Source organism: Zeus faber (genome assembly GCF_960531495.2).
Source record: "Zeus faber genome assembly, chromosome: 5".
Lineage (NCBI taxonomy): Eukaryota > Metazoa > Chordata > Actinopteri > Zeiformes > Zeidae > Zeus > Zeus faber.
In genome coordinates, this window is record NC_137192.1 from 8,248,351 (window position 1) to 8,320,439 (window position 72,089).

The window sequence follows — 72,089 nt, forward strand, 5'->3', positions numbered from 1 at the left end:
ACGGGCCAGTGGCCTGGGGAGTCCTTGTGGTATGACTGGCAGCGGAGTCATAAATTGCCGGCTGGCACCGTTGATGGAGAAGCATAAATAAAAACTGCTTTGAATAAATTCTTTCCAGGTAATATGCAACCACCCCCCCCCCCCCTCTTCCACATGGGCCTCGCCATGAGAGTTAATCGAGACATCACATTATGATAAGTGTGCCTGTGACTGCAGGCTGGCTTCAACCACCTGATCGCATTTCTTTCTCCATCACGTTCCGCGCATTCGCCCCATTTATTTGACAGCACGGCCAGGAGCCTGTAAGCATTACCTGGTTCGTAATAATGGGTTCCATTTTTGGGGGCCAGGATCCTTTTTAGAGCTTCTTTGGGGACCAAATGGGTGGAAATAAGTAAAAAAAAAAAAAAAAAAAAAGATATATAAACAATCAAACAATTCAGTTCCTGTTGCCCCAGAAAAGTTCTATTGTGGTTACCATCTACAACCGTTTCCCACATTGCAAAACACAGAAGAGCAGGATTGCAGTAAAAACGTCCTCAGTTATGCCGCGTCAGTCTTTGGTCCCCGGTTTGCAATATCGGGCGACATTCGCAGATAAGCGTTATGCTCATAATATGTTACGCTAGCAACTCTGCTAATACACTATGATCTACTCATAGTATTAAGGTCAACACTCGGTTTTGTATGGTGTCCGATTTCCTCTCATGTCATCGCAGGTTATTACGTGTTTCCCAATCAGCGTCCCAGTAACTTCTCGGCCACCGTAGTTAGATGAAAAATCATTTATTTTGCTGCCTCAGTAATGGCACACGAGCATACCTATCTAGTACGCCAAATTAGTGCTTAGTATGTCCGAAACCTACGCATATGTAGTATGTAGTAGGTAGTATGTGGTATGTAGTTTGTAGTATGTGGTATGTAGTATGTAGTATGTGGTATGTACAGTACTAAGTGCTGTAGTATGTGGCATGTGGTATGTACAGTACTATGTGCTCTAGTATGTGGCATGTACTGTACTATGTGCTGTAGTAGAAAGAAGAAACAGAAACAGTCTTTATTTGTCACACAACACACACACACACACACACACACACACACACACACACACACACACAGACACACACACACACAGACATGCTTTTTGATGGTGGCCGGTGAAACGGTTCCTCTGCATTTAACCCATCCTGGCTTGTCCTTCCTCCGGGGGCACAGCCAGGAGCAGTGGGCAGCGTACGTGGACGCGCCCGGGGACCATGTGATAAGTGTCCATCGCTGGTCAGACGATGATGGGTGCATGTTTTTGGTGGGGGTCCTTACTGACGTGAGGTGGAGGAAACCCCATGTGAGCACGGGGAGAACATGCAAACTCCACACAGAAAGGCTCCTATTTGGGAGACAAGTATGTGGTATGTACAGTACTATGTGCTGTAGTATGTGGTATGTAGTATGTAATATGTGGTATGTACAGTACTATGTGCTGTAATATGTAGTATGTACAGTACTATGTGCTGTAGTATCTGGTATGTAGTATGTAATATGTGGTATGTACAGTACTATGTGCTGTAGTATGTACAGTAGTATGTAGTATGTACAGTACTATGTGCGGTAGTATGTAGTATGTACAGTACTATGTGCTGTAGTATGTAGTATGTGGTATGTAGTATGTAGTATGAACAGTACTATGTGCTGTAGTATGTGGTATGTAGTACGCAGTATGCAATATGTAGTATGTGGTATGTAGTATGTGGTATGTATTATGTAGTATGTAGTATCTAGTATGTGGTATGTACAGTACTTTTTTTTTTTAATTTTTTTAGTCATTTAGCAGACGCTTTTATCCAAAGCGACTTACAATTATTCAAACACCGAAGGACGCCGCCATCAGGAGCAATTAGGGGTTAAGTGTCTTGCTCAAGGACACTACAGCATGCTAGCAGGAGGAGCCTGGGATCCAACCAGCAACCTTTAGATCACTAGACCACCAGCTCTACCGCCTGAGCTACCACCCTGCACTATGTGCAGTAGTATGTAGTATGTACAGTACTAAGGGCTGTAGTATGTAGTATGTGGTATGTACAGTACTATGTGCGGTAGTATGTAGTATGTACAGTACAATGTGCTGTAGTATGTAGTATGTGGTATGTAGTATGTAGTATGTGGTATGTAGTACGCAGTATGTAATATGTAGTATGTGGTATGTAGTATGTGGTATGTATTATGTAGTATGTAGTATCTAGTATGTGGTATGTACAGTACTATGTGCTGTAGTATGTAGTATGTGGTATGTAGTATGTAGCATGTGGTATGTACAGTACTGTGTTCTGTAGTATGTCGTATGTACAGTACTATGTTCTGTAGTATGTGGTATGTAGTATGTGGTATGTACAGTACTATGTGCTGTAGTATGTGGTTTGTAGTATGTACAGTACTATGTGCTGTAGTATGTGGTATGTTGTATGTAGAATGTGGTATGTACAGTACTATGTGCTGTAGTATGTGGTATGTATAGTACTACGTGCTGTAGTATGTGGTATGTAGTATGTGGTATGTACAGTACTATGTGCTGTAGTATGTAGTATGTGGTATGTACAGTACTATGTGCTGTAGTATGTAGTATTGGGTATGTAGTATGTAGTATGTGGTATGTACAGTACTATGTGCTGTAGTATGTGATATATAGTATGTAGTATGTGGTATGTTCTGAACTATGTGCTGTAGTATGTAGTATGTGGTATGTAGTATGTAGTATGTGGTATGTACAGTACTATGTGCTGTAGAATGTGGTATGTAGTATGTAGTATGTGGTATGTACAGTACTATGTGCTGTAGTATGTATGTGGTATGAAGTATGTAGTATGTGGTATGTACAAAACTATGTGCTGTAGTATGTAGTAAGTGGTATGTACAGAACTATGTGCTGTAGTATGTAGTATGTGGTATGTACAGAACTATGTGCTGTAGTATGTAGTATGTGGTATGTAAAGAACTATGTGCTGTAGTATGTAGTATGTGGTATGTACAGAACTATGTGCTGTAGTATGTAGTATGTGGTATGTACAGAACTATGTGCTGTAGTATGTAGTAAGTGGTATGTACAGAACTATGTGCTGTAGTATGTAGTATGTGGTATGTACAGAGCTATGTGCTGTAGTATGTAGTATGTGGTATGTACAGTACTATGTGCTGTAGTATGTAGTATGTGGTATGTACAGAACTATGTGCTGTAGTTGTAGTATGTGGTATGTACAGAACTATGTGCTGTAGTATGTAGTATGTGGTATGTACAGAACTATGTGCTGTAGTATGTAGTATGTGGTATGTACAGAGCTATGTGCTGTAGTACGTAGTATGTGGTATGTACAGTACTATGTGCTGTAGTATGTAGTATGTGGTATGTACAGAGCTATGTGCTGTAGTATGTAGTATGTGGTATGTACAGAACTATGTGCTGTAGTATGTGGTATGTACAGAACTATGTGCTGTAGTATGTAGTATGTGTTATGTACAGTACTATGTGCTGTAGTATGTAGTATGTGGTATGTACAGTACTATGTGCTGTAGTATGTAGTATGTGGTATGTAGTATGTAGTATGTGGTATGTACAGTACTATGTGCTGTAGTATGTAGTATGTGGTATGTAGTATGTAGTATGTGGTATGTACAGTACTATGTGCTGTAGTATGTAGTATGTGGTATGTAGTATGTAGTATGTGGTATGTACAGTACTATGTGCTGTAGTATGTAGTATGTGGTATGTAGTATGTAGTATGTGGTATGTACAGTACTATGTGCTGTAGTATGTAGTATGTGGTATGTAGTATGTAGTATGTGGTATGTACAGTACTATGTGCGGTAGTATGTAGTATGTGGTATGTAGTATGTAGTATGTGGTATGTACAGTACTATGTGCTGTAGTATGTAGTATGTGGTATGTACAGTACTATGTGCTGTAGTATGTTGTCAGTGGTATGTACAGTACTATGTGCTGTAGTATGTAGTATGTGGTATGTACAGTACTATGTGCTGTAGTATGTAGTATGTGGTATGTAGTATGTAGTATGTGGTATGTACAGTACTATGTGCTGTAGTATGTAGTATGTGGTATGTACAGAACTATGTGCTGTAGTATGTAGTAAGTGGTATGTACAGAACTATGTGCTGTAGTATGTAGTATGTGGTATGTACAGAGCTATGTGCTGTAGTATGTAGTATGTGGTATGTACAGTACTATGTGCTGTAGTATGTAGTATGTGGTATGTACAGAACTATGTGCTGTAGTTGTAGTATGTGGTATGTACAGAACTATGTGCTGTAGTATGTAGTATGTGGTATGTACAGAACTATGTGCTGTAGTATGTAGTATGTGGTATGTACAGAACTATGTGCTGTAGTATGTAGTATGTGGTATGTACAGTACTATGTGCTGTAGTATGTAGTATGTGGTATGTACAGAACTATGTGCTGTAGTATGTAGTATGTGGTATGTACAGAACTATGTGCTGTAGTATGTAGTATGTGGTATGTAGTATGTAGTATGTGGTATGTACAGAGCTATGTGCTGTAGTATGTAGTATGTGGTATGTAGTATGTAGTATGTGGTATGTACAGTACTATGTGCTGTAGTATGTAGTATGTGGTATGTAGTATGTAGTATGTGGTATGTACAGAACTATGTGCTGTAGTATGTAGTATGTGGTATGTAGTATGTAGTATGTGGTATGTACAGTACTATGTGCTGTAGTATGTAGTATGTGGTATGTAGTATGTAGTATGTGGTATGTACAGTACTATGTGCTGTAGTATGTAGTATGTGGTATGTAGTATGTAGTATGTGGTATGTACAGTACTATGTGCTGTAGTATGTAGTAAGCCATTTCCAATGCAGGGCCAGAAAACTGGAAGGGTGGGTTAAGGCCAATTCACACAGGCAGCTTTAAGAACACTGTCCATCTCCGAAAAAAATGAAATGAAAAGGAATTAACTAGAATTCTAGGCTTTTGATTCTTCCGTTGTCGACTAAAGACAATAGTATCTGTCACGGTCCGTCTGGAAACCAAGAGTGGAAAAATAAAAACGCCTCAGCAATTCTCCGTTCGACTCATTAGTCCGACTCTCTATTCTGCCCACAGCCTGTTGGAGCTCTCACCACCACACGTTGCACGAGGAGCCACTGGACAGAACTTCACGTCATTAACTCCTGTGTGGTTCATGTGGGTCACGCTCTATGTGCGGCGCTGCGCTCCCACCTGCTTTGTGCGCCGCGTTTTCATCAGTCGTGACTGTTTCACCCCCTCGGCTCGGTTTGTTTAGCGGGAATTGGAACCTCCCAAATTGAACTCAGATGCAAGTCAAACACAAGCTCCTTGTGTGACCAACAAAGAGAGTGTCGGCCTCATCTGAGCGAACATGCAGCTCCATTACAGCCGCGACCAAGTCAGGTCAGGAAGGGCGTTTTGTTCAAATGAATGTTATTAGATTAAAAATTTGTTTGACACAAAATCAGTTTTTATTTTTGAAATCAAATCAATTTCGATTATTAGTAAGATGAGAAAAGGACCATCTGCGAAAAGATTTAAAGTGATTATCCATACGATTATTCTGCCAAATAAACGTTTTTTTAAGCCGCCACTTTTTAAGAAACAGCAATTCACTGTGTTTGTGCTGTGCATGCGCTCCTCTCTATGCTGTTTTCGTTGTTCGTGGCTGGGTCCGCCACACACAATAATGCAATCACCACGGATGCACAAGTATACTGTATATAGACAGTACATCGCCATCAGCTTAAGTGAACGAAAAATTATTTGAGCGTCGAAAGCGGGGTACACACAACAAAATAATTAAGTAAACTTCGGGCCGATTTCCATAAGCAAAGTCGGGATTTATTGGTTCCTAAAGATTATTGTGAGAGATTAGCCTGTTGTGTGAGGTATATTACAAGTGTTTTTTTTACTACCCCCAATCTGCTCGGAAGTTCGTGCAGGCGGCACCAATCGCCACTCGCAAGTATTAAACATGTTAAATATTTACAACCCGATATCCTGTAGTGCGGGGGGAACCCTGAGGATGCAGTCTGTGGATTGGCAGTGGCCAGACTTTAGAGTGAAGATGAGGGTAAACCTGCATTTGAAAAAACAAAAGTTTGAGTTTTGAATGGAATCCACCCAAAACAGACAATTGTATGCATACTCCCCTGCATTCTATGTCAAAATAGTACATTGGTCTACCTATCACTTGGTTGTATATTATCCATTCATGTCATGGTGAACCCAAAATAGGTACTAATCAATGTGAAAAATAAAAACACCCAAAAATAGTGCCAAAGCTCAAGTTAACTTTCCTGGGCCATGCATGGGAGGCCTTGATGAGCTAGAATCTGCTGCCCCCCAGGTTTTAAGGACAAGGAGTGTGCACACAGTGTAATGTTGGGAGTCCTAATTAAAAGGTAGAGCGTTTTAAACCTTTCAGCTCCATTGGAAAAGAGCGGCGTGCCACATCAAAGACGCGGCTAATTAGCGCTGACACGTCTGGATCGGCCGCCTTCCACCGCTTCGTGACCAATCGGCCCGGGCAGCATCCTGGATCGGCGATATCCTCGGCTACCTTTCATGATGCCGAAAGATGGGTCCTTTTATCCCTTTTGATACGAATGTGACGCGACCACCTCGGCAACCGACGTCTTAGTCGTGTCTTCTCCTCGACTGGGAGTCGTGCTGGTGGAAAATGATTAATGTTCAAAAGAACATTAGAAAATCATTACGGCAAGCAGCTGCCAGCTGCCACTTGGCTCCACTCAGAGGCAACAGCAGCAAAACTAAATGCTGTATATATAGAAATATACACAGATACATGAAGTGGAACACGCACAACTGACTAAAAATCTGATTCCTTCCAGACTGTTTAACTCTGAACCATGAGATCTCAGGACACTGTGCTCTTGTTCAACTCGCTTGGTTCCATTGGAGAGTCCCAACTGTTTCCGATCACACTGGTTTATATCGAACGTGCAAATGTGGAGACTTTTTTCGGGGGTTTTTGGTCGGGTAATGAGGTACTAACTGCCTTGATTAAAGGATAGGTTCAACATTTTTCAACCCGGGCCTTATTAAAAATCGTGGTTATGCAGTATTTCATTATTTACAACACGACCCTCGCTAAGAAACTTACCACTCTGCTGCAACTTCACCCTGTGCTTAAACAGGGTCCAATAGTTCTATTTTTTTTTTCTCTTCTAAAAAATAGCGAAAACCCAGACTTCAAATCAGTGCGGTTGAAACATTAACGTACGCACACACACAGTCAGCTTGACTTAACGTACAAAACTCAAAGGATTACAGACTTTTAGTTCCTTCCTGGATCATACTGGAAGTGTCCTCGGTTCCTGTGGTTTCCCATTTCTTGTTATCTTTTAAAGATGGTGCCAATCGATTTCTCAAAGCCTCTAGACCGTTGTGTACGTTCAAGCTCGTTATCAATGACTGAATAATATTGATTTTTCCCGTACTTTAATATGCAAATAAATTTAGTACATTCATTATTTTTAAGAACAGGAATGCCGATAAATCATCAGCATCACCAGAAACCCTGTTAAAGTGCATTTGTGACAGTGGAAACCATTCCAAATTTGGCTGCTTCAAACCTTCAAACCTCCAAACTGACAGTTTGTTAACAGTAAAAGTTCATTTCGATCATCCGTTAGGTGTGAGTAATTATTCCATCACCAGAATAACCTGTGAGAAAAGGGTACAACCGTCCGGCACAAAGCAAAACTGCTAAAAGTTGGCGAAATTGCTGAGCGGAATGAAAATGCGTAATCAACTACAATGTGCAAACTTTGTCATGGGAATACGTTGTCTTTCGCCCTCATTCCCACCGATTCAGAGAGGAGATCATTAATGTACTTTCTCATGCAGTACATTAAACTGCGCACCAGTTCATAGATGACCTATAATGACTCTCAGAAATTAGCATTTCTTCCCCATTTCATGATTTCCTGAGGTTTTTCTTTCATTCAGAATGAACCATACAGTTAATTCGTAAAGAATTTAAAAAATCTATTGTTTAGGATGTCGTGAAAAGTCTTGGCATCATAGACAAAGAGATTTCCACTCTGAATTGGCATTCACTTTGTAGGCCTCTGACCGCCACTCTAAAATCAAAAACCGACCAACATGTTTTTGCACTTTACATGCAAATAGGCATTGCATCACCCCCACATCACAGGACTTCAATCCAAAACTGGAATCCAAATTTAGCTTCATTGTTAATGTCCACTGATGTGCTACGGCATGACTGTGTCAGTAAATTACACAATATCAAGACACGCTAGTTCATTTTAACTGCCGCTCCCAAACCCGTGTCTCTGAAGGGAAGAAATCCTCAATAACCCCTTTTTGATTTTTTTTAGACAAAAGTGTTGGCCGAGCCGAGGGCCGCGGCGCCGCCTCGCACCAGGCTGGTCATCAGCGTGGACGAGCCCTCCCCCTCCGGCGCCTCAGGACCAATCAGGCCGCACCGGTGCAGGTTGAGGATGGAGTCGGCGATGATGCGGGCCGTCTTCTTCTGGTAGCCGCCGGACGTCACCATCAGGATGGGGATGCCCCGATGCCTGGCCGCCCGGAAGACTATCTCATCCCTCTGGACGATTCCCTGGTTCAGAGAGGGAAGTAATTGAAGTTATTTTTCAGGCACTGTTTTTTTATTTTTAATTTATAAGGACAAAACAAATGTAACCAATTTTCAATTAGATCTTTATTCATTAAAGTATAATATCTTCTTAGTCTCATTGTCTATTGTTTATATTAGTATATCTATTATTAATCTCATTGTCGTCTACCATTAAAAGCATTTTCAACCTTGCCGGATTGTGTAAAGTTTCGATTAAATTACGATTTGAATAACAAAACCGGGGGGCTATCACAGGTTTCTGATTACTTTTCAAGCACTTCAGCTTAAAAGTGGATCTGTTTTCAAGGTATTCCAGTATTGAGTTTGAGGACAAAATTGAAGCACTTCATGCACCTTGAGGACCTTCTAAGAACCTTCCATTGTGGTCTATGGAGTCTTCTATGGAGGTCTATGGAGTCTGCATGGGGTGGTTGTTACTGCTCTGAATTCCCTGTCAGACAGTCGTTTTGGATCCGTGTTCGTAGCGAGGAGGAGGAGAAGGAGGAGGAGGAGGCGACAGACCCTGACGGTTTTATAAAGTGTCGCCGGGGCTTGGGAGCACTAAGCCTGTCACGCAGTCACACATGGGTGGGACCGGGGAGGGAGCACAGATCCACCCACTCTCCTCACCCTCCCCCAATTGGAAACAGCTTGTGCATTCATGGCGGAACAATTTTGTGACACCGGGACGGATCTCAGACATTACTTGCCGTGGCAGGAACACATGCTTAACCAAGAAGGAGAAGGGTCCAGCTGCAGACCTCTCTCCTGAGGCCCCTTAGCTCTCTGAGCCAATGGGGTTTGAGCATGGTCCCAGTTCCGCATTCTCCGCATTCTCAAACCCCGCTGTGAGCCAGTGGGGTTTGAGAATGAGGAGTAGGATTCTGTTGTATTTCTCTGTAAACTTTCACTTATTTCACCAAAGCAGTCCACCACAATCTGTTTCTGAGCACATTTGAGGCGAGAAATTAGCAATCCAGTTGCTGAATCGTCACTCATATTAGATCTACAAGGCCTCATTTAAAAGTTAGTTCTGACTTTTGTGGCCATGCTTCCAGCTTGTGGGGGACACCCAAGCGAAGTAGCAAAGCCCCAAAAGACTACACATGTAAGTAACGTTAGACTAACACTACATTTATGTCATCAAATATTACAATAACGCTGATAATGTATTCATATTTATATTCAGAATGTACGCTTTGTTGAAAATGCATTTATCTGACTGCTAGCTTTTTAGCTTACCACTATCATTTCCAATGGAGGTAAGTGAGATAGCTAACATAAGCTTGCAGTTTACTGCATACAGCCTGAGGTAGCTTCAGTGAGCCAGTGGGGTTAGTAGTACTACATGTTATTAGTAGTGCATGTTAATAGGAGCACATAGTAGAAAAGTAGAACATGTTAGTAGAAGTACATGGGGTTAGTCGTACATGGGGTTTGTAGTAGTAGCCGCTCTTAAAAAAGAACAATCTAGACACCTCATTAATGAACAATTGTTGGGCTATATCAAAGCTCCCGTTTTAAGGAAAATCATTGAAAAAGCAGTTTTTTAACAGCCGAACAATTTCTTGGCACTACAAAACTGTTTGGATGTCTTCCAGTCAAGATTTCAATCACACCAAAGCGCTGAGACTGCTCTTGCTAAGGTCTTCAATGACATCCATCTAAACACAGACGGTGGCATAATTTCAGTCTTGGTATTACTGGATCTCAGTGCTGTATTTGACACAATGGACCACAACATATTATTAGACCGACTGGAAAACTGGGTGGGAGTATTTGGCACACTACTAAACTGATTTCAATCCTACTCAAGGGACAGGGACTATTATGTGTCTAGAGGTACTTACACATCTGAGTGGACAAAAATGACACGCGGAGTTCCCCAAGGCTCCATTCTGGGGCCTCTTCTCTTTAACATCTACATGCTTCCACTGGCTCAGATTATGGAAAACAACAAAGTATGTTACCATCATTACACAGACGACACATTTACATAACCAGGGGACTATGGTCCAATGCACACACTGAGCAAGTGCATTGAACAAATCCACGATTGTATGTGGAAGAATTTTCTCTAATGAAACAAAAACAAAACTGAAGTAATTGTTTTTGGAGCCAAGGAAGAACGACTAAAAGTCAGTTAAAAAGCACAAACCAAGCCAAAAATCTTGGCGTAGTCATGGACTCTGACATAAATTTCAACAGCCACATTAAAACAATTACAAAGTCAGCCTACTATCACCTTAAGAACATATCAAGATTAGGGCTTATGTCTCAGCAGAATTTGGAAAAAACTTGTCCATGCATTCATCCTTAGTAGACTAGACTACTTAACGGTGTCTTTACAGGTCTCCCTAAAAGATCGATCAGACGGCTGCAGTTGATTTTAGTAACAACATGTACAGCTACATGTTAGTAGTTGTACATAGGGTTAGTAAGAGTGCATGTTAGTAGTTGTACATGTTAGTGGTAGTGCATTTTGGTAGTGGTACATGGGGTTAGTAGTACATGGGGTTAGTATTAGTGCATGTTAGTAGTAGTACTTCGGGTTATTAGTATTACATGTTAGTAGTAGTACATGGTGTTAGTAGTAGTACATGTTAGTAGTAGTTCATGTTAGTAGTATTACATGAGGTTAGTAGTAGTACATGGAGTTAGTAGTAATACATGTTAGTAGTAGTATATGGGGTTAAAAGTAGCACATGTTAGTAGTAGTATACGGGGTTAGCAGTAGTACATGTTAGAAGTACTACATGGGGTTAGTAGTAGTAGTACATGTAAGTAGTAGTACATGGAAGAGATGGGAGGTTTGACTGTTTTTACTGACTTGAGTTTGTATGAGTCACTCACTAAAGAGAGTCGGTTTTTGAGTTACTGGAGTCACCGAGTCAATCACCCAGAGCTTGGGTAATCCTCCACCAGGCCCCAGCGCCCGAAGAGCATGCACATCAGAGACTTTCGCCAGCCCGCTAACTTGAAAGGGAAAAAATCATTTAATGCTGCTTCTAGACTTTCCAAATGTTATCGGGCCGAATGGATCAAATAATAGTCGTTAGTAGTGAAAGAGTCATTTCGCGAGGGTTGTGACGCTCAAAGAAAATATCCAATGTTTTACAGCCGCTCCTTTTCTCATGATTGTGTGCAGGGAAAATGCTTTTTTGCCCGGCACTGTTCCTGGGGGCTTGCTCAGAAGGAGCCCTCAACCAATCAGAGCTAGGCTATCAATGAGTCAAGAGTCAGACTCTGCAGCTCAACTGGAGACAGCTGCTCAACTGGAGTTATCGTCCAGTCACTCATTCACACCCACTGAACCAACCAGCTCCACCCACTCCCAGTCCCCACTGATTTACACAATCGCTCACAATCGGATGATCAGTCAGAATCCAGTAGTGGTACTGAAAAGGGACGAATTAAAATTCCAGTAGTGGTACTGAAAAGGGACAAATTAAAATTCATGGACGGTTACTGACTGTCACTGTGGCAAGGAAGTGGTGGGCCATGGAAAGCCGTGCAGCTGCAGCCCAAGTCAGACCTTCAGATCAGGGCTGGGAGAGCAAATACTGAGTGAGTGAGTGATTCACTACCTGAGTCTTGAAGCGCTGGGACAGTGAGTGAGTGATTGGTGCAGCCCACACACCAAGCACATCACTAGTACATGGGGTTACGAGTAGAACATGTTGTAGCTTCTATCACTGTACCATCTGTCCATGCATAAAACTAACAAAAATATCCAAAGTTACTCCAGCATTAGGGAATAGGTCAAAGGACAGCAATTCCTTTCAAAGGTAATTATTAAATCATAGTTTGCATTTTCTACTGATGGAGGATATACATTGGTACAGTATGTATCCATAGGGCAACCCCCCCCCCCCCACACACACACACACACACACACACACACACACACACACACACACACACAATTTATTGTACTAAAAAGGTATTTTGAATTGAAGTGAAACTTACTTTGTTTATACCTGTTCTTTGTTCGTGACCCAATTTGGCCCTAATGGGATGCTCATGATTAATCAATAATCAATCATTCTTCATGATATTTTGTTCATGTTGATCAAGTCAACAATCAAATTAAAATAATTGTTTTTTCATGAGTGCTGAGGATGAAAATGCAATAATTTTACTTTCACACCAGAGGGAGCTATAAAACCTACACCAGGCCTTCTAATCTTATTCTAAGTTTTGTTTTAAATGCTTGACTGTGTCAGGGAAACACAGTGCGTCAACTGGAGATTGGCTGTTGGCCAGCAATTTTGCCATAGCTATTACGGAATTACTGTTAATACCTTCATTATTCAATATTTTAAAAGATTATCAATCAAGATTTTTAACACTTAATGAAACAATGAGGGTGATTTATTTTGGACACCCTACTTTTCACTTTAAGTTGTATAACTTCATAAAAATGTCACATTTTCTGAGCAGTTTGGTGTAGAAAATACAAAAACAAAAAACACCTTCAGTGTATTTGTCTCTGAGAAACAATCCAATACATCCACTGTATTTTAAAATGGTCTTTCTTTCTGTAGACATGAGAATTTGCAAGTGCCACCAAGGCTGCAGTACAGACGGTCATTTCCATAATTTTTCTCTGACAGGTTTAACATAGCTGGTTGACAATTATTAATGTAAAGGGAGTTTTTTTGGAGCTCATACTTATCCCCTGTAGTTTGGAATGATTTAATATTATACATACTCATACATATTAATATATTAATGACATGAATACATGGGTATTTATTCTTTCGCATCAATAATTATTTAAATAACTAAAATTGATGTATTTTAATATTTTTAATACAGTATACATTACAGCATATATAGTCTAATATATTTATGTTTTGATTTCTTATATATAGTTTTCATATAATTATATTTTGTGAACTATTCACTCATACATATTAATATGTTAATGATATGAATACATGGGTATTTGATCTTGCGCATTCATAATTATTTTAATATTTAATATTGATGTAATTTAATATTAGCAATATATATTACATTATATATAGTCATAGTTTGCAAAATATAATTATAAAATATATATAAATATATATTAGAAATCAAATTATAAATATATTCAAATGGCTCACAGAACTAGGGGTCTCAGGAGGTAGGTCATGAACTAAGGGGCCTCAGGAAAGAGGGGATGCTCAAACCCCATTGGCTCAGACAATTCGGGCCTCAGGAGGGAGCTAATGAACTAAGGGGCCTCAGGAGAGAGGTTTGCAGCTGGACAGTTTTGAAAAAGGCAGGTGTGGATGCATTAGGATAAGACCGCCACAAACCTTTTTTTTTCCTCCCCGGTGGGACCGTGAATCATCGTTAATATGGTGGAGTAAGCTTGCAAAACCTGAAACACTGTAGTATGATTACAGCGCTACAGTTAGACACACCTGCTATTTATTTTGAAATGAGTCAAAAATTAGAAGAAGGGAAGAAACCCTTGGTGTTCAAGTCTATATATATATAAGTGTAAAGTCCTTTACTTTACACTTCATCCAACTGGTGGAAAGTTGCAGCCGCCGAGAAGGAAATAATGGCCAACTGACAAGAATCCAACAGAAAAAACAAGTTTTGAAGTTGCTTCCCGTGCTGCTACTCCAACAGCCTCAGAAACAACCCCATCAGACAAACAGGGGAAGCCTCGATGATATAAGCTCCCCAAGAACACGGGGGACTCTTATCATTCCACTTGGTGGCATGCCGGCCTTGCAGCAAGAAGGTTCTAGGCTTCGAACCCAAACCCGAACCGAGGACCGTCAGTGTGGAGTCTACGTGGTGGGCCCCATGTTCACGTGGGTCTACTCCCTCCCTGAAGACACTTCTGACGATACCCTTGACATGCCAAGGCATCGGCTCTGGAATTGGATTTGGTCCCAGGGGCACCGTGCCATGGCTGCCCCAAGGCTCTTAGATAGCTAGTTGAAAACGCAAAGGACAAATTCCTCCACGGGGATCAATAAAGTCAATATTTTATCTTATATTAGAAATAGCCCTAATGCCAATTGGTGTCAAGCCATGCCATCCAATTTCCAGAACATTACAGTAGGTAAACTGGATGGCAATAATTATGTCCATGTAATTTGTTATTAATTTACTTATGAAAAATATATTTATTTCATTCATAATCATATCATATATTAAATATATGAAAATCTATTAAATAAATATAAAATATATTAAAATCCAGAACAAGATACGTTTGACCACGTTTTCTCATTAAAATTTTTTGACGAATGAAGAAAGTTAAAATGGTGCCTACTTTACATTGGCAGTAACTGTACAATAAAGTGAGTTTCAGCTCTGCCCATTAGTCATTAGTCCGATTGCCTCAGCGCCAGGCAAAATAAGGTCGGAATATTTCACATAACTTGTGCATCAGTGTTAAGGCTGGATCATGCTTCTCCATCTGCACGTAAGTGTTTTTCTTTTATATAAGTACGAGTTTTGTGCATAAAGTTGTTCTGCGTCAGCTGGGGGGCACAGAAAAAACATGGAAGAAATTAGTTTTTTTAGTGTGTTTTTTTTTTTTTCAAACGCAAAAATATAGATACTCAAACAGAAATCCACTTTTGAACCTCACCCTTAAGGCGCACTTCTATCTGAAAAAAATTATTTTCCATTTCAAACCTGCCTCCCGACAGCAAGTTGAATTCAACCAATCAGCTTGTTGCTACAGAATGTTTAGCTGTGACTGTGCCATACAGTACAGGTTTGATACTGTGAAAAATGTACTTATTGTCGCTTTGGACAAAAGCACATGCTAAATGACATAATGTAATGTACCTAGAGTATGCAGAAGCATAAACAAGGCTTTAGTGTGTGTGTGTGTGCATGTGTGTGTATACCTGCGGCGATATGGACAGCCCTCCGAGGGGGTCCGCGTCCAGGATGTCGGTCCCAGCGTTGTAGACGATGATGTCGGGGCGCACCTCGTTCAGCGCCCCCTCGCAGTGGAGCTCCACCTTCTGCAGGTACTCCGAGTCCTCCGTGCCCCAGTCCAACTCCACCTTCCTCCTGATGGCTCCTGGAGGCAACGCAGGGGAAAGACAGGGGGCCTCATAAAGGGTGCAGACCTACCAGGGCACTGTATCTCTGCATCGATTTACAACCTTGAAGCCTTGCGCTGCAAGCGGTTAAAAGCCGTTCCTACCGGATTCCCACTGCAGGAACTCTTTACCCAAAGACAGTAAAAAGCTCGGCAAATCACTCTTCACGGCGTCGGGAATTGCGTCACTTTACTGTCCCTTCATAAAGAAATTGAATCCTTAAGCAACGTAAAGATAATCAATTTTGTTTCTGTACCTTCGTTAATTAATATAGATTCCGACTGCATTATGGCAATTGTGAATATAATTAATTAGAACGGCTTTAATGACTCTAGTCCAAACAGGATTAAATGGCCGTAGACCACGAAGCGTGTTCTCCTAGACACGGTGTTCCCAAGGTTTTTTCTTGAAGGCTTTAACTACACAAGAGCATTAAAGAGAAACTAATGTCCACAACACACAAAGAGAACAGAGGGAACGAAGACGGTATGGCATAGTCTTTATCTTAAACACAACAGAATGTACATTTGCTCAGCATACTCAAAATGAAAAGAGCCGTTAATAAGCACTTGGACAGAGGTCTTGCATTTACCTATGAGCACAAAACGCACAGCTTAATGATTAAAACGAGGGAAAAAGTTTAATTTTCTTCTCTTCACTTTTCCCCACCCTCTACGGCTGAGCGCTGCCAGAGCACAGGCTGAAGTCTGCAGTGTACTCCTTTTCAAATTAATTATTAATGTATTGAAAGATTAATTGTGTAAAAGCTGACTGACTGCAGCGTAAACACTGGAAGACCGAAGACCGATTTCCTGCGGCCCGCTAACTGGGCAAGCACTGACATGGAGGGACTGCTCAAACCGCTGGCACAATTAAAATGGCGGTCCCTGACATCTCCGGGCAGGAAGTGGAGGAGACAGTGCTCGCACTAAAGGGGATGTTGAGCCACTGTTGTGCCGCTGGTTTTCCGAGGCAGTTCCCATTTAAATGAAAGCACAGAATAATATGCAATGATGACCGCTCCCCCCCACCCGCCCTCTGAAAAGGTACTGATGTGATGTTTTCCCAAGCACAGGTATGGAAATAGGACAGTGTTATTCAGGCAGTCCAGAATTGATAACCCAGACACGTAAAGCATTGGCATAAAGCAAGGCAAATTTTTAGGCCGGTGAAATTTCTGCATAGCAATTAAGTAATTACAACTTGGATAATTTCAAAATAAGCTTGAGTCTCTCTCTCTCTCTCTCTCTCTCTCTCTCTCTCTCTCTCTCTCTCTCTCTCTCTCTCTCTCTCTCTCTCTCTCCCTCTCTCTCTCTCTCTCTCTCTCTCTCTCTCTCTCTCTCTCTCTCTCTCTCTCTCTCTCTCTCTCTCTCTCTCTCTCTCTCTCTCTCACTCACTCACTCACTCACTCACTCTTGGCATATCCATCCCTCGGATAGATGTGGCGGTTGTAGACGTCCATGATGAAAACGCGCTTGTCGTCTAGGAAGTCTCGCTCGTGGCCATTTCCCTACAAAGACGAGAGAAATGTAGAGCTTTCATCAGAGACAGAAACAGATACGCACAGTGTTTCACATTGCTTTATCTCAGCACATCAAACTATCAAGCCATTCGTTTCTGTCCTTTGCTCGGTTCTCAGTCCCAGTCCCACTCTCGGTGGCACCGGCCACATGGATGTCACTTAGGGCTGTTTGTTTGCGTTGTCGCGTCTCACTGTAACGGACAGGGTGAGACGGCGGATCAATAACCGCCCCTCACCGCCACCACCACCACCATTAGCCCTCTTACCTGTAGGCTTAAAGATAGTTGAAAGGAAAAGAAAACTGTCAAGGCCTCTCAATCACTCTGCGGTTCCTCCTTTTCCATTCGTCAGCCAAAGCGTTTGGCTCCTGTGACGTCGGATGGATGGGAAAAGCCGGATAATTGTGTCTGGGGGGATTTTATGCCTCAATTCAAGAGTCAATGATGATGTGTAATGCCTGCACACAGGCTTTACACATTATGCACCTGGCATGAAGTGTGAAGCACCTGGCCTGCAAACTGTGTCATTGTCAGGCTCGAATGCCCATTTTCCATGCACAAGCTGTGTAAACCTTTGTACCTCATGCCGTACTGACATTTCTGGGGTGTCCAATAGCAGGTAATGAAAAAATATATGAAGTAAGGTAGCAGGGCAGGGATAGAGTGGGAGAGAAACTAGATTCTCCAATCAGCCTAACCTTCATGTCTGCAGGTGGAAGGAACCTGGAGTACCTGGAGAGACCCAGAAACCCAAGCAAGCACAAACGCTGTGGGCTTTACCCATACATTTTTCTCGAAAGTAAAATTTGGGTGCTGTTTAGAATTTAGCTCAATGTATAAGCAACACAATGGGCATCAATAATGGAGCACTAATTTGAACTTAGTGACCACTCACAATAGATAGCCGACTTACTCAACATGTGACATGTTGTCCAAAAGCTGTTGCAAAGAGTCAGAACGGTCACAAGTACCTGGTTTTATTTCACAGCGAGTGGGGGAGCCAGCTTTGATAATCATGTCATTTTTTGCCAAGTACCATTTTTATCAGAGCTTGATTTTCGAAAATCTGATATTAGTCAAAATTGTATGGAAGCGACGTTCTATGGAATGCCACAGAAGCAGGAAATGCCATATAAAAGCAGTGAATATCTCAAAACAATGGAGGTAGTCTTTAGGAGTGGCCATGGGTTGTGAATTCAAAACATTCAAACAGCTACATCACTAGTACATAATGTCAGCAATGTAGCCTTGTAACAAAGAGGAAATATTTCTGGATTCTGGATCTGAAGTGACTGACTATTACATACCTCACAGTGTTAGAACAAGCACTGAACTGCCAGAGCTTTCACCGTGCATGTGCATTAAATCAATATGGAACTGAATGTTCCCCTCTCCTCCTCAGCGAGTTCAGGTAGACCATCTAACTATAAAGGAAGGAATCTCTGAATGTATGTATGTATGTATTGTTGTACTATATGTATGCACAGTATGTATGTATGTTGTCTGTATGTCCTTCGATTATCTCGACAAATATTCATCCGATCTACTTCAAGCTTGGCGGGTGTATTACTGGGGACCCAAGAATGTGCAGTGTTGAATGTGGACAGGCCACCCGTGAAATATTAATAAACTTTCAAAAAACAGCGAACAGTGAGCCAGCAGGGGGCGAGGCTTCCCATGAGAAACTGCGAGAAAGCGGGGGGCGTGGCTTTCCGTGAAAGGAATCGGCCTGTTCCGAACAGGTATGTTTTGTGCAGACACACGAAACGTGTAATATTAATAAACTTTGAATAAACTAAGTGAACAGCGAGTTTATCCAAAAGCGTGACTTGGGTGTGTTTTTCCCCGTGAGAAAAACTCTATCTCCCCGGTGTTTTTCACCGCGACTCACTGCACTTTCACAAATGGGCATGTTTAGAACAGGCACTCTACTAGTGGTTGTATATTTTGTTTGAATATAACTTGAACTCTGGTGACAGAAGCCCCATTGGACCCGTCCTTCCTTTCAATTGCAAGCTGGGCCATAAAGCTTCCGTGGCACCCTATGTTAGTCTGCCAAGGTCCCTTGCTGTAGAGCCGAAGTAGTCCTTTGCATTAGTTTATTGCAGAAACAATTTCTGACATCTGCAGAACATAGAAAAAGCATCTGCTTATTAAAGCCCATTATCTTTTTTTTCCCTCTTTTTAACACAAGCAAATTTAATGATGCAATTTGATGATGTTCAAGGCTAGCCTTGAACATCATCCAATTATCTGGACATTACCCGGAGGAGCTGTATGTGTGAATACAAATGTCCAAATCAGTTGGATTGGACATTAAACAGACTTTAACCAGCTAGCCCCCTCAGAGCAGGTGATTGTCCGGAGAATTCACCGCAAGCATGGGCGTGTCGCATGTTGATGATCTCTATCATACTAGGTCTCTATCATGCGCTAGTTATTTACCTTCATGTGGATCTTTGTGCACGGAACATAGCGCTTCGTACTCCTTTCTGCTGCTCTGTACTTCCTTTCTTTCCTTTATTTTCCTTTCCACTCTTTTGTTTATATTGAAGATGCGTCCAAATACATGGAGTATCAACGCATAAAGTCACAATTACTGATAAGCCTGTAGCCTCATCTGCCATCTGGGGTGTGCTGTAAAACTCGGCAGCATCATGTGCCATCTCCTTCCTCCTGCATGTTCCACCCAGGCTCCGCCCCTCAACTAAACCAAACAAAGTATTTCCAGTAGGTGTGAAAGTGTCTGACACAGAAAATCTCTGGTTGTGTACTACATGTGTGAAAGTGAAACTCCGGACAGTGTCTGGACCTGATTTTCCGGACATTGTCCAGAGTTCATGTGTGTAAGTAGCTATTGATAGATTTCTAGATGTCTCACTACTGTAGATCATTAAACTTACTAAAATGCATGTTTGCCCTTTAAACACCATTGTTAGTGCTTCTACTTTAATGACTGTGTTTTATGTGTGAAACAGCTCAATTTGCAATAATTTCAATTTGTGAGTACAAGAGCACTTTAGGGGTCATGTTGTGGAGTTCCAATTAGGATCTTACGCAAAATCCTTGAACCTTTCAGTCTTCTGTTCAAGTTTGTGCTGAGATGTGCAATTTTGAAGCAGTCTCCAACATATACTATGCAAATGAACTGGTACTTCTACAGCCTTCATGAATTATTTACTTAGCATCTGCATCGATCCCAAACTTCTGTCAATACGTTAAGTGGCACCGTTAGCGTCAGCCTTATATCAGAAATGGATAAAGCTGCATTTCTGCACCATGGACCTTGAGACAACATCATTGTTAACAAAGTTCCCAAAGGCTAATTGATGGCGGATATGAGTCCTTACATTGAAAACACAAAGTGAGGGTAAAATGTGATTAAACAGGCCCTCTAAAATGCTGAGTCGTTCCATTCACCGACTGGGCTAAATGCCACGGAGAGAAATGATTCACTGCTCACTGTGTGACCACGCCACTGCTACAGACACTATTCATAACAAAAACCCTTTCAAACATCATACATTAGCTTCTAATTCCATACAGTAGGTGAATACAAGAAAAAGTAGATTGACAGCGGCACCCGCCATGATGATCCTAGCCTCAGTCAATAGAGTAGATTAGGTCCAAGTCCTGCATCCTCTGGAACAAAAATAACCTTCCTTCTGAACTGACCAACCGTTATGAACTGATGCAGTCAGTCAGCCACAACATTAAATCAGCCAGCATAATATTGTGTAGCTCCCCCTCGTCGCCAAAACAGCTCTGACCCATCAAGGCATGGACTCCACAAGACCTCTGAACATGTCCTGTGGTATCTGGCACTAAGACGTGAGCAGCAGATCCTTTAATTCCTGTAAGTTGCGAGCTGGAGACCCCCGTGGATCAGGCTTGTTGTTCCAGCACATTCTGCAGATGTTCGATTGGATCGCGATCTGGGAAATTTGGAGGCCAAGTCAACATGAGGCTTGGGCGATGTGCGATTTTATCAGGGGATTATCAGGCGATTTTACGCATAGAACGTAATGTAACGTGGCAAATGCGGTCTCCCCAATCCAGGAGTGCAGGATTTATTGTTTACAAGTAAAGTATTTACACAAAAACATCCAGTTTTTACTAAATGAAGTCCAATAGCAACGGAAAGCAATGGGGAGTCATGCATCCCGACAGTGGGGACCCACAGGTTTTTTTTGGAAGAGTACAGAGTAAGGACTTGGACAGCCACTTAACTCAGTTGCGTTTAAATATGCTGTTTCATACATGTAGGTAACAAACGAAAATGAATACATCTAAAATAAAAAGACAGGCACGAGAGCCTCTGCGCACCGCTGTCTGGAGAAGAAACAAAAAAACCTCTGTTCCAATTCTCTGAGTTAGGTTTACGTTTTTTATTTTCCATACAAGTAAGAAACTAAGGAAACAAAATAAATCAAAAATTTTCTCTATGAGATCATATTATATATTGCTATATTATAATCACAAGATTTGCTGATTGAGCGGCAGGTACGTGCAGAGGGGGGGTGTCCGAGTACCTGCCCCTTGGACCCCACAGTGCCCTTCTTATCAGGCCTGCTTTTTTATCTTTATCTGAAATTAATGGGTGTTGAGGTAGCAGATTGTCTGGGCAAGATATATTCATGAGGAATTCCTCATGAACCTCGAACCTGAGCACCTGTTATGTGCGCACACCAGAGGGTAAATCACAGGCGCCACAACCGGACGTCTCCACCTAGTAATCTGCCAGGATCCGCCGTGGATCAAACAAAAAAAAACAGATGGATTCGATCGCCGACAGACAATTTAATCATAAAAGCCTATTCAACACCTTCAACTCTTTGTCATGTTCCTCAAACCAGTCCAGAAAAATTTTTGCAGTGTGGCAGGGTGCATTATCCTGCTGAAAGAGGCTACTCCCATCAGGGAATACCATTGCCATGAACACGTGTACTTGGTCTGAAACAATCTTTCGGTATGTGGTACGTGTGAAAGTAACATCCACATGAATGCCAGGTCCCAAGGTTTCCCAGTAGAACATTGCCCAGAGCATCCCACTGCCTCCGCCAGCTTGTCTTCTTCCCATAGTGCATCCTGGTGGCATCTCTTCCCCAGGTAAATGACGCACACGCACCCGGCCATCCACATGATATAAAAGAAAATGTGATTCATCAGACCAGGCCACCTTATTCCATTGCTCCATGGTCCAGTTCTGATGCTCACGTGCCCATTGTAGGTGCTTTGGCAGTGGACAGGGGTCAGCATGAGCACTCTGACATTGTTGATGTTGCTGGAAGAAAAATAGTCTGGATGGGGACCTGTCTGCTCTGTTGGGGGCTTGCCTCGGTCCCGTTGACATCCTGCATGTGAGCGTGAGGAACAGTGTGCGTGGGGGCTGCCTGGACATAGTGGTTGCTCGGTAAGGTGAAGTTTGCTTGCTGTTGCAGTGCCTATGAGGCCTTTTACTTTAGTTGTGTGGTGCACCTGCTCCAATGGTCTCGTGCAGGTGTGCTTGGTGGTGCTGTCATGTGTCTCTGGTGGTTGGCTCACTCGCGATGCATGAGTTTTGGGATAACTGGTGGTACACTGATGAAGTGAAGTGAGGTGAAGTGAAGGGTGGATGGCTGGGCTGTTATAGGCTGGACTGGAGGGTGTTGGGTTCCTGTTCTGTGCCTTGGCAGGGCTGGCATCTATGAAACGTTGGTCTGTGTGGCTGGAGGGGCCCACAGGGGCATTGGAGTGCAGACTGTGGATGTGGCAAGCACTACTGGCAGAAAGGCGGTGTTCTGTGTGTGTACTAACTCTAGTGCCCTGTCCCTGCGGGAGTGCCTCCGTGTCAGTTACACACAGCTTATTTTGCATAATCTCCGGGTGCGTTGCAATGACATTTCAGTGCATATATGTATGAACGTACGTATATCTATTTGACAAATAAAATGTATTGAATCTTGAATCCATGGGTGCCCTCTGGGTGTCTGTTGTGAAGTGGCTCTCACCATCCAACCCACTGTTACCGTCCTGCTGCAGTGTTTCATTGATGGTGGTTTGGTGTGTTCTGTTCCGTAGATGACTTAGCAACTTAACGACACCACTTTTTCGGATATATTTTGAGAATTAAAAACCTGTCTTATATTCGATAATGGAAAACCCTTTATAAACCCATTTTTTTACGTTAAGTGCTGAATAAATAAAGTTTATTATTGTTACTATTATAATTTCACATGGCCTCTTGTCTGATAAATGCAGGAAGGTCATTCATGTTCAAGTTCAATGTCAGCAAGCATCCACTCAGCGGAGGTGTGCCTAAGAAAAGGATTTCATCCAAACCAATTCAATAGGAGATATCGTGTTGTCCACCCAGTCTCCCTGTATGTGTGTCTGTATTTGTGTAATTGTGTGGGGGGGTTTCAGGCTAGTACCAGGTCTAATCTGCGCTCAGCTTTACTAAGCGGGCTTATTAGGGGACCTTTCCTGTGATGAAGTAGTAACAGAGTGATAACAGTGACGCAGTGCTGCAGCACAACTGTTTGGCTGCCGTTAAATTCCTCTTCCTCACCACCTCCACCCCTTCCCCAGTCCCACTCTGATGCCTGGCCAAATGCAGAGCAGCGAAATAAGACTTTTCCTACCTTGAGATCAAGGGCGATTGAGCTAGATTAACAGAAGTCTGCAAGGTTGTCTGAATAAATACTAAAGTTCTATGCTTGAACCCTTTATACCCGTCTCCCCTTGACAGTATTAAGAAAACTGCCTGTGGCGGACCAATGGGGCGTGGTCAAGTCGCCGCTGCAGACAGGAAGGGCAGGCACCCATCCCGGGGCCCCTCAGCTGCTGCGGATCGGGCAAATCAATGGCAGGGCTCCGCTGATTCATCCGATCCAGTTCCAGGAAGTAATTTAGGCTTTGTTTTTCCCCGCAGTGAACTGAACTGATGGCTGATATATATATATATATATATATATATATAAAATATGATGTGACAGTAACGTGAGCTTCTTGCACCAATTCCACCAATAAAGACTCGCTTGGACTCGACGAATGAGGATGATTCAGAACGTGTACATAATGAATATTTACATCTGGCCCTGGCTACCTGCTAGTCGTCTGGACTCATCCTCTTCCCTTTTTTCCTACCAGATAAATAAAGTAATTTATTCTGGATTATGCAACTCTTTGTTGCTACGTTATTCTCCTGCCATGATTATAAAAAATAATGTCAGGAAGAAGTTTATCTTTCTGACATTAAGAGTCTGATTCTCACACCAAAACTACACAGTGGTTACTTAAAACTACTTAAATATGTCTATTATTTGGGCTTCTATTTAATCCAAACTTGATAATTGATGTTCAGATTTTAAAAAATAAACAAAAAAAAAAGAAAACGCTCTGCTTTGCCTTTGCCTGTTTCTCTAAGAAACGGTCCTCCCATCAGCAACCCCTTTCAACCATACGACTAAAATAGGGGTCTGTCGGGTTGGGGACCCCTCTTTTAGTTGATATATAGTATAATAAAGCTGTTTCCCGATGCCCATTAATGCTTAAAAAAAACCACACACCTGATAAAAAAAAGGGCACCATGGACATCAAGGGGCAAAGTTGGAGGTAGTGAACAGGTATAATCAACCTCAATATTGTAAATATGGAAGAAGAAGAAGAAGAAGAAGAAGAAGAAGAAGAAGCAGAACAAGAACAAGAACAAGAAGAAGAACAAGAACAAGAAGAACAAGAAGAAGAACAAGAAGAAGAACAAGAATTCAGACATTTTGACATTAGGGTTATGGTGAAGTGAGCCACATATAAAGACCGGAGATGTATCTTCATTCCATTTGAAGTGCATCTCAATACATACCACATTTGATAATCTTTCGAGTGCTTTCAGATTCACCACCGACATTCCAGAGTTAAGCCACACCCACTTTCTATAACTGGTTCTCAGGAATGCTTTTGAATTCATCCTGCTGAATATGACAATACAACAACTCATTTGGCCAGGGGGGGAGCCCCATTGATTAGTACGGTGGTAAAAACTTGTATCGATGTCAGCTCGCGAGCACATTGATATAGAGGAAATGTGCGACGACGGCTCACCTGATGAGCGTCCAGATCGATGATCGTGGCCTTGGCGATGCCGTCCATTCGCTCAAACAGAAACTGGGAGAGGAAAAAACAACAATCATCTTTTTTCCTCCAGGAGCGGAAATTCTAACACTTCATTCACGCGACGCCTCTGATTGAGATTTATTCATTTCCTTCTTTCAGAATTTCATTTCCACTATTCACCCTCAAGCAACAGAGAGGGGGTCAAATCAACACATGCATATGAATATGTTTTATGTATTTTAAAGGCAATTAAATTCATTTTTATATAAAATTTTAGAATTGTGCAAATTAAGCTATTTTTAATGCATTGGTTTTTTTTTTAAATATATTAACTTGAACAGTATGTGATGATACTGTACATGTTTTGGGGTGATGTACAACACCTTTTATCTATGTTATTTGATAAAACTCTGTTTTTGATTTAAAGTTTTTACGGGGACCCCTAAATGCATTTAAGAAATATAAGCAGCCAGTCCTACCTGCTTTGCTGCCTGCTTTGCTGCCTGCTTGCTGCCTGCTTGCTGCCTGCTTTGCTGTGAAATTGCGCCCTAATATCACAGCACCACCCACCCTCCCCACCTCCACTGCACTGGGCTTTACTGTTCTACCAAATGGGGGGATTCGAGCTCATCACTCCTACTGTATATTTCTAGCTCACATAGTATGCCTGTGCTTGCTGTACACCTCGCCAGGAGTGAGCAGTACAGCCCAGACGCCAAACTCAAACGATGCTTAATAAATGAAGCTAGTTTTAAATTAAATCTAACAGTTGTCTGTCAGATTTATTCTGAGCAAAATAATGTGTTCTATTGACATAAAAAAGCATGTTAAATTGAAGCTACTTTTTCACTATAGTTTAAAGTCATGTTTAGAGTCATGTCTGACCCCCAATACTACATGCATTTTACCCTTCTCTCCCACTGTCCTCCCCCTTTTTTTTTTCTTTCCAGTAAATCTCTCCTATTTTTAACCTTTATTAAAAAAAAGATTGGGGCTCCTCTGTGCGATCACAGCGATCTTCGCCCCGCTGTGTCCCCATTCCCCGAAACAAAAAACCCCTCTGTTCTCTAATTGAATGATACAAAAAAAGTTGTGTTCATAACAGGGAGACTTTCTTATTCACTCTCTTAGCCCCCCTCGCGCCAACAGTGTGCCACCCAAAGATTTTCACAGGAAAATTTCCCTTGTTTTCAAATCTCAATGTTGACAGGTATGAATGTGCGGTATCTTCGACATACTTCTACATGTTTCACCAAGAGCATGCTCATGTTACCTTGATGGCGAGCGTGATGTCGGCGTACGCGCAGAAGCCGCCTCCCCTGTCACTGGAGCAGTGGTGGAAGCCTCCCCCTGGGACACGAGAGAGATCAGCGGCCATTCGGAGTGCGGGCCATTCGATAGGCCTGGCAGGTCATTGTGCATCCGAGAAGTCCATTACTCCAAAGGGCCATAATTGGCTCCTTTAAAAAGCAGTAACCGGGCTTACTGCCAGCAACAAAAGATGGCCACCGTTCCAGAGTAGAACAACAATACTGGTGTATTGGCACAAGAAGGAGGCGTTTTGGATTGCCATTAAATCATGCACCGGAGAGCCATGGATTTAGCAGCACAGATACAGGGAAGCTATAGTATACTGTGATTGAGATGATAGGCATTAATTTAGGTTAAAAGCTTAAGTGCCCTCTGCCCCACTTATATTTAGGCTCATTAAAGTGTTGTGCAGAGCTGAATCTTAATACACTATATCAGGGAGTATAGGGTTGGGTAAAATATGATTACCATTTATTTTCTGGTGTCTGAATATGCACTCTATTATTATGCCCTCACATCCTTTTGCAGCGTCCTCAGGCGCACGCTGTGCAGATCCCGAATGCGTCCAAGCAGCCTTCATATCTCTATTAAAATCATGTTTATTGATGCAGAACAATGTTTTTTTTTCCCCTGATTCATCAATGGAGGAGTTAAGCAGCTGAGTAAGCAGCAGGCACAAAGTAAAAGTCTGATACTGCTTTTTTCCCCCCCGTGCTTCACTTCTTGGCACAAAAAATAATAATAGATGACCCTGACTTTTTAGCAGAAGACCTCCCCCTCATAAAAATGGAGAGGAGGAAGGGGACAGCCCAGAAAAGGATGGCAACGATTCAGGATATGCAAAAGAATTAACTACTCCTTTACCACCGACCCTCCCAATGATGGAGTCTGAATTTATTTCCATACTCAATTCATTTCCCCCCCCCCCACACACTGTGCCACATTAATTTAAAGAAGAGAGACGCTCGGAAGACTTTGATACTGGCCATTTCCATGCTCAGTCCCCTATTAGTGGACATTGTCACTCTCTAAAACCAACAAAGAAAGAGAAGTTTGCTCAATGATGAGAAACTCTGGATAGAATGGATAGAAAGGTATTCCATTTTGAAACTGCATTAGCACTCAAAGATAGGTAGTCTCACTATACAGAGTGTAAAACCAGTGTCTGTGGTGAACGAGGATTTACCTACGTTAATTGCCCATCCACGGTCAACAGCCAGTTTACCTGCCTGTGGAAAGAGCAATTTCGGGTCAGTGCTTCTCAATGAAACAAGTAGAACTGCGATTGTTGGAAAAGTGATATAATGGTGAAAAAGACACCATTATGGTTATTATTATTTATATTATTATTATGACTCCATCAGACTCACCATCATTACATTATATATTAACACATTATATGTTACAGAAGTATAGGGGTTCATTCAGCACTGAATTCAATGTGAAATAGAATGTCTGGCGCAACAATATCCTTAAATAATAATAACAACAACAACAACAACAATAATAATGCAACCCAGGTTAACTTATAAACATCAGCACAAATTTTCACTTATATATATATATATATATATATATATACATACACACACACACACACACACACACAAACACACACACACACACACACACACACACACACACACACACACACACACAGTATCTGAGCTTGGTCGTAAAAACCAATATTGCTCTCTGATGGAGGCGTAATAGCACATATTAGCTTGTATGCACAAGCAGCCTGCACCCCAAGCGCTCCGACGTGTCTGGGGAACCGAGACACTCGGTGAAAGAGAGAGTGAGGGAACAACGCCGCCGCTCCCTCCTCCGCCGCCGTCTAATTTCATCCACACATTGGAAATATAAAGGACGTTTCCAAAGTTCTACCTTTTTTTTTTCCTTTCATGCCTCACAATGACGGAAATCACTCCCCCCCCCCCCCCCCCCTTTTTTTTTCCATTTTCAAGGACTTCCCAACTCTCAATGTGATCTTCATTTAATGTCTATTTACTACCACGTTGTATTAAATTTACATTTCCCTTGCATAATCTATGTCCTACAAGCGATTTGAATAACAAAACCAGGGGGAAATATCACAGGTTTTCAATGATGGCAATGTTTCCAAGGGCTTTTTAAGCGCTTCAGCGTAAAGGGGCTATTTTCAATGTATTCTGGTACTCTACTTACATTTCTGAGAATAAAATTAAAGTACCTCAATGACCTGGTAAGAAACTTGGTCTATTCAGTCTTATTCCTCTGAATTCCCTGCCAGGGGCTATTTTCAAGATATTCCAGTACTTACATTTCTGAGGAGGGAATTCAATTGATTCTGAATTAAAGACATGGAAATGGACCTCTGCCCATTACAGGCCATATTGGCCATACAAGGATCCCGGAGTTGGGTCAAATCAGTGGATTTGATTAAATTAATAACCGGTGGGGAAAAATGGCTGCCTTGTGCAAAATACACCAAAAGAATTTGAGATTTCCACTTTTCCACCTGGTTTTCTCCCAATGTGTTGTACTCTAAAGCGGAGATGTGGACTTGAGTCATTGTGACTTGGACCGGAGTCAACTCGAGTCACTGTTTTGATGACGTGCAACTTGACTTTACAGAAAATAAATGACTTGAGACGCGACTTTGACTTGGAAGTTAAAGACTTGTGACTTGACTTGAGACGTGAGGACTCAAATGACCTTTTTGTGTTCACTTTCATTCACTGAAACCTTGAACTAAGACGCAATCAGCAAACACGTACTTTGTTTGGGCTCGGTAGTCTCCCTCACCTGATGTTGTCGCAGCTCGATAGCGGACGGACAGATGTTGTAGTAATCCATGAATGGTGCCATCGTGCAATTTGAGATTTCCTTATCAAACACAAGTTGGCTAGGACTCTCGTAAAATCTGGATCAGCATCGGACCCAAAAATCTGGCATCGGTCAGGCTCTAAAAATATATATAGGCGATATTTTTTTTTCTATCGTCTTATCGTCATATCGCACACGCATATTAAATATTAAAATATTCAACGTGTCAAATTACAAGTGTCAGTGTAACGTTACACGGTATGTGAGCGCACACTTGGAATGGCCTTGTCCTGATTGGAAGACTACCCTGTCAGTCAAGCTCCTTGCTACCTGACGAGAAGCGCTCGTTACCCTCTCACTGGTTACACACACACACACACACTACGATCAGATCAGAACGTCATGGCAGCCGCGACTGTGCCAAGAGTCACTTTCGGAGTGAAAAATTTCATACAGTCATTTATATTCAATCAAATCAATTTGTGTGAATCCGTTCATAACTTTTTGAAATATTCTGTAAAAAGGCAGACAGACAGAAAGGGCCGGAATGTAACAAAGTTTGATGTTTAGTCTGGCTGTCAGCATTTCACTGCTTAAAAGTGATGGAGAGGGAATCGTTTTTTGATTGAGAAGAAATTAAGAAATTAATAAGCTTTTATAAGGTTATTTGTTTTTGTTTGATAACATTTATTTCACTGAATATCAATAGTTATACGACAAATTCAATTAACTGTCATACTTTTTGAACAGGTTAGATAGATTGGCCCACAATATCATTATTAGGCGGGTACAAATACCATGTCTTTTCTCTTTATGAAGAGCGGACACTGCTCTTTATAGAGGAGGATCTTGAGGATCTCAAGAGGATCTTGAGGACTTACTGTATGGAGGACCACGGGACAAACATCACCACATTATCTCGCTGTGATGCCCACTGAAAAGGACATTCTTGAGGGCCTGAGCCACGACGCAGTCATTGACAGATTTACCATCCACTAAGAGAGGAGATATCCTTCGATCATCCCTTCCTCAAAACAGTAATGTAGCACCTCAAATGCAACCAGTGGTGAAAAAAGTACACAAAGTGAAGGTAAAAATACTTTGATGAAATGAACTCTGGTGAAAGTCCTCCATTCAAAATTAAAGATACACTACAGTACACAGGTAGATTCATAAGCCAGTTTGATAAGAGATTATAAGCCACTCTCTATGTTATCCACGTACTTCTGAGCTGTTTATGTACAGTAATTGAGAAAAAAGTATTTAGGAACTATGCACCTCTTACTGCTATTAATGAAGAGATGCCTTTGAAGAAATACTATAGACCGATCAGCCACAACATTAAAACCACTGACAGGGGAAGTGAATAACATTAATCATCTCGTTCCAATGGCACCTGTCAAAGGGTGGGATATATTAGGCAACAAATGAACAGTCAGTTCTTGAAGTTGATGCGTTGGAAGCAGGAAAAAAGGACAGGCCTGAGGATCTGAGCAACTTTGACAAGGGCCAAACTGTGATGGCTAGACGACTGGTTCAGAGCATCTCCAAAACGTCTGGTCTTGTGGGGCGTTCCCGGTAGGTGGTGGTTGGTACCTGCTAAAAGTGATCCAAGGAAGGATAACTGGAGAACCGGCGACAGGGTCATGGGTGCCCAAAGCTCACTGATGCGAGTGCGGAGGGAAGGCTAGCCCGTCTGGGCCGATTGCACAGGAGAGCTACGATAGCAAAAATGTATGAAAAGGTTAATGCTGCTATGATAGAAAGGTGTCAGAACACACAGTACATCGTAGCTTGTTGCGTATGGGGCTGCGTAGCCACAGACTGGTCAGAGTGCCCATGCCGAGTGCCCATCACTTCCTGTCCACTGCCGAAAGCGCCTATAATGGAAGAGGATGAATCACGTTTTCTTTTACGTGCGTCGTTTACCTGGGTAAGCCATTGGATGCAGTGTGATGGTCTGGGTAATGTTCTGCTGGGAAACTTTGGGTCTTGGCATTCATGTGGATGTTACTTTGACACATACCACCTACCTAAACATTGTTGCAGACCAAGTACATCCCCTCACGTCAACGGTATTCCCTGATGGCAGTGGCATCTTTCAGCAAGATAATGTGCCCAGCCACACTGCAAAAAATGTTCAGAAATGGTTTGAGGAACATGGCAAAGAATTCAAGGTGTTGACTTCTTCTCCAAATTCCCCAGATCTCAATCTTATCGAACATCTGTGGGATGTGCTGGAAGCCTGATCCATGGAGACCACACCTCGCAACTTACAGGACTTAAAGGATCTGCTGTTAACGTCTTGGTGCTAGATACCACAGGACGCCTTCAGAGGTCTTGTGGAGTCCATGCCTCCATGGGTCAGAGCTGTTCTGGCCGCACGAGGGGGACCTACACAATATTAGGTAGGTGGTTTTAATGTTGTGGCTGATCTGTCTATGTGCTAGAAAGTTCAGAAATGTCAATGAATTGCAAGCCCTAGTGCATTGACCTAAAAACGTTAGGTCAAAGTGGTTGATTGGGGATTCAAGCCTGTAGGGCTGAAACCCTATTGTTATTGTAAAATTCCCTATTATTCCAGTTGTTCTTCAGAACCACCGTGAACCGTTTTTGTGATTTTCACAAAAATCTTGGTCTGTATCACTTGGGTTGTATATCCAGGCAAATGTGCTTTACAAAAAAGTCAATCAGAGCACTAATCCCCGCCTAAATGGATTATCCGCCATTTAGAATTAAAAAAAACCCAGTAGTTTCGCTAAGGCTTCAGCTTTTGACTGATTGACACCAAGAAACTTGGTGTGCATTCTTTGAAGATAATTATTAGTCAAAATATCTAGTTTGGTTTTCGGTACATGCTAGCATGCCTAGGCATAATTACATTTGGCTATTTACACAATAGCTTATAACTAAAATTGGATTAAGGCAATGAATCATCATGACACTTGGGTAACACGTTCAGACCACTAATTGGAACATTCACAGCAAGTTTGGTGTGAATCTATCCAAAGCTTACCGAATGGCAGGACTTTCTGTTGGTGTAAATATTACAATGCTGTGGACACTTTTAATATTTATCTAGTACATGGCAGTGTTGTAGTAATCACGCTAATCTTTTGACCAGTCATCTCATATCTTGGTCCACTTCAGGACTAAAAGGTACTGAACGTCCCTGTACAACTTGCACCATGAGATCTAATGTAAATGGTAATGTGGATGTTCCAGCCACATGGCTTTGAATCCCGTTAATGGCCGCTTGTGGCTATATCTAGGGGTCCAGCCCCAATAATTGCTCTGCATTTTTTCATTTTTAATGTCGCCGTTTTTTCGGGCTAAAAGTATCTGAAACACAACAGCAGAATGCACAGACATGGTTGAGGTCTCTATAGAACCGGTACGTTTCAGACATCTTGTTCAAGTTTGATAAATATTGATCTACATTTGGAACAGAAATTAGTGAAAAACTATCGTGACATCATCGTCCAAAATTATATAGGTCCAAGCTTTTGTCTTTTAGAATTCTTTCCCTTCAGCCACTTGCAACTGCAGCATCTAGACAGACAGCTTGAGCTGGTGCTGCATTTAAAGAAAAAATGTTACTCATGCTGCGTTTTACAAAACATTTGACAAGAACAGCCAATTTTACAGAGCAGAGCACATTCAGCAGATGTGCCGGTGCTTCCTCTGCTCTTTCCCCGGTCGCAGCGTTCTCCACCTGGGCAGTGTGCTGTGAAGATGGGGCCCACCAGAGCTGGCACGGCAGGTCTTCCTCAAAGGCCAATTTGAACTCGAACCTGCCCTCTGCCCAACCCAAGCCTGGCGCGACGCCTATTCCCACAAAAGGAGAGCGATTAAAGAAATAATTCGCTATTTTCAGTGACTTCTGGTGAGTCCCTTAGTCAGCTCCAAACGTCACCGCATATAATAACAAAACACAGATTCGGGAACCTCCGATTACGGAACCTCCAAACCCTGTAATACGTACCTAACATGACTAAACTGGACCGCATCTATTACTGCCAGCAGCTATATTTTATTGTTGTTTTTCTGTTATTTTTAGGTTATATCTGTTGTTTAGTATTGTATTGCTTTATTATTTTTCATACTGTATTGCTGTGAGCTGTTGAGACAATTTCAATTCCACTCTGGGGATGAATAAGTATCTATCTATCTATCTGCTGCTCTGATGCAAAAGCTTAACATGACAAATGTATCCCTGGTCCAAAAATCCAATATTTGAATGATCTATTAATATATTTAAGTAAAAACTATTTCAATATATTGGATTGAGACTTAGTTCCAGATACCAAGAAACTGCAACTAAACCCAGGAAGCCAGAACTTGCAGCGGAAGAGGAGAAAGGTGAGTGATATCTGTGCATAACCCGTGGAAGCAGAAAACATAGCCTTCGTAAAATGGCCGCGTAACTAATTTGGGAAGACCAGCCTCTGCCTCTGTTGGATAAACTGAAACCGGTATGTGTACTTCGATCCATTCCATTCCATTTAAAACATTAAAGTAAATTAAAAAAACATGTCTTGAAATGAGGTTTGTACAGTACAGTTACCAGACCAGAAAACATAAGTGAAGCTTTGGAGGAAAGTAGCCATTATTGTCATACAATATATATAGATATAAATATAGACTATTTTTCTCCAAAGATGTCGAACTAAATCCCAACACAAAGACAGCGAGAAGAAAGGTCGCTCCCGGCTCTGACAGCCTACCATGATTGTTCCTCCGGTCTGGGTCCTCAGGGGCCTCAGAACTCTGCGCTGCACCAGGAAGTTTGGCAGGAACACCAGGGGTGGGATTTCTGTGATGGTCGCCACCACCAGGGACCACTACAGACAAATAAACCAGACATTCATGTACAAAAATATATAAAGCGTTTTATGATTATCAACGGTATTATACAGAGAATGACTGAGCCCATTGAACCTATTGAAGAGCTAATTGAGTCTATATACGCGGGTGAAATACATGGTAAGATTTCCACCTTCTATCAAGTTCTTCTTGCTATGGAAACGGTATCGTCGATGGTCTCTAGGAATTCCAGAGGAGAGTTGGGAAAAGCTGTGGAAAACCACTAGTAGAGCTCAAATTCTTCATCGATACTTTATGACCCCTGATACGCTTAATAAAAAGTAAACAACATACCCTGTACATGTTGGAGGAAGTGTGGGCAAACTGGCACTTGAGATCATATACATATTTGGCATTGTCGGAAAATACAACTATTTTGGTCAGAAATACTTAATAATTCACAATGTCACAGGTATTATCCCCCTTGGCCATTCTTACATAGTTCTTGGTATTATACCTGTAGATGTATACCGTCCGACTATATTCAAAGTAATTGAATATCTATTATCTGTTGCTAGGATATGTATCACAATACAGTATGTTGGAAAGCAGAAGTGGCTCCTTGAAGGCTTTTGGGCAGGCACGTGTGGGGTGGGGGGGGGGGGTGGGGGGAGACTGAGGGTGCTGCTCCTTTGCCCCTTGATGTCCATGGTGCCCTTTTTATCAGGCACGTTTTTATTTTTTCATGAGGAACGGGACCTCCTTGCACTCGGGACGCCAGCGATGGTGCGCATTGGGGCACCGTGATCTGCATTCCACTGTGCGTCCCCGCAGCGTTTCCTTATTGACTGAATCTAAAAAACACTGTAAAACGGGGACACTTCCTCACTCACTGAGCTGGTTCCATGTGCCTTTTCTTTATTTTTTTTTGAGCAGCTGCCCATCTTAACGTCTCTGCGCGGGCCTGGTTTTGGGGCTTGGACTTTACGGAGAACTATCAGACATGGAAAATTACAGAGATGCTACATCGATGTCACGTTCAGATTGCAAGCAATGTCAGCCTTTTTCGGTGGGCCTGTCTAATTGTGTTACAAAAATGAGTCCAGCTGTAATACTTATTAAAAAAAAAGGGGAAATACTGTAATTCTTTAACCGGATTGCTACATCATTTCCCCCCAAAAATTAATTCACTGGATATGACAACCTGCAAGTTCATCTTTAAAAGTCATAAAGCTATTCTGAAAAACAAATAAAAATCATTGTTCAAAAAAATTTTCATTGTTCCGTTCACTGCAAAGCACAGGGAACTGGCTCTAGAAAGCGTGCAGAGAAATGGAAATTATGTTAATGATGAAGGATTCATGCACCGATTCTCAGCTGTCACCTGAAACCAGCGCCACATACAGTAGAGGCAAATTCACGGCACGGTGCCAAGATACAGCCCTTCAGCCTAACCCAGACCAGGTTCTGCATGCCAGCAGTCCAGCAAGAAAATACTTACACATGCATTCTGCTCTCATACAGTCTGTCAGATGAATGGTATTTTCCTTATTTATTACTGCAGCACCATCACAAGCTTTCCACTTACAGGTATCTGCGATGAATGTCACACTTAGAGTAACTCATAGAAGATGTTAGATCACTATATGTTAAAATTGAATGCCGATTGTGATGTGCTGTGGGGATGGGATGGTTTGAGCAGCCATACCTGACCTGGCTCTGGGTGATTGGGTCAGGATGGCTGCATACCTGTTGCTCATTGGTTGGGCTAGTGAGCAACAGGTTAAAACACCTATCTTCAAACTCACTCAGGATAGGCGCCCTGTCATGACATGTTCTATCTGCTCCTGGACTAATTCCACCTAGCGTACTCTCTGCAATAAACTGGTGTCTACAACCCATCGTTGTCTGTGTCTCTGTGCCAGAAGGAACTGAAAACACTACTTGGGTGGCGTGTGGTAGGAGAAACTTCAACACCGATTTAACCCTCTGAGGTCGACAAAAGTGACTTTGGTTCATAAATCTCTCTTTACCTCCGCGTGATTTTATCATTTGCGCGCGGCAAAAAAAAAATGCCGGAAAGCTCAGAATCGGGGCTTTCCGACTTTCTATTTTAGAATGATATGATAATTATTAAACTAGGTTAGATATGGCATCAAGTTATAGGTTGCATTTGCTCTCTTTATCTGTACTTCCAAAACCACACCTATTTATTATGTCAATGGATTTGCAGCTCCGGAATCCACATCCTTTCCATTTGGCCCTGATGGCTGCTTTGCATAATGACACGTGCCCCGCTGTGAAGCAGCCATGCGCCCCACCCTGACATGGTTGCGGCCCCGCGCCAGTGTGACGTGTGTACAGATTCAATAAATCATCATGAACTGATACTGAGGAAGAAAGACAGCATTTTGAATCGGGAATTGACCCAGCTGAGGACCCAATACCTGACGATGAGTAAGTAACATTTTCTTTTACTAGCAAAAGCTAATGTTGAAATGACTCTGCGTCTTGTACACCCATTCACCAACGCTAACGGTAGCTAGCAGCCCTACCAGCCCTTGTGCTGATTCCTGTCCGGAACCTCGCCTCAACCCTCCTGAACGCTTTTCTGGAGCCCCGGAACTTGTCGGTCCTTCCTCACTCTCTGTTCATTGACATTTGAGTTAGCAGAGAGCGATTGAAAGTCTGCGTCGCTGACCGATGCCTTTCACAACGGGCTCTCTGACGCCATCAAGGACGAGCTGGCGGCTTGAGATCCCCCAACGAGTCTGGACACTTTCATCGCTACCGCTTTCCACATCGACGGACGTCTCCAGGAGTGTATGCGAGAGAGCGCGCTGACCAGGTTTTCCCGAGGCTATCCACAACCACCAGCATTGCCTCTTTTGTCTGTGTCAGCACCTTCCTTAAGCGCCCCTAGCGACACGGTGGAGCCCACGCAGCTCGGCAGGACCAGGCTGTCTTCAGCGGAACGACAGCGCCGCAGGGGGAAGAACTGCTGTCTGTGCTGTGGGCAAGGGGGACACTATGTGGCAGCTGCCGATTAAAAAGGAGGGGCTCACCAGTCAGCCAGAGGGTGAGCCATGCTATCAGTTCCAAAAGACCCTCTTGTCCGCTACTACAGGCTCAGCTGGGTTTAACCGGGCCATTTCACACTGTTGCAGTGCTTATTGACTCTGGAGCTGACGCCAATTTTCTGGACTCCCACCTGGCGGAACAACTGGGCATTCCACAGGAGCGGTTGTCAGAACCCATTGACACCAGAGCACTCGATGGTCACCTTCTGTCCTCCGTCAGTCATCGGACTGTCCTGCTACACCTTGGCATATCGGGTAACCATCACAAGACTCTTTACTTCCACCTCATGCATTCGCCCCAACACCCCGTGATCCCTGGCTTTCCGTGGTTAGAGACACATAATCCACAGATTGACTGGGGAACAGGGTGCATTTTACAATGGAGTTCGTACTGTAACTCTGTATGCCTTAGATCGGCTCTGCCTTCTGTCTGTAGTTCTGTTCTTTCCGCAGAACTTCCTGATCTCTCCAAGGTTCCTCTGGTGTACATACCACTGAGGGAGGTATTCAATAAGACCCAGGCCACCTCGCTTCCACCTCACCGCCCTGGTTCCATGCCCCTGAGGGGTGAACTATACTCCCTGTCCATCCCTGAGATGAAGGCCATGGAGTCCTTTATCCAGCAGTCGCTGGCGGCAGGTCATCTGGCCCTCTTCCTCACCAGGCAGGGCGGGCTTCTTCTTTGTGGGGAAGAAGGACAAGTCACTGTGACCGTGCATCGACTACCAGGGCCTGAATGATATTACGGTTAAGAGCAGGTACCCCCTTCCACTTATTTCTTCAGCGTTTGAATTCTTGCAGGGGGCAACTGTGTTCACCAAGCTGGATCTCCGGAACGATTATCATCTGGTTCGCATTAAGGAGGAATATGAATGGAAGACACTCCCAGGGGACATTAGGAGCACCTAGTCATGCCATTTGGTCTCAATGCCTCTGCAGTCTCCCAGGCCATGGTGAATGAAGTTCTCAGAGACTTTATTAATGTGTTTGTGTTTGTCTACCTGGATGATATTTTGATTTTCTCCAGATCTGAGCAGGAACACGTCCACCATGTCCGGTGTGTTCTCCAGAAGCTTCTGGAAAATAAACTATACGTGAAAGCCAAAACATGTGAGTTTCATGATCCCAGGGTCTCCTTTTTTGGGGTTTGTGGTTGAGGAAGGGAGCATATAGATGGACCCAGCCAAGGTGCAGGCAGTCGTCGACTGGCCAGCCCCAGCCTCCAGGAAAAGTTGCAGCAGTTTTTGGGGTTTGCTAACTTCTACAGGAGGTGAGTTAAATAGCCGGAAGCTTCATCCTTGTGCGTTTGTCTCTCGCAAGGTGTCCCCTGCAGAACGCAACTACGACATAGGGAACCGGGAACTGTTGGCTGTCAAGATGGCATTGGAGGAGTGGAGGCACTGGTTGGAGGGAGCGGAGCACTCGTTTATTGTCTGGACGGACCATAAAAACCTGGAATACAGTCGGTCAGCCAAGCGCCTGAGTCCCAGGCAGGCCAGGTGTGTGCCCCTCCCCCCAAATCGGTGTGACTTTTTTCTCTCATACTGTCCGGGGTCGAAAAACACCAAACCCGACACTGTCACACATCCTCCAAGCTGAGGACCACCCTTCACAGCCAGGAGAGATTTTGCCGCAATCCTGTATTGTCGGAGTGGTGGCCTGGGAGGTGGAGCAGAGGGTAAAAGACGCGCAGTGCAGCAGTCCTGTGTGTTCACAGAACAAGAACCTCCGTCAAGCCCCAGTGGGTCTGCTTCAGCCTCTGCCCATTCCTCGTCTGTGGTCCCACGTCTCATTGTACTTTTTCACAGGCCTTCCCACATCTGAAGGAAACACTACGATCCTCACCGTGGTGGATAGATTCTCCAAGGCTGCTCACTTTATACCACTGCATAAACTGCCCACTGCCAGAGAGACGGCCACGGTCATGTTAAACTAGGTGTTCAGGTTGCACGGCCTCCCTAGAGACATCGTCTCAGATAGGGGGCCACAATTCACCTCTTGTTTTTGGACTGAGTTTTGCAGACTACTGGGAGCCACAGGCAGCCTCTCTTCGGGGTTCCACCCACAGTCCAATGGCCAGATGGAGAGGATGAACCAGGAGATGGAGACCGCGCTGCGCTGCATGGTTTCTAGAAATCCCACGTCCTGGTCCAACCTACTGCTATGGGTTGAATATGCGCAGAACACACCGCCCAGCTCTGCTACAGGTCTCTCCCCGTTCCAGTGTTCCCGTGGCTATCAGCTGCCTCTGTTTCCCGAGCAGGAATGGGAGGCTAGTGTCCTATCTGCTCAGGCCTTCATCCGCCGTTGCCAACGCACCTGGCGGCAGGCGCAGACCACCCTACTCTGCACCTCGGACCGATATCAAAGGTCAGCCAATTTGCCGTACCCCAGCTCCCACCTACACCCCGGGACAGAGTGTCTGGCTCTCTACACGGGACTTACCCCTCCGAGTCGAATCCAGAAAGCTGGCCCCACGCTTCGCGGGTCCATTCCCCATTTCCAAGGTCATCAACCCAGCAGCTGTTCGCCTTCGTCTTCCCCGGTGTCTCCACATTCATCCTACCTTTCATGTCTCTCAACTCAAGCAGGTTAAGGAGAGTCCACTCCAGCCCTCCTCCAGACCCCCACTGCCCACCTGGATCATCGACGGAGCCCCCGCTTACACAGTCAGGCGTCTACCGAGGTCTCAGCGCAGAGGTAGGGGCTTCCAGTATCTGGTGGATTGGGAGGGGTAGGGACCTGAGGAGGGATCATGAGTTCCTTCTCGAGCCATCCTGGACCCATTCGTCATCCAGGACTTCCACCAGGACCACAGGGACCAGCCCGGTGGGACGTCAGGGGACGTCCCTAGAGGGGGTGGTTCTGTCATCAATCCTCACTGAGATCCAGTATTCTTTTAAGAATAGTAAATCTGTTTTGCCTTTAGCCTTGTTATTAACTCTCCTGTCATTTCAGATCCGGCCACTCCCCTTTGCTACGATATCACCGAGGTTTCCCGCTCTTCCCCTCACCTGCAACTCATTTCCTCATCAGTCACTCAGTACTTATACAGGCCTACTTCCTCTGTTCTGTGTCAGATTGTCTTTGCTTAGGCTGAGCTCTCCAGCGTGTCGTCTAGTGCTCTCTCTATTACCTTGTTGATTCCCCGTTTTTTTGATCTTCTGCCTGTATTACAGATTTTGCTTCCCTGCCTGTTCCTTGCCTGTCTTGTTTGCCCTTGCTGACGGATATCCTGTCTTTTCTGACACTGGCCTGTTTGTCCGAATAAACCCCTGCTTTGTGAACGTTCACCCATTCTCCTGCGTCGTGCTCTTGGGTTCACCTCTGGTCTGAGTCAGTGAGCCTAAGTGTGTGCTTTGACAACATTGCTGACACAAAATACAAAAACAAACTCTTTATATCTTGTGTGTTTTAGATCTATCTAAAAGCTAAAGATACTGACCAAATTAATGATGGCATGTCAATCTAGCTGTGATTTTCCTTCATATAGATATATCAACCACTTTGGAGTAAGAGTGTGTTAATTTGATTATATTTAGTTAAATATCAGACCACAGCAAAATGACGCTTCTCTGAATTCAGCAGGGACTCCAGAGGGTTAAAGACTGACAAAACAGACAGATGGGTTACCTTTAATCTGTTGAGGTAGCTTTTGGTATGAACCACCAGCAGGTCTTTCTCCGTAGCCTCTCGGGCCGCCACAATGTCCCCATTGGTGATGAACTGCTCCTCTGTTTAGGAGTAAAACAATATTTTAAAATGAGGCATCTAATTCTCAAGCTTAATTTTCTAATCAGGCTCACTGTGATCAGAATCTGAATCGATTAGCTTACAAAATTTCTGTGTGGAGTTTGCATGTTCTCCCTGTGTTTGCATGGGTTTCCCCTGGTAGTCTGGTTTCCTTCCACTATCAAAATACATCTATGTTAGGGGTTAATACTCTAGTCTGTGCCCCTGACCATGGCATTGGAAAAAGAGCTGGAGTTGGTCCCAGGGCGCTGCACTGCAGCTGCCCACTCCTCCAAGGTTGTGTAGGATGGGTCTAATGCAGAGGACAAATTTAGTTTCGATGTATGCGAGTGTTGACAAATAACAATAAAGAAATCTTAATTGTCATCTACCCCAAACCAAGATGGCAGCATGTCATTAAGTGTAGTCTGTTTTTACATGTCATACCACTCTGATTGTACACAAACTCGTCCGATCCCCAAGCTAAACAGGGTCGGGCCTGGTTAGTACTTGGATGGGAGACCCCCTGGGAATACCAAGTGCTGTGTGGGGCAGTGGCTCAGCAGGTAACGGGTCGTCTAGTAATCCAAAGATTGCGGGTTCAAACCCTGGCTCCTGCTGGTAGCATGCTGATGTGTCCTTGAGCAAGACACTTAACTGCTACCCAGCGCAGCAATAACGCAGCCCACTGCTCCAAGATACATCAGTTACTGGGATGGGTAAAATGCAGGGAAATGCATTTTGTTGCCTCAGTACTTGTACTCTGTGCAATGACAATCTGTTTAATCTAACAAGTATTTTATTCTTTTAACATTCATACTGAAGCAAAGCAAAGTATTTACATTGTGCATATGCAAGATATCTCATTACTGGACTATCTAATTGGGATATAAACTGCCCTGACCCTCTGAATCTATCCCTCCAACTCTCCTGGGTCTTGAAGACTTCCTGGGCCTCTCGGGGGCGAATTCACAAAAGGATTCCGCAGCTTTGGCGGCCGCTAAACCGGCGCAAATAACAGAAAAAGCAAGTGTTTAATTCACAAAGCACCCGCAAAGGTGAAATGCATTGATAACTGCGCTGCCACGCAAATAACGTCTCATTGCGCCGGTGAGTATTTCAATTTGGTATTATCCATACATTTGGCCCCTTTCTATGCAAATGAGCCTGCTTGCAAATAGCGTAAAATTCTCAAACACAGGCGCTTATAGCCACACGGAGCTAAATTGACGCTATTATGGCCTGGAGAGACCTGGTGGTAATTGCGTGGACAAAAATAAGGGTCCCTCAGAGCATAAATACATCAGACCATAAAGCATATATCCAGCTTTATAGGGAGACTCTGTTGCGCATTACACTTATTTTGTGATCAGATGCGTAACGGTGATTATGCACGGGGAAACTCCCAACGGGGAATTTGCGATCAGAGAGGGAGACCGCCAACCGGGTCCCCCCGTTACGTGTCTGATTGCAAAATCTCCCCGTAAGGGGTCTCTCCGTAACACCCACTCCCGACCCATTATTTTCCACTCCCAACATTGATAGGTATGCATATTGATCGTGCAGCAGAGTGGATCGAGGCACTGCTGCCTTTTTATTTTTATTTTTTTTACAATTGCCCTTATTTACTTTGCTACAGACATTGTTGTAATATCTGAAACTTGGCTGACAAAATCATACAAGATAAGACAAGATATTAACATGGATGGATACAATGTTTACTGTGCTATCAGACCAAAAAAAGGTGGCGGTGTTGCTATTTATAGGAAATCCAAATTTCTTGCAGTTTTTGATGCACCTTTTATCCAAACAAAATTATTGCAAGATTGTTTTAGCTGGTGATCTTAACTGGGGTTGGCTTAAGCCAGTATCTGACAATTTTTTATAATTTTGTGATTCTGTCAATTTCAGCCAGTTGATTAATTCACACACTCGTCCAAATATTAAATGCCGTGAGAGGTCCACCTTAATGGACTTGATTCTGATTAATGTTCCTCATAGATTCTCAGCTGTTTTGTGACCATTATGTTGGTATTGCTATCAGGAACACTAAGGTCCCTAAATTAAAACCATGCTTAATTAGTCAGAGGAATCTTAAACAACACACAACATAGGGCTGATGTGGAGACCGCCTGGACATTTCATCAATAATGTTTTTATGCAAATCATGAATATACATGCCCTATTCAGGAGATGCAGAGTAAAAGGGCGTGGCAGCCCCTGGTTTTCCTCTGAGCTAACAGACACTATTCATGAGCATAACTTGGCCTGGGCTAAGACAAAGAACAACAGGTTCTACCCGTGATTGACTCATTTTGAACTAAGAAACTAATGAGAAAGCCAAGTCAGAATAGTATTTGTCTGTCACCACTGAAAATCTAAGCGAGAAAGCGTGGTCTGCCAGAGCTAGACCCGGCAGACCAGATCACTGTCCAACAGACCTGGACGCAGTTTTGATTCTATAATTCTACATTTTATGTTTTAGTTTTGGCCAATGAGGCTTTCTGTTCTGTCCAACATAAAACTATGGCAGCTGGGCACCTCAAAGACAGTCCGAGTCCGTCTCCCTCCTTGGACCCACACCTGTGGCAGGGGTCCTGCTACATACCCTGCTTCAGCTGTTCTTAAGGCAGATAAGACCAAACTTATTGTTGTTTACCAACTCTAGGAATAGGCCACAAACTATCCCTTTGGTGGTCACTCTTGAAAGAAGTGAAATAGAGGTTGTAAACCCTTATTAATAAGTGGCTATTCTGGAGTATTCATTTCATTAAATGCTTTTATATGCCAAATAAAAAATTTAAGAGGCAGAAACCTTAAGATGTCAATGTTTTTAATTTACCTGGTTACGAAACTGACACCTAGATTTCTTTTTCTTTTGAAATGTGAATTCCCTATGATTCTTTTTTTAGTTCTTTTTAAATTGTATCTGCTTTTGTGTTTTTTGTCTGTAACTACTTGTTTTTATTTATGCTGCTCCCTTTTTTGGCCAGGTCTCCCTTAAAATAAATAATTAAATCAGATAAGCGTCTTTTTCCAACCATGCTGGATCAAAATGTACATTTCCCTGGTATCATCTATGTAGTTTCCAGTGATTTTCGTTTTTCTTTTTACTAGGTAACAAACGTTGCACTTTGAATAAAAAAAACAAAAACGGGAATATCACAGGTTTTCAATGATCGTGTTTTATTTGAGGGCTTTTCAAACACTTGGGGCTATTCTCAAGATCAGCACTTACATTTCTGAGGAGGAAATTCAAGCACTTCAAGCACCTCAAGGTCCTGTTTAGATCCCGGGTCTAATCTACAGCTACCTGCACAGGTTCCCAGAGGGAGCTCTCTCCAAGTATCTCTTCTGTACTGTATTGTACCACACACACAATCAAACCCCCTCTGAAAATGAAATCTCGACCCCTCTCGATCCTCTCCTCTCGTCTCCTTTTTGTTCCGTGTCTCCCTTCCCTTTCCATCTGCTTGGATCAGCCATCGTCCTACCTTTTAGAAAGTGAATGACTTTCCCCCACTTTCCCGCGTCGAAAGGATGGAGTTTCTCGAGGCCCATAAAGGTGATGTTATAGTCTGGATGGTACACGATTGGCAGGCATGTTCGTGGGACATCAATGTGCAGTTTAGTACGGAAGGAACTGGGAAAACAAGCGGGGGTGGGGGGGGATAAAACGGAATAGCTCCGTGAATTTTCTGAAGCGGCAAGTAATTTCCCTCAGGGCCTGAGAAGCACTGTCTAGCGGTCTGTTTGCGCTCACCTTTTTTCCCCTTCATTATCTTCTTTGTGAGACATTTTTCCCCACTTTCATCTGAAAAGATGAATAAAAAAAACAAAACTTTTTTTTCTGTTAATAAACTGACACAGCTGTGAAATGTTGCTAAACATAAAAGATTATCGTTCAAATGAACATAAGAAAGACAAATTAACATGATAAAATACAAAGCTTTGTTGTATTTAGAATATATAATAATAACACAGGGTTCATTCTGGCATCACAAAATGAAATTCAAGGACTTTCAAGTTCATTTTTTTAGCACGATCTTTTCATTTTCACGGACTTCACGCAAAACAAACAATTTTCAATGTAATCTTTCTTCATTAAAATATAATATAATCTCCTTATAATTGTATTTTTTATATAAGTACATATATAAAATAAAATAATAATAATTGTTATCATATAATTATACTTATTATCATTAATATTATAATTATTATTATTATTATTATTAGTATTATTATGTCATTGTCATCTACTCTTATAAGTGTCTATCCCAACCATCCATCCATCCATCCATCCATGCATGATCTATACCGCGTATCCCCGTGGGGTCGCGGGGGGGAGGGCTGCTGGATTAAATCGACATTTCTCTGGCATCATCTATGTCATAAAAGCCATTACTGAAAAACTTTATTATGTTGCGTTCAGGCCAAAACCAGGGAGAACATCACAGCGTTTTCAATTATCACACTTTTTCCCAAGGCCTTTTCAATGTATTCCGATTATTTTCAAAGTATTTCAGGACAGAAATTCAAGCACTTCAAGCACCTCGAGGATCTGGTGGGGGGAAAAAAAAACCAAACAAACAAAAGAAAAAACCCGACAATAACACTGACAGTCCTCTCAGAATATTTTATTTTAGGTGAAGAAAAAGAGAACTAAATGATCCTCCGTTTCCGCGCAGGCGCACTGGCATGTAAACATTTCCAACGACGCAATGGCAGCGAAACGTTTCCTCAAAGCTTCTCTTTAGCTTCTCCGCGGCCCTCGCACGCTGCTGCGGGCAGAATCGGAATAATCGTCCTCGAGATCGAGGACGATTGTTGCCCCCGGAGCTCAAACGAGAAAGACCTTCACAGATCGCTGGACTCACCTGCTGTAACGACGCGCGTCACGAATGGCCGTAATAGCCATTCACCGATTTCTTTGATCGGAACAGGGGGGGAAAAGGGATTCAGCTGGAACGAACTCGGGCCGCGGAGAAAGGCAAAGAGAAAGGATTCGGGCGATATTTGATCGTCGGGATCCTTTCTCCCTCCTGCCTCAGCGCTGCGTAGAAAACGTGCGCGTCTCGCCGCACATTTCGTCATGTGCGCTCTTTGCGTAGACGTAAAAAAAAAAAAAAAAAATGATTACGGGACCGGACTACGCCGCCTGTGAAACATATTTTTATCCCTATAATATTGAAATTATATTTACATTGTTACGATTGTTTTCCGTTCTGCTACACACGTCATATGTACAGATTTTATATATATTTTGCAAATTTGCATGATACAGACGGTTATTGTTTATTGTAATTTTTAGGTTATTGCATATTACCATTTCGTTCTATTTTTATTTTTTATGTTTATTGTATATCCCCAATTGTATTTCTACTTTTTAGTTATTTTTTAGGTTTTTGTGTATATAATTTTTTTGGCAAAAGACAACGTTTATTCTACATTACCAAATATTTTTACTAAAATATATTTTAGTTAATTTTTATGCCTTTTTTTCTGTGTACTGCTGTAACACCGCAACTATCTATATGTCTATCTATCTATTTAAAATTATATGATTGGTTTTTTTTTTCTGAGGTCACATTATTGGGAATGCTACACACCGCAACTATCTATATGTCTATCTATCTATTTAAAATTATATGATTGGGTTTTTTTCTGAGGTCACATTATTATGTGTTCATACCAGAATATTTATAAGATTTACCTAAAGGTGTTCTAACATTTTTTTTTTATAAATGTGAAGCATACATGGACATAATGGGCTAAATGACGTAACTTTATAAATTAAATAACTGACTTTGGAGTAATTTCTCATGTATGCACTACCTATTATTGGCAGCCGAAGAGGAATCTTACATAAACATCATGCTTATGTTATAGCGACAGCCTGTGGAATGAGGTAATGCATAATCACTGCATTTTAATAATGAGAATAAAATTTAATTGAAATGGGCTCTATAATAAAGGATGGGATATTTTTCAGTTCAATTATGGAACAGAACTCTGCTAAATTCCACCATGTTTCTCGCGAGACGCTGAAAACACAGTTTGCGTACCCCGTGGAGTCTTGTCATTCACTGGCGTGCACAGGTCTACAGGTGACATACTTCAGATGGTCAGCCCGAGGTAATAATCACCACAGCATTACTACTGACCATCTGTTACCCTAGTGACAGTCAAAACTGTTCATTCTGACCGATATGACTCGTGTAATCAGAGAGAAAGAAAAGAACCCGAGCGGTGAGTTACAGATTTTACTGCAGCAAGGGAGAACTTGATGAACTGCCCGACAATATAATTTAAAATGCTGTTCAAAGTCAATACTTGAGCTCAGTGTTTGCCTCCTTCACTTCATATTGTTGGCAAGGTGGTAATGACTCCACACAGGCACAACAATGGCTCTGGGCTATTTTGCATTTGGATGAAAAAGTAACTTCTCCAGTGTCTTAAAGCAAGTATTTAGTATTCCCACGTCCCCCGCATGTACACACCTGAATTTTTTCTCGGGTACACTTTCATCCGTCTGCCTTTCCACCAGCCGGCGGGAGCAATTATTTTATGCAGAGGAGGAGGAGAAATTATGTCTTGAGCTGATTGCTGTGATAATATCTTACACCCCCCTCCCCAGGTTCTAACAGGCCATTTACATGATCAATAAGACGAGTGCTATCGGCTTCTATGCAGCAGGGTTTGCATTCCGTGCTTCGTGCGGGACGTAGGCCTGCAGTGTCTTAAGGTTTCAGCGGGAGCACTGTTTCCAGGCATAATGATGTTTTGAAATGTCACTGAAGTCTGCGGGAAATGTTGGCGATTCTGACATTCTAATGGCCATTCTGACATGTAGGGCAGCAACAAAGGTTATCCACTCCTGTCTGTTTTGGACTGTTTTCTGGACTCTTCCCCAGGTCAAGTTCGTAGCTCTCATTTCGTCCTCAACCGTCCAACGTCCTCTCTTTCTTTGTCCATCTGGTGTCCAGTGTAGGGCTACTTTTAAGATGCTGATTGGCTCTCTCCTCATCACAGGCCCAATCCAATTGCAGCGCCATCTCGCAATGATATTATCCATGCTGTCTTGCTGGCATCTATTAAGTAGGTCTTGGTTAGATATTGTGTTGGGCCAAAAAATTCTACAGATTCTTCTCAGATTTTTTTGTGCGGAACACCTACAGCTGTTTGATATCACTCGCTGGCATTCTCCAGCATTCCGAGCCATACAGGAGGGTGAAATGGACACAGCTCTGTTATAGTTTGAGCATTGTGAATGCATTCCTAGCCTTGTTTATTCGGTTCTTGATATCACTGTGTGCTCCTCCATCATGTCCTACGGTGCTTCCAAGATAGGTGAACTCCTCTGTTGTCGGAAGATCTTTTCCCTCTATTTGGATTGGTAAGGGGTTTGGGATGTTTAGTGTCATAACTTCAGTTTTCTTCTGGTTTATCTTCAGGCCGATTTGTTGTGCAAAGTCACTGAGAAATGATGTTTTCTCTTGCATGTGTTTGTGAGTGTGGGAGACCAGAGCCAAGTCATCAGCAAAATCAAGGTCTTCTAATGCTGAGAAGAGGGTCCATCGTATGCCTCTCGTTTGCTCTTATACGCATCACCTAGTCCATAGCAATGTTGAAGAGTAGCACTGAAATCACACACCCTTGTCTTACTCCATCTTCGCCTGGAATGCGAGGCTACCGTTTGCCACTCTACAAGTGAAGTTAGCATAGAAGGTCTTAATGAGGTCCACTATGGGCTGTGGGATCCCATACATTCTTAACATGTCCCAGAGGCTCTCTCAGTGGAGGCTGTCGAACGCGTTCTCGAAATCTACAAAGTAATTGTAGATCTGTCTCTGCCATTCTGTGCACTGTCCTATTATGTTACGAAGGGCAAATATCTGGTCGATACATCCCCTCCCTCTACGAAATCCCTCCTTCATTTCTAAGCCGTTAATTTGCTGAATCTGAGATTCGTTGTATGATAAGCTTCGTCATGATCTTACTTGGTATTGACTGGAGAGTTATCCCACGCCAATTGTGGCAATCTCTTAGGTTGCCCTTCTTTGGTCTCCTAATGATGACTCCTTCTGACCAGTCATCAGGTATTTCTTTCTTCTCCCACATAGATGTGGCTCAAGAACTTTAGTAGCAAGTTCCGGGTCTGCCTTGAACAACTCTGCATTTAGGTTACCTTGGCCAGGGGCTTTTCCATTTTTGACAGACTTAATGGCTGTAACAATTAATTTTTTACTTGGTGGTTTAACGCTAATGTCCAGATCGTTGCGTGCAAATATCAGCTTCTGTTGTGGGTGATGGTCTATTCAATACTTCTTTGAAGTGTTCGCCCAAGCGAGCTTCTTGTTCAGCCTCAGTTGTCAGGAGTCTTCCCTGTTTGTCTACTATTGGCGTCTTAGCGGTTCGGCAATGTTTATCACAGAATAATTTGTTAATCTTGTAGATCTTTCCATGTTCACCGTTCCTGGCAGCCTCTTCTGCTTGATAGCAAGACCTTCTATGTATGCCTGTTTGTCAGCTCAGGCTTTTCTTTGAACTGCTTTTTTGGCCTCTTGGTACCGTTTCTTGTATCTTTCTTTCAGCCACTCAGACTTTGTCCCAATTACTTGCTTCTTTAATGCTCTCCTGCGCTGTATGGTTTGCCATGTGTCTTCAGTCATCCAATCCTTCCTTGTCTTCTGCTTGTACCCAAGGCAGGATTCACTGGTCTTCACATAGGCTGTTTTGGTTTGTTCCCACATAGCATCAATACCACTTGCATTTGGTTCTGTACGATCCATATGTGCTAATGCCTGAAACCTGTTCTTCAGTTGTAGCACAAAGGAGCTTTTCACCTTTGGGTCTTGAAGTTTGCCAACATCAAACTGTTTTCTGCCTGTCTTTTTATTCCCTGTTTTCCTCAGCTTGACTTTGAGTACAGCAATGACCAGGTAATGGTCGCTGCCAACATCAGCTCCCCATTTAGTTTCAAGATTCAAGATTCAAGATTCAAGAGGTTTATTCGTAACATACATATACATACTTTCATACATATATGCAGTGAAATGTAATGCAACGCACCTGGTGATAACACACAATATGTCCTGGGAAAAAAATTCTTTCTAAAAGACCAACTAACTGACTCCTAAAATGTAATACAGTAAGTCGAATACTTACTAGAATACTTAATAGAATAAAAATAAAAATATATAGAATAAAATAAAATACAATAAAATAAATTGAAATAAAATGGAATAGATAGAGGGAATATGCTTATGTATATGGAATAGGCAATTATGTATATACAGATATGTGCATTAAAGTGGGATGTGAATTAAAGTGGCATGTGAATAAAGTGAGGTAGTGTTTGGGATAATACAGCACAGTATACAACAGTACGGCGCAGCAATACGGCATCACGAACAGTATGTACAGTATGCTACATAATAGTACAGTAAGGTAGTGGAGCCTATTTGTGTGGCTCAGTGAGGACCCCTGGTGAGGTCAGCATTGTACTTCAGTACTCGCCCAGATATGCCATCTAGGCCCGCAGCTTTCCTGGTGTTCACACGCATCAGAGCCCTCCTGACCTCGTGCACGGACACTGAGAGTGCGCGCTCATCCCCAACGGTGTAACTCCAATTAGCTGGCGAGCTAGCAGTGCTGTTGCCAGACTCGAACCGCGCATAAAAGGAGTTCAGTTGGTCGGCTAGGGATGCGTCCATACTCGTGGCTGGGGAGGAGCTGCTGTTGTAATTCGTAACAGTCCGCAGCCCCTGCCACAAGCGTCTTGTGTCCCCCCGCTCCATCTGTAGCTCCACAGTCTCTCTGTACGCCCGTTTAGCGTCCTTCACCGCCCACCGCAGATATTTAACCTTATTTAACCTTGACATCAAGTAATGAGCGTCTCCAGGTGCCGTTTATCATCAGGTGATCTGATTCCAATCCCTTCCATTTGGAGAGTACCAGGTCAGTTTGTGGATTTTTTTGTGCTGAAAGAGGGTTCCCACAATTACTAGGTCATAAGTGGTGGAAAGTTCTCCTAGCCTCTCTCCGTTCTCAATCATAGTACCACTGCCTTCTTTTCCTATTGCCCTGTCTGTTGTCATTTCCAACCTTGGCATTCGTGTCTCCCATCACAATCTACATGTCGTGCCTAGGTGTAGCTTCCAATGCAGCTTGCAGTTGCTCGTTGAATTTGTCCTTAACAGTATCAACATCAACATGCTCCAACATCACTATCGTTCGTTGGAGCATAACACTGTATAATACTTGTGTTGATTTGTTTATCTATCAAGCTTTTCTCTACTCCTTTCTTTAGAATGCTGGCTACTCCTTCCCTGTGATGTTCATCAATCCTCCCCGAGTGCAGTACTGCTGCTCCTGTTCTAGTCCTAAGTCTCCCTGATCCTGTCCATCTGCTTTCACTTACTCCAAGTATGTCTAGGTTGTATCGTCTCATCTCAGCTGTTTTTTGTACTAGTTTCCCTGTATCATACATTGTTTGTACATTCCAAAATCCTATCCTAGTCTTAAGTTTGGCATTCAGAACTTCCACCTTCCTGCCAGTGGCTTCCTTTCGGCTTTCACCATTGGCAATCATCCTAGCATCTGCCGATAGCCCTGGAAATCCATTACACCCAGTAGTGTTGATTCCTTCAGTTGCTGTTTCCGTAACAGAGTTGTTTTATGGGACAGGGTTGTTAGGCCTGCGCTCAACCCTCAACCTGGAGGACCAGTGGATTGTACTGACTTACTGTAAGTATATTCTGTTTTCAAAGCAAGTGTGCATTTCAAACTAACTGTAACAAGTGTGTTGTCAGTTTCTGGGGCAAAGATGGACCAGGAGGCAGGTAGAACAAAAACAGCCTTTACAGGCAGGGATTGATTTCGAAAAAAAAGTCAAGACGTTCATCTTCTCAGACAAACGTGGACACTTATCGGGAAAGTGCAAGTAGACGCAGTAATTAATTGTGCAATAATTAATTGTTTAATCATTAACATAAAATCAACATTAACATTCAATTTTGTTTAATATGAAAAAGAATATGATGAATATCACAGTAAGAATATACTGTATGTATCTCATACAGTATGTGGTGACAGTGTGTGAAATATACTGATAATAATATCATATAAATTATAATATATAATCTATAATGATAATATAGATAAGTATCTATTACAAAGGAAGCTTTGATTGATGACTTATCCGTCCTGTTGGGGAGAATACACCATCTTGTTCCCTGCGTCCCGGCCCCATTTAGCTTATACATACCGTACTGCGTTGTGACATATGCGCTGATATCTGCATTAATATGGCTGACAACGTAAGACCGGGCCTTGATTTGACAGAGGAGAGAAGCCGCGGAGAGAAAGACAGAGCAGCGTTTGTTTTATCTGTAAACAATGAGTCCGTCATCCACACCGCCGCCACCTCACCCTCAACCCCAACACACAGCAGCCACGTTGCTTACTTGATCACTACATCAGAGAGAGGATTAACTTTCCATGAATACCACTGCATGGCATATCCTATATAAGCTGTCAGCGATGTGGCACGCGCGTTGTGTCATCCCCATGTAAAAATATCAGTATATTTCAGCGGCTACGAGTTTTAGTCTATAAAGGCTTAAAGTCAGGCAGAGTAGCCTAGCAGGCCGGCTGGCCATCCCTCCGGCCATGTCTCTTTAACTGCAACTAGCCTGCGAATCAACTAGTAGGTGTAGGTGGCTGTGGTACGCTCTCCAGCTATATCCACTATATCCACTATATCCACTAGTGCACTATCCATTTCACTGGCACTCAGTATAGACGTATTCAAAAGGCCACCCTCGTCACATCCATGTCAATGGTTTTTGGGTTCACAATTCCCTCTGATAAACCTCATTTGGCATTTTTGCCATCATTGTGTCTGTGTTTCACTTGCTGTGTACCAACGTACCGCCTTAAGGTGCCAACTACAGTAAGTCTTGTGTTTTTCTAACAGTTTTGCACATTTTGGCTTTGTCATCTTTCATCTTTCTTCCATCATCTCTTGCGACAACTCAACATAATACCACAAAACCACCCCAAAAACATTCCCAACATTTTGTTTTGGCCTGTCAACAGGTTGCAGTGACAGAGGAGCCGATAGGACTGACTGAGCGGTATAGTCAAGGTTGACAATATGGAATAAGATAAGATACAATATGATTATGTTATGAGTGAAAATCTGCATTTGGCTCGATAATCTCATTTTCAGCTGTATTGGATTTACCATTAGTAACGTTTCACAAGTTAATTTTAAACAAATCACAAAGACTTGAAAACATGTATTGTACCTGTGGTCTAATATTCTAACATAGAATTCAGAGAAATAACCTTGCACTCCAGCGTATTCTACAGTAACATTTAATGTTCCCAGCTTGCTTGTACACACACACACACAGCTCATATTTTGCAACCAAAACGTGACTTGTTTTGTGGATTCAATCATTTCCATGGCACTCAAAGTTATTCTCAATTTCCAGAGGTCTTCCATGACTAGAAAATGTATATTTTAAATTAATTTTAAGGATTTGCAGGTTTTCAAGGTTTTCCAAGGAAACTTGGAAATCCTGAAGCTATGCCTTTAATATTTTCCTAAAAAACAAATTAATAATTACAAGGCGATGTGTGGCAGCGTGTCAAAAATATGACTTTGTGATAACGGCAAGCAGGCTCCGTGGGTCTGAGTCTGACGAGTCAAGTGATAAATAAAACACCAGGGCCAGGTCCCACTCAAACACAGCACTCTCATGCTGGCAGGTCAGGTCAGTCCAAGTGGCGCTCCATGAAAGCCAGCATCAATCTTGTCTCTTCTCTTTCAGAAGAAGGTTGGGAATATATGCACCACGGTTCGTAAGCAGCATGAATTTAATCAAATATGGTTACATACATTACTCTTTGAAAACATTCTTATTAAGTATAATCTGAGAAAAAAACCCTCTGCTAAGCCCCCTCGGCGTTCACCAATGGCACAACCGTCACAGTTATGACACCCCCCCCCTTCACCACAACACCATCAGAATCACCCTCTCTCTCCCCATCCTGACAAAAATGACACGCGGAGTTCCCCAAGGCTCCATTCTGGGGCCTCTTCTGTTTAACATCTACATCCTTCCACTGGCTCAGATGATGGAAAACAACAAAATATTTGACCATAATTACACAGACAGACACATTTACATAACCAGGGGACTATGGTCCAATACACACACTGAGCAAGTGCATTGAACAAATCAACTATTGGATGTGCCATAATTTTCTCCAATGAAACAAAAACAAAACTGATATAGTTAACCTTAATGTAATTGTTTTTGGAGCCAAGAAAGAACTATTAAAAGTCAGAGCTCAGCTTCAATTGGTAATGTTAAAAAAGCACAAACCAAGCCATAAATCTTGGTATAGTCATGGAAACGTGAATTTCAACAGCCACATTAAAACAATTACAAAGTCAGCCTACTATGACCTTAGGAACATATCAAGGATTAAAGGACTTATGTCTCAGCAGAGTATGGAAAAACTTGTCTATGCATTCACTTTTAGTAGACTAGACTACTTAACAGTGTCTTTACAGGTCTCCCTAAAAGATCGATCAGACGGCTGCAGTTGATTCACAATGCTGCTGTTCGAGTCCTCACTAAAACAAGAAAGTAGATCATATCACTCCAATTCTCAGATCGTTACACTGACTTCCTGTTCGTCAAAGAATTGATTTCAAAATACTACTGTTGGTTTATAAAGCACTGAATGGTTTAGGGCCAAAATACATTTCTGATGTTCTGCTACGTTATGAACCATCCAGACCTCTCGGGTCGTCAAGCAGCGTTCAGTTTTTATGCACCACATATCTGAAAGAAACTTCCAGAAAACTGCAGTTCTGCTGCAAGTCTCACCTCTGTTAAATCAAGGCTGTAGACTTTTATGTTTGCCACTGCCCTTGACTAAACCAAATATTCATCCCTTGCACTGCACTGTCAATTTTACTTGATTTTATGCATTCTATATCTTAACTTTATAATGTGTTACGCATTCTATGTATTATATTTTTTACTCTATGCTTTATTTGTCTTTTAATAACTAACTAACTTTGTCTTAATGCTTTTTATGTTTTATGTAGAGCACTTTGAATTGTCTTGTTGCTGAAATGTGCTCCACAAATAAACTTGCCTTGCCTTACCTTAAACCGCAAACCTTTTTGGTAGCGTACCCCCTCTAAGATCTTTTTCAATGTGTACCCCTTCACTGTCATTGGGAGAAAATAAAATACATACATTATGTACTATATATGCGTTGTTTGTGTTTTTTAAACATTATATATAAACAATCTTTTTTATATATTTTATTTAACTTTCGGAGTACACCATGCAGTCTAAAGTACCCATTTGAGAAACACCGTGTTAAACAGTGTAAAATAAATGTAAAATAATTGGTTTGAAAAAGGGGAGGCAAAATAAAATGAAATAATACCTGTTTATTAGAAGATGAATAAGGATGTAAGAGAGGCTTCCTTCTCTGATCTAATCTGAGTTTCATACGGCAAAAATTAAGAACTCTGTTTTTAAGTCATAGATTTGAGTGCTAGTCCCGTAAGTCCTCAGATAAGTGAGAGGAGATTCTGGTTTCTTTAGTTTCCTTTTATAAAAACGTTAAAAGTAAATATCGCCAGCAGACTTTGATACTTCTTCTCATTGATGATGCGATGGTGACCCAATCAGTTAACTTCTGGACATCAGCTAAAGGCGCACCTGTCTGAGAGGCTCCTCTGGAAACGCTCCACCTTCAGTAGAGGCTGGATGGTGTTGAAAGAACTTGTGAAATCACGGAACATAGGATGAAAGCTGGAGGGAGTCTAGGGAGTCTGCCTCTAGGGACCAGGGGGTGCTGCTGCAGCAACTTCTAAAATGTGTTTGTGATGTGAGGGCTGAGGGAAACCTGGGAGCAATTGGGCAACGTTGCATCATTTTTATCTCATGACCCATAAAGTCCTACAACCACAAACCAAAACTCTAAGCCACATATGTCTCTTCTCAAGTCGATATATACTGTAAAACCATTCTATACGATAGGTCCCTCTTGGAAGACTGCATACTCATTGTATAAACACTCCAGATTTCCATGTGAAAAGAATTTGTGTGGTGTGAACCTGAGAGACGTTCCAACAATAAAAATCAATCCCCTAAACAACAATCCAAAATGCTGAAGCTGTAATCAGCATAAACGTGGTCATACTGTAATGTTCAGAATAATCCATAACGTGGGCCTGGGTGCCCTACGCTCTCCTTCATTCATCACTCAATGGCCATTTTGTCTGACAGTGTACAGTACGGTGATTGCATTTACATTGTGAGTCCACCATGTGACTGATGAAGTGAAAAGTGCTCTCCACTTTCACACAAGACTGCCAGGTTGACTCTATTAATTTCATCTTCTTCAGTTCATAACGACCAGGTTATAGTGTCAGAACAAGCCTCAGAGACATTGGATTCCCACAATGTCATGTGAAATGGAATTACCCTGAGCGCAGTTAAATGGGTACCTCTAAGGTTTGACTCTAGGGTGATTTTGACGGCATCTAATGCACTTTTCTTTGCATTGACGACCCTAGAATGATTAGTCAAAATGACTCAGAGGACATCCCGTGTGACAGGCGTCCTAAAGCCATGTTTGGACTTTGAGAGTCTGATATAAACTGATCAAACAATGAAATAGTTTAATCTGTCAGTCCCAGCATACTGCGGGACTTTTAAAACTGCAACACACCCTTGCCAGTGTCGGTATACTGGATAGGACAATGGTGGGAAATAATACTGTAGATACGACAAAAATCAGAGAGAAAAAATGATGAAAATATCTGCCGAATGTCTTACGGTACATTCAAAAGGGGTGACCAATAATCCTCATTGTCCGCACTGTCAATGAAAAGGACATTTGAGAGAATGAATGTTTTTTACAGCTGAATGTTCGTTCAATGTATTTCAGCATTTTTTCGCAACGATTCCGCTTTTAGCGGCCACAATGACTTTCATTCACTCACACATTCCATCCATTTGTGCCGTTATTTGACATTCGCTCGAATCCTGGATTCATAACAAAACTGCACGGGCACAGGCTCCCTGTTTCCTGGGAGTTACTCTCAGGCCTTCATCTTAACTAAAGTATTCTTTTGGTGTCTCCCACTTTCTGTGATTTATAGCTGGAGTCAAGGTATTTTACTCCAATTATCCAATTGTTCCTCTCCTACGCTTGTCCCCAAGCTTTTGAAGAAAAGCTATAGTTAAGCTAGTTTAATAAGTTAGTCTAAAACCTGCTGGAACCACCTATTAGGTCTTGCATTTTCAGCAACAGAGTGAGGCAAACTTGCAGGCTTGTAATCCTATGGTATGGTTCAAAGTAAGTTTACCCAGTTATGTATTATACCCAACACTGTAATTTCGTAGTCCTGGAACCTAATAATGTGAATTAAAAGTTTGGAGTTTGCTCCTCCAAAACTTCTACTTATTTTCCCCACTGAGTTTGACGTTGGGTGGTCAGGTTTGTTTCCGCAGAAATATTACTACTTTAGTTCCTAAAGTGTGATTTATGCAATAATCATAAAAGTGGTCAGGAAATTAGCTTGCAAAATGAAACTTTAGGGCTCAAATGTTTTGTTGTACACAGATGTCAGTTCAGAACTCAGTGGGAAAAATATAGCACATTGGAGATTGATCAAGAAAACCCATGACGGAACTCTTTTAGTGAAGCTAATGAAGGTATACACACTTCACTGTGGGTTTTGCGAGCTTGGAGAATGAACAGTCTTTAAAATGACTGCAATAAATATTCAAAGCCATGTTAATAGAGGATTTAGGTCTTTCCTTTCTACAGGGCTTAATGACCAATGATCTCCTAATGCCATTAATGCTTAAGGCGTCAGTCATAGTTCTATGCATGTGTGACATCCGCATTGCATTATCTTCATAAGCCACTTTTCAGAGCACTCTTGGGTGTTCTTAGAAGCTTTTGAGACAGGCATGTCAACAGTGATGCATATATGGGCTTTCTTACTATAAACCATGTGTGTAAAAGTGGAAGTAAACAGAGTTTGAAGCAGTACGATTAATTAAAGGTGAGCAGCACCTACAGCCTTTGCTTTACATTAACCTGTTGTCCAAACACGGGACCAAAGTGTTTTTGGACGGTAAAAGGCCCTTTTCTTGGTTCTAAGTATTTAATTCAGGATAACTTGAATGAGTTGAATTAACACATTTTTATTTTAGCCAGGATCTATTGCATATGTATCAACCAATGCTATCTCTACTCTATAGAGAAATAGAAGCTGCTAATTGAATTCCAAATATGAAAATGTATTAACTAGGGGACTCCCCTGGTTTTGTAGTATAAAACAACCATTAATGTTTGGTGAAGTTATCTTCAGGCATATACTGTAGCATCATGTTGTCATCTAGTGATATAAAGTTCTGTGATTGAACCTAGTCTAGAATACTCAAATATCCTCTTCAAATTTCTGCATAGATTTTACAATTTATTTCGCTACCTTTTGTGAGCAAAGACATTTTGTGTATCTATGTAATACTGACAATGTTTAAATGAAATGTAATGCAAGGTTTGAATTAAAAATGAAAGGCTCATGGATCATTGTGTGACATCCCTGAGTGATATCCCATTCATAATATCAGAGGATAGTTTCATTTGGAAAACAATTGAAGTAGTTGTGATAAAAATTCTAGAAAGAAGGGTTAGGTGCTGTGCATAAATAATGCCATGTAATATGTAATTTCGGAGAAACAATGTGCAGTGGCTATGAAATTAGGTTTGTAATGAATGCTCAAACTGTTTTCCACAAAAGGAGCATAATTGAAACTTTTTTTTCATTCACCATTTATTTTACTCAGATGAACAGAACGTCCATCGCCGGAACTGTTGCTGCGATAAGGAATGAAGTTCAAGGTCTCTGAGGTTTGTGGCCTTGTGAACACACTCGGTGACAGAGTGGCACAATACTGTAGAATGCTAATGAGCTACCACAAACTAAAGCTTAATTAATTCATTTAGCTGCCGACTCGCAGAGAATATTCAATATTTCCTCTTTGCTTTCCCTACATTTAGCCACTGCCGAAATCTTAGATTTATGGTCAGTCAGGTACATAGATAATCATACATATAATATAATATAATATAATATAATATAATATAATATAATATAATATAATATAATAATTAATAATATAATAAATAAAAATGACCAAAGTTGATTCTGGCGGGATGTGCATAGTCTCTAACAGGGGATTTTGAGTTCACGAGGATCTGAACAAACTTTTTCTCAGATGGTAATCATAATAGATATTGATTGATTCAATAGGTAGATTGGGAACATTGAATTAAAACCTATATCATGTACATCCTAAATACACATCAATATTTGATGTGTGCTTTCAAAGATCCGACCTGTGTATAGGACCTTGCTTGTAACAATTGAATAATCTATATAACTGCTAATTTGCAATATTTATATTGCTAATGTTTATTACATCTAAACTGTAAGCAAATATTTATCATACGCTTTTTGGATACAAGCGTCTACACCTTTAGCTATACTAAACCTGAGATCTTTTAGCTAGAACATCTTGTGTCATCACCATAGCATTCATATAGCCATACACAGTCTAAACACTCAACCTCTAAACTCTAAACTAGCCTAAACTGCATCTACCTCCACAAGTTGGTAATTAATTATTTGAAATAAAAAAATCCGAAAATAGTTTACGAATAAATTGTAATCTTTTTTGAAAGCTATAAGGGTATGTCAATGCGAGACGGTCTATTAAATAAATATGAATGTTCCTTGTGTAACTGATACTTGCCTTACATACTAATGTAATTTCATAAGCCACTTGAGAAGATGCTACTGCAGGGTCAGATATACGAGGACGACTCACTGTTTTTTCACATGAACAAACAAAGGAGGTCTGTACCCATAGCAAAGGAAAATTCAAGATGAGATCTCATTTATATCATATTCACATCTCCTTGGCAAAAATAAGCAATAGCCAAGACCAAAGAGAGATTTTGTGCATTTTCTCATTCATCTCAATTGTCACTCCTGACAATATACATGGTTCAGTCTCACAGTGATCACTGTGTGAGTTCTCAAAATTTTCTCACAGGTGTCTCATTTTGTCTCAGCTAAAAGGAAAACGAAAGTAATGGAAGCTCTCAAAGAAGTCTTCATATTCTTCCTCAGTAACCCTCAGCACACCAGCCCTGCTGTAGACCGATCAAAGAAATGCCCGATCTTCCTTTCAAAGCCGCAGCAGTAGCCTCGGAGGCCTGTTTTTTCCCCTGCCTTTTCTCCTAAATGTACCCAGGGGAGGCCAAGCAACTGATAATGTCTGCCACACTGCATTGTGGAGAACAATTTCTAGCCTCTATTCACATACTGTACCTGCTTGTATTTGCCTGTTTACACGCTGGAATGGGAAGTCCGTTTCCCTTTTTTCGTTTTAGCAATATTTACATCCTTAAAATGAATGAAATCTTAAATCTCAAATACGGAAAACATTTGCTGAGATCAACCAATTGTGATGCCTACAGTGCACGTTGGAGTGGAACGGGGAGTTCCTGCAAAATAGCATTTGCGTACTTCTCTTTGAATAATCCCTTCTTTAAACACTGAGGTAGGTGTTATTTGGGATGGAGGGACATGCAGTTCCTGAGCAGAGTTTGACCCTGCACCAGAACCATAATAAGGGTTTGATGTATTCAAAGATACAGCACATGACTGTTGACTAGACCATAGACTCTAGTCCAGAGTTAAATGACCCTTTCACACTTTATGTCCAACTCCAGATTTTCAATCGCAGACATTTAGCCCAAAAAGCCTGGAATACATCAGAAATACAAAGTTATTTCTATAAATAACACTCTTGCTGAGAGACCATTGCAAGGGAGACCATTACAATTGATTTATCATTTGTTCAAACAATATTTTGGCAAAATGTACAATGAACAATACAATAGAATGAAGGCACCTAATTGTTACTGCTCCCATAAACAATAATGGGCAACGTCTGGTAATAAAGTCAATCTCTCTTTCTTCATGCTTACCAACAACGAAGGGAGGCGAATCAATCGATAGGTCATACAGGGGGAATTGAAAAGCTCAGAAGTGCTGGCCGACAAAAGTAGGCGTGGGACTCCGCCTCCGGCTTTGCGGCTCCCGATTGATTTTTATTGCTTTGTTTTGGGATGACTTCCAGTGCATCAGAGGGCTAACGTGCTGTGTGGACGACAGCGGGAGGTCGGCCCACAGCGAGGAGGCTTAGCGGGGCAGCAGCAGGTCACCAAGGTAGAAAGACACTAAAAGGTGGATTTGCTGTATGTGTGTGTAAACTGAAATTAAATGGCTCTCATTTGTTTGGCTTTGAGCATGAAAAAGGAGGACGTGAAGAGAGCGCGCGTCTTTTTCAATTAACCGCCACTGACCGCTGAATAGCGATCTACGTATGCTGGCACCGAGGGTACGTCTGGGAATGGAGGCACAATCTGAGGATCTACAATGTGATCAAACTTCAGGAGGCTACCAGCTGCGTCTGGCTATTAGTTGTTTGCGGAATGTGCTCTGGCTGAGTTCAACCCCATTAAACAAGGGCACCCAGTTTGCAAATGCAGACTAGGGCCCTGCCTCCATGTCAAGAGCGGAGTAATGGATAAAATCAAGCTGGGGTGAGTAATGGTGAACCAGAACAACTCTAATTTCTGGTCCTTTATTGAATTACACAGACTAATAATGTCCTCCCTAATGTGTCTCTGGGAATACTAATTCCCCCTCACAAACACAGAAGACTGTCGTTTCATCGCAATTTGGCTTGATTGGAGGGAGCCCTACACCACATAATATCAACAACTAACGCTAATAGTAATGGTAGAAACTTGCCAATTGAAGTTACTCATGTTGAACATACTTTTAAAAATATTTTTTTGAGTGATGAGGAAAAGGAAGTCAGAGTTCTGTATGATGAAAATGTACCTCTCACTGGCTTGGGATTTACGTGCATTTCTACAGTGCAATATTCCTTTTCAGGTACAGGAAAAATGAGCTATATTGCTCTTTTCTTGCCACGAAAGCTTTAACAGTTTGACACCAACTGCACCTCATCTGGAGCAGTTTGAGGTTCAGTGTAATCGGGTGTGTTCTCATATGGCCCTCTTTAAAAGAACCAAACTCAGTCCACCTATAAAGTAGACAGAGAGAAAGAGTGGGTCTTTTTGCATTCACACAGTCCATAGGCGCATTCACGGTGCACATTTCAACTGTATCGCAATAAGTTCACTTAATGTAATGATGCAAGACTCGAGAACCTATTGCTAGTAAGAAATTCATCTTTTAAATTACTCAGAAGTCGTGAGTCACTCCGGCAAAAGAGTTGTTAGTTTGCGACTCTGCTACTGCAGCTGGCTCACCATCTGAACCGAGACTCGAATCCCGACCAACAAGACCCAGGAGCCCCAAGCCGCAAGTCATGCATGTGCCCCAGCTGGCGGCAATGACTCTTGAACCGGATCACGAACGAGATTCGAGAGTCGCTCGTCACTCATGCGCAAGTCACATCAACTGAATAAAACTAATGAAGAGTCAGAAAATGTAACTAATCTTTTTACTGAGTCACTCGTGAGAGCTGAATTGTCAAAACTTTTCATCACAATTTAAGTGTGGAAACCTGATTCTCAGGGCCATATTAATCCTTTTTGCTGGAGGAACCGAGGTATGGCACCAGCAACCCTCTGGCTATCAGACAACCACATCCCTTACAGTGAAGTCTTACTAACTGTAGCTCCTGCTGTCCAAACCTGAGCTTAACCTTTACTTTGAAACAATATATAATTATGCTGTTTTTCTAGGCCAGGGTTTAAGGCAGTGGATTATGCAACCTGCTACCCAAGGAGGTGCCATTGCGCAGTATTACGACCAAAAGTGTGGCACAGCCACTGTTTCAGGTCCTGAAAGAAATCCTGACCGACCAGGGCACTTCCACTTTGATGTCACATCCACTTTGCGAATTTCAAAGTTGTCCCCAGTGACCTGGCGGCCGGATGGCTGAAGTTGGGAGGTAGGGGTATGTGGCAGATGAAGGGGTGTGGCTTAGCCAAGGTCTGCAGGTGACTTTGTCCTCCAGCAGCGCAGCTATACTGGGTCGGACCAATCACTCCCATTGCCGCTGATTGGCCTGACCCGACTGGGAGAGTTTTCACGTGTTGTTTGTCTTGCAGTGAGGAGATCGTGTGGCGCAGGAGACGTGACCATGCCGACCAGATCGCAAGCCACACGGACCCGGACAATGATAAGTCCGATATTGCTGTTGATGTTCCTGTTTTGGCCAGTGAGCCTTTTTATGTATTCTTTTAATAAAAACCATGCTGTGTCGGAACCTCACTGCCTGAAAGTCTCCGTCTCGCTCCCAGAACCCATATCTGTGGGTAGAGCCTCCCACGTCATTATATATATATACCGTATTTTCACGACCATAAGGCGCACCGGATTATAGGGCGCGGGTTTTATATACCGGTACATATCCTCTACTACGTTTAAATACCTCTACTGCGTATTTAAAAATAGAGCGGGAGCAAAACTGAGTATGTTTGTGCTTTATTCATGTATTTATTACAAAGTATTAATCAAACCCATCGAAGTCATCATCCTCTGTTTCTGAATCAAACCGCTGCGCTAAATCAGACATGCCTGTTTCCCCTTCTTCGCTGTCAGAGTCACTTTCCGTGCCGTGCGGCTCCTCGGAAATGATGCCGGCTTTTGCGAAAGCTCGAACAACAGTGCCAGCAGACACGTTAGCCCAAGCATCTACAATCCATCCGCAAACTGTGGCGTAACTTGCCCGGCGCTGCCTTCCACTTTTCGTGAAACTGTGGTCTCCGTCGGTCATCCATCGCTCCCACGCCGCTCGCAGCCTTACTTTGAACAGCCGGTTCACACCGATGTGGAGCGGTTGAAGTTCCTTTGTCAGACCTCCCGGAATAACAGCAAGCACAGCGTTCATTTGTTTCACCTTGTTTTTCACATCGGCTGTGAGATGGGCACGCATGGAGTCACAGATTAACAGCGATGGTGATGCGTGGAAAAAACCACCTGGTCTCCTTACATACACCTCCCTCAGCCACTCTTTCATCATCTCCTCATCCATCCAGCCCTTTTCATTTGCCTTAATAACGACTCCAGCTGGAAAAGTCTCTTTAGGCAAAGTCTTTCTCTTAAAAATCACCATAGGCGGCAGTTTCTGTCCATTTGCGTGGCAGCCAAGCACAACAGTAAACGACGCCTTTTCATACCCCGTTGTGCGTATCGCTACCGTGCTGGTCCCCTTCTTCTCCACCGTGTGATTCACCGGGATGTCGAAAGTGAGCGGCACCTCGTCCATGTTGGTGATGTGGCTTTGGCTGGATGTGTTTGTCGGCGATGTGTTTGCTGCAGTAGGAGTGGAAGCTCGCCAGCTTTTCATTGCTCGCCCCACTCGTTCTTTGCTCGATGATCCACCGCTCGAGTCTTTCCTCCAACTCGGGCCACCTCGCCTTATGTCCGCGGAACACACATAGGGCGCACCGCACTATAGGGCGCGCCGCACATTTTGAGGAAAAAAATAGACGTTTATATGCGCCTTATAGTCGCGAAAATACGGGTTTATATAAAATTGTGTCTAAAATTTGCCATGCCGGGCTTCATCACTGTGGTTGAGAACAGCTTTGTTGGCTTGGTTGCTTCGCACGCCATTGCACACCTGTTGGCTATTAATTCCTCCCACAAATTGTGACTGGCATTATAGCCTGCCCTACTGGATCAAAGATGCAAACGTTTACGGTCTGTTTTCTTATTAGCCTAGACCGCAAATGCTTTTGTTTTATTTTTTTATCCTGCACTTAAATAAAAATAATTCATTGATGAAAAGGACTGGGTCCTTTTAGTCTAACTAAAGTATTCATATCTATAGCCAAATCAAAATTATTTGGGTAACCAAATAAGTTAAGGAAACAGGATATTGTGGCATTTAGACTGCAGTAATATTTTCGATTTGATAAAGCTAGAACGTCAAATTGACGTCACCGGTGGTTCTAGTGTTAACGGTAGATTGGCGGTCTGGCCACACGGCACTTTTTTTATGTTTTGTTGTGATCAAAAACTGAGATTGGCACAAAACAAGCAAGGTGGACTAAGTTATTTTTGGGCCAATCATACTGTTTGATTATTTGAATAAAAATGTACAGGAACACAGTGATATTTGTAGTTTTTTGTAGTTTTCAAAAGTCCACTACCCTACTTTTAAAGGTACAGTGTATAGAATTTAGAACGGACTTGGCAAAAATGGAATATAACCTTCATAACAATTGTTGTGTTTTCATTAATTTTGAATGACACATTTTTATCTACATAGGGAGCAGGTACGCTTCATGGAGGCTTGCCATGTTGCACCGCCATGACAACTAGATCCCACTAAATTCTACACATTGCACCTTGAAGTAACAAATCAACAGGCAACAATTATTAAACAAGAATAAAAGTAGAACAAAACAACAACAAAAGAATAAACCGAAAAACTAACCACAAAATTGGATTTGGCAATATAAAATAAACCCAAAAGTAATTAAAAATACAAAAAAATGAACCAACAACAAAAACAAACCTAAAAAAAAACTTTGGCAAGAGAAAATAAAAAGTGCAAGTTTGCATAAATACATATAAAATACTGTGGGGCGAATTCACAAAAGGATTGCGGGGCTTTTGTGGCCACTAAACCGGTGCAAATAACACAAAAAAGAGAGCATAATTCACAAAGCACCCCCAAACAGAGAAATGCACCTCGAGCTGCCACACAAATAGCGTCACAGTGCACCTGTGCCATTTGCACGTATGTAAATTAGGTATTATTCACTTGTTTGCACTTGCAAATAGCGTCCAATCTACAAACACGGGCCCTAATAACCACACACAGTTAGGATGATTCTATTAGCGCCTGTAGAGTGCTGGTGGTAACTGCACGGACAAAAAAAAGGCAACGATGCCCCTGTTGCACCCAAATTTGGTGCTAATACAGTCATTATCCAAAAAAGTCTATTCATATATTCAAATTACTGTATTTCACATCATGCTATTCAGCAAAAAATCCATCATGGCGGACTTTTATGGTCCAAGAGGCTTTTTTTTAGAGAACTGAGAATTGAGTTAGAGAGGGGAATCAAATTTCAAATCAATCAGACTCCTGGTATGGGGGGGGCCGGCATTTCAAAGTGTTCACTTTTTTGGCCGTTAATTATAGCGCCACCATCAGGCCTGATTGGGAACATGTTTTTTGTGTTTTTTGCAGTTGCCCATCATTTGTAGTTATGGTGCAAAGTTTCATGTCTTGAGCTCAGCAAATTCAGTAAAGGTAGATGATGATGAAAAGGCCACGCCCGCATGAAGCAATCAATATGGCATTTCAGATTTTGGTTAATACTTGCCCCCAGTGCATGTGCACCAAATTTGGTGAAATTCTGTCCACTGGGTTTTCAGACACACGTTTGTGGCATTTGTGGTGCTCCCTAAGGATCGGGCTCAAAATGCTTTAGTCAACCTATTCCCAAACAGCGACTGAAGATGTCTACCAAGATTTATGACGATTGGACGAATAGTTAATGAGTTATGACCAATTTTCTGCTGAGCTCTGCATTTTTTGGCTGATAGTGGCCATGTTTATGGGCCAGTCTTGCTCATTTATCATAGAAATGTGTATCTCAGTCCCACAATGCTGTTTACCAAATTTGGTGTTGATACAGTCAAAATCCAAAAAAGACTATTCACGTTACTGTTTTTTTCACATTATGCAAATTGGCGGAAAAATCCATCACGGCAGACTTTGATGGTTTTGGAGGCTTTTTTGTAGAGCACATTGAGCCGGAATTGTTTGTCAAATTTAAAATGAATTGAATTTGAAAGTGCAGGTTTGTCTTTGCTGCCAACACAGTTGCAGTTGCCCTTGAGCAGGTATTCAGCAAAGTGGAATTGTGCTTGAAGCTCATTTCCCAAACACACTTGAGAAGTTTTAGGCATGTATTCAATGGTGTTGGAACTCGGAATGTACATCGACCCAAACCCTAACCCTAACCCATGAAATAAACTAAAGGTTCTCTAAGTTGCACAGATAAACCACATTATCTGACACATCACATTTGCATTATTTGATTGCCTTTGAGTTTGATTACATTTTTTGATTACATTGAGTCTTGTGATTATGAGAAAGTGGCACTGAGATTTGTATGTGATAAACTGAGACATAACTTAGGTATTACATCCAATTGTTGATATCCTATTGAGACTCATTTGAGAGCTTGCACTACTCTCTTTTTTCGATTAGCTGAAACTCTAGAAATGAGACACTTGTAATAAATGTAGAGAACTCACACGGTGATCACTGTGAGACTACATAGAACAGCATCCATTGGGAAGCCACGGTGAGCGCATTATGTTAATCCTTTTGTACTATAGGCCGATGTGTGTTTCCATGATGTCTCTAACTTTCCAGTCAACATTAAATTTTTCTTTAAAAAGCTTCTATCGATCAAGGAATTGCAGATTTTTGGGAGGTCGGGTTGGTCCTTAAAAGTGAGACAGAGGTTCTTGTCAGCTTTTACTGGGTCCCATATTGAACTATTTACATATTTTTGTGAGGATTTTAGTTGTCAGAGGTGATTTGCTTTTCCTTGGAAACAGGTTACCAAAGTATGAGTCATCAAAAAACATCATTATATTCATCTTCCTTAGGGATTTACAGAAGGTGGTTGGTGGAAATTATAATGCATTTCACTTGCACACTGGAAATCACAGTAGTAGTTAGTTAATTTTCCAGGACTGCACTTAATCATTAAGATAAAAACTTGAACTCTAACTTATGTCCACACCTCCGCTACCTTTGCAGCGCAACTAGGACTATGAAATAGCTTTGGCACTCTCTCTGGCACAAAGATCGTCATCGTTGAAAACAACATGCGAGTCAGCGTTCATTGCATTCGGAGGCGAGAGCAGAGAGACAAGAAGTGTGAGAAGAGGTTCACGGACCAATTTCCACCCTCCCCACGGCAAGGAGAAAATGCCAAGATTTTAAATGAGCCTGCGCAAGGCAAATCATGTACACACTCTTTTGGGGCACGCATCCAATCTGCATACAAACAGCTTGAGTTTGCGGATCTAAAAACGCCACATGGTACATGCAATGTCCTTTGAGTAGAGTCAGGCAAATTAAAAAAGCCAATCAGTAGTGAGTATTTAATTGCTGGTAAAGATTTTGATCAATTATCTTTTTTTTCCCCATATCGTTCTTAAGGGAGAATCACACAGTAAATAACACTGCTGTGCAGGCGTCAGTGTTTCAGTGGTGTCCTGGTATGGGGACGGAATGGAAAAATCTCCTGGAGAATGGGAGGAAATGGAACGGTGTTCCAGAATCATAATTGCCCTCCTGAAGGGCTGGCTCGCTCACGCTGTCGGAGGGCCGACTGGCCGCAAAACACCACGGGCGTGACCACTGGATGAGCACTCTGGCTTTGCTCGGATCCAGGGTTGGTCCTAACTTGTTTGCGACTCCAGGCTCTGACAGAGACCTGAGTACAGCCAACTCACTCGCCTCATCAACCTGTTCAGCAGATCACAAGACCGGATTCATTCCAAGCAGCGTCGGTTTCCTCTTTTGGAGTATTTTAGCTCCCGCTTGACAATAGATTTGTTCTGAGTGGGGGGGACTGACTTTGTCTTCATTTTAAGAATAAAAAAAACAAAACCCTGGTGTTCGAGCCAATGCTGCCATTTTGTTTGATGTTTCGAATAATGGTGCTTGACAGAATCACAGAAAATGTTTCACAAACCCCATGGTGGGATTGTGAAGAGGCCCGACGCCTGCTTTCATATACACATTGGCAGTTTTTTAAATTCATCCAGACAGCGTAGGCTTCTGGCATCGCTGGATATAAATGCCGCACCATCTCTCGGCATAAACACAGTTTAACTCAATTACTTTCATAAGAAGGTAGTCATTAATCGAATGGCATTAACAGGGGAGTAAACAAAGCGTGCTACTGCTAAAAATGAAAGGGTTGTCATGAGAGTCGCAAAGGGCAAATTTGCTGTTTTACAACTGCCTCTGTGTACACCGGCCAAAACATAAGCGCCATATGGAATAATTTACAGAGGCGTGTGAAAAATCGGCCATTATCAGAACGAAAACCAACCCCTCATCCACGGTGTCGTCAGGGGCAATCCATACCTTAATGCAGTGTTTCCAGACTTTTTTTTTCTACCATGGCGATTCTATCCTGTGAAACAGAAAAACACATAGAACTGCGCTTATTATTATGGCCTACAAATAGTTAGTAATGCAAGACTGCTTTTGATACTGTCAATCACAGCATACTCCTGTCCATACTCTCAAGTATGGGCATAACGGGCAGTGCACTTTCCTGGTTCGAATCTTACCTTACTGGGCGCTCGTTCAGTGTGACATGGCAAGGCCAGCTGTCTGTGCCTCACAACCTCACCACAGAGGTGCCCCAAGGCTCAGTGCTAGGACCCCTCCTTTTTGCCATATACACCACCTCACTGGGCCCGATCAGCCGCTCACATGGCTTTTCATATCACCGCTATGCGGATGATACTCAACTCTATCTGTCCTTCCCGCCCGACAACCCCACTGTCTCGACGCGGATCTCGGATTGTCTCGCTGACATATCCACATGGATGAAGGATTATCCTCTTCCACTAAATCTGGCAAAAATAGAACTGCTGGTCTTCTCGGCCAAACAAGGTATTTATCACAACATTGATATTAAAATCGACTCTCTATCTCTTGTTCCTACCAAGGCTGCAAGGAATCTTGGTGTCATTATTGATGACCAACTGACATTCTCGGACCATGTTGCTGCCGTCTCCCGGTCCTGCCACTTCGCACTACTCAACATCCGAAAAGTCAGGCCGTACCTGACCCAATATACCACTCAACTGCTGGTACAAACCTTGGTGATGTCCCGTCTCGACTACTGCAATGCCCTCTTAACAGGCTTGCCGGCCTGTGCGGTGAAGCCACTACAGATGATACAGAATGCAGCGGCGCGACTGGTGTTCAACCAGCCAAAGAGGGCACATGTCACTCCGCTGCTCATCGAGCTCCACTGGTTACCTGTAGCCGCCCGCATCAAGTTCAAGTCTCTTATGCTGGCCTACAGAGTGATTGTTGGGAATGCTCCCGCCTACTTAAATGCTCTTGTAAGAGCACATGTTGCCCCCCGGATGCTGCGCTCCTTAAATGAGCGTCGCCTGGCTCTGCCGGCCGTACAGCCACGGCAATCCAGGCTATTCTCATTTGTAGTTCCACGTTGGTGGAACGAGCTGCCAAAAATGACCAGAGCAGGGACCTCCCTCTCTGTCTTTAATAAGCACTTGAAGACCCAGCTCTTCAGAGAGTACCTCCTCTCCTAACCTACAATTACTTAGCACTACTTAGCAGTATCTATTGTTGCACTAATGTCTCTGTCGCAATGTAGCTTGAATATTATTCCCCCTTGTAAGTCGCTTTGGATAAAAGCGTTTGCTAAATGACTAAATGTAAATGTAAATGTAAAAGACTTGCAAACGATTCGTTCGTTGCGAACAAGTCTTAAATTAAAATTGGACAACTCTTTATTGAGTGAATGGTCAATTACCGGATCTCAAAAATGGATTCAACTTTTCATCACGACTAACAGTTTTTACTTCCAGTGTGAAATTTGAGCTTGTTCCAATTAATGCAGAGATGCTATTCTGGCTAGAACTGATGAATTAGATGAATCAGTGCAGCCTTGCCATTTTGATCTTGCGACACAAGATCCATTTCTAAGTGGAATTTTTATTTTCACGCACACACTCCTGAGCCATGGCACAGTGGTTGAAAAGCACTGCCTTCATGGCCTTTTCCAGCACAAATGGGGGGGGGGGGGGGGGAACGGGCCAGTATGAAACCTAATGAGGTGCTGAAAATGACTGGCACGGGCGCATTTTTTCTTTTCCCCACAGGAGGATTTCAAAAGTGCAGTGGGGTTCTGATGTAAGTCTGTGTGCCCCCCCCCCAGGTCACACCTAAACACTCACAATCCATCCCATCCACGCAGCGAGTGCAAGCAGGGGCTTACCCTTCGGCTCCCCGGGCGCCGGGTACCACCCGCAGGCGGTCCCATCACTCCTCTGTCAGCTCGGGGACCAGGTCTGATTTATGGACTTTTTGTTTTGCACCAAGAGAGATAGCCCCCATAGCTTTTGTGGGCATACAGTGGTGATGCAGGGAGGCAGAAAAGTGAGTTTGTTTCGCTCGAGAAAGAGGGATCACTCTAGAGGGTTTTTTTTTTTTTAAAGCTTTTATGGAGCACAAGACAGCCAGAAATCCCTGTGATAATGGGGTAAGCGTCTGCTGAACGCTGAATGAATGTCGAGTGTGTGTGTGTGTGCGTGCGTGCGTGCGTGCGTGCCTGTGTGCGTACGTGCGTGTGCCTAAATAAGAGTCCCTTGGCTGATTGCCCAACTAAAACACAGGGCATCTTTATTCATGTTGCCGGTAATGAGTTATAAGCACTGCACACCCAAATATCAACAGTGAATCAAATCCGAGGGGGCTGTTTGTTATGTCTCTGGCATTATGGTTAAAGGCTTTTGTTAGATGCAGTCCTCTATTCTGTTCCATTCTTCTGTAATAGCATTCAAAGTAGTGCATTAACAACTGATGGCCCTACTTTCATCTGGATCTTTCTACATATTTGTCTTCATCATTTGGTCGTTTGGTATTTAATACCCTAGCACAGAGAGACGTTTGCAAGCCTGAAAACATTGTCTGTCTGGAATATAATTCACTTGCCTTGAAGTGAATGGATCCGAGATGGAAATAAATGTCGGTAATTTGTAAGTCGACGAAAGCGGTATGAA

The 72,089-nt window shown here is 42.4% G+C and overlaps 1 protein-coding gene across 1 annotated transcript; it reads right to left on the reverse strand.

The window, feature by feature from the left end:
• Positions 1-7,506: 7,506 nt before the first annotated feature.
• hdac11 (histone deacetylase 11) lies at positions 7,507-46,122 on the reverse strand. The gene is made up of 11 exons (XM_080000396.1): positions 45,973-46,122; positions 44,856-44,906; positions 44,587-44,735; positions 40,994-41,094; positions 34,202-34,318; positions 27,853-27,895; positions 26,629-26,705; positions 25,344-25,406; positions 17,154-17,250; positions 15,540-15,718; positions 7,507-8,649 (listed from the first exon to the last, which is right to left on the reverse strand). The coding sequence occupies exons 2-11, from the start codon at positions 44,888-44,890 to the stop codon at positions 8,404-8,406; spliced, it is 1,107 nt and encodes a 368-aa protein (XP_079856522.1). The 5' UTR covers positions 44,891-44,906; positions 45,973-46,122; the 3' UTR covers positions 7,507-8,403.
• Positions 46,123-72,089: the final 25,967 nt, after the last annotated feature.

Bases quoted from the DNA above. Each gene is read 5' to 3' on its own strand.
- hdac11 (XM_080000396.1), bottom strand. From the start codon at position 44,890: ATGTCTCACAAAGAAGATAATGAAGGGGAAAAAAG. The intron at 15,719-17,153 runs GTGAGTGAGTGA...CGTTGCCTCCAG, and splicing joins GAGGGATGGATATGCCAAGA to GAGCCATCAGGAGGAAGGTG. The intron at 8,650-15,539 runs GTATACACACAC...TCTCTGAACCAG, and splicing joins GGCTGTCCATATCGCCGCAG to GGAATCGTCCAGAGGGATGA.